The sequence below is a fragment of the Macrosteles quadrilineatus genome, unplaced genomic scaffold, assembly GCF_028750875.1.
Source record: "Macrosteles quadrilineatus isolate MER2022 unplaced genomic scaffold, UCM_ALF_1.0 Scaffold_2__2_contigs__length_208266976, whole genome shotgun sequence".
NCBI classification, from domain to species: Eukaryota; Metazoa; Arthropoda; class Insecta; order Hemiptera; family Cicadellidae; genus Macrosteles; species Macrosteles quadrilineatus.
Window position 1 is genome coordinate 191,189,626 of NW_026542595.1, and position 63,914 is coordinate 191,253,539.

Consider the following 63,914-nt stretch of genomic DNA (forward strand, 5'->3'; position numbering starts at 1 on the left):
AATTACAAAAATAAACCACTTTTGCTTGAGTCATTTCGTCATTTATTTGTGAGTTTTATTTATTAACAGTAACATCTAGGCTGGTCAATATTATTATATTCCAGGACAAACGGTAACGGTGAAAATTCTGAAACAAAATACAGAATACAGAATGATATGCAACATTTACCTAAACTAACTGTGCATTTGGTTTCTTTATTATTGGTGTTCTAATCATTAGTTTAGGAATCTTTTACATAAACAACCTCGGTGGTAGATAAGTTACAAGTTTAAAAATCCAGCTGCAAAGCAATAAACTAGAATTCAATGAAAAATCTGTTGCGTTAACTCACCTTGGCGTTGGAAAATCCATTTGACGGATCTGACATCAGTTTTAGTTAGAATTTGAATGATGATATTGATAAAAGGACAATACAATTACAAAAGTAAACCACTCTTTAGGTCCGTTCTTTTCTTTATGCGCAGTTAACTTATTAGGTAAAGCAGGAGCAGACGACAGACGAACTTGAAGCGCTACCAGTGGTGAAAGCTTGAAGTAAGCGATGACGTCACCGTTCGAGCTACCCACGGTAAATGCTTGCACTAAGTAATGGCGTCATCGTTTCCTCACCGCTCCCCACCACGTCTGTTGCTCCGGTGAGCCGACTCGTTGCTCTGAGTATCTAGACGCTAGTGCTCAGCTCAAGTGTCATTCATTCATTCTGTCTCCTGTCATTATTATGTTTTTGTTTTTATGTTAGTTCCAATCCAAACTGTGTTTGTTGGGTCAAAAGGTTATGTCGTGTGCATTTTTTATTTGTTTTGCCATTTTATGCTGCTTATCACCTACACTTTCCTTGAAAAATAAGGATAAACCGTGCCATCAATATGACCCATGTAAATGCATTTTCCCTACTGGAAGAGGCATAAATTTGGCTCTAATCAACAAGACTTTGAGGTTAGATCTTTTATATTACATAATCAGTTTACAGCCTGTTTTCAATAATATTTCAATATTTACTCTAATTTCTTATATTTCATAAGCCTAATTGGTTTTTGTTGCAGTGTTGAAACAGAAACCAATGTCAGTATCTCAATTCATTTTTGTGGGGATGTCTCCTTTGGGAATAACAACGCCAGTCAGTGTTTCAACAATGTCTCGGTAAGTTAGTTATTTATAATTGACGATAAATTCAAATGACCTTATTCAATTGACAGAAAATTCATTTCAATATTCCTTTACAGTCCATATCAGTCATCGTTTTGAATTAGCATTGTAATGTACCGTATATGTTATTTTCAACTTCTCTTGTTAGACATCTAAGTTTGCTTTCAATTGAAAATTGGTGTTACAACGTTGAAATATAAATAAATAAATTAATTAACTAAGATTGTTATAGGCTCGGCAGTTTAAAGATTTTTTTAATAGTTTTTTATCGTTTTAGACAAAAGTTTGTATTCCACAAGATGTCAGTGAAAATCATAGTGTTACCGTACGGTACTAATCATACTTTTTGTGTCAACTATATTCTATATTCCTCTTAAAAACTTTCATGATATTGTTCAAGCTTGAAACTAAGTTAATGATGTTTTTAATTTGATTTTGACTAAGTAATAATTTTAAGGCTTAACATCATTACTATTATCTAACTTGAATGTCAAGACTCAGTACAATTATGTTTTGTACCTCCTCAGATTTGCTACATGGACAATAACCACAATCAGAGCTTCAGTTTTGGGAAATCTGCAGACTTGAAATTTGTGTCAGAAAGTCAATTTGAGCCTATCCACATACAGTTTAGTAACTCGTCAAAGTAAGTAAAATACAGTGTATAAATCTCATAGGCCTAATAAATAGAGTGATAAATTTAAGTCATGGAAGGAGTAGTTTTAATTTATTTATCTTATTGATTTACCTGGTCAATGGCTAAGCTTTGGTCATCCAATGTCTTAAGGGTCATTTTTAGGCCTACATAGCCTGTTGTCATCACACACCACACGGCAGTGCCAACTAAAGTCGGCATGTGAAGTGTGATCGTGTTACCAATGCTACCATTGTCTGATTTTCTATAGAGAATAATTTTTACAAAGAATAAAGAATTGTCTGTGTTGACTTTCTTTAATTATAAATTTATACTCTAGAATAAAGACCATTGTTAGCATTTATGAGGCCACTAGGAAATGTGGTAACCATTACAACTTGCCTTTTATCGATACTGAGTGTGAATGGTATAATTTTTTTTTGCTGGTACTGTGTATGTTTTATAACATTCCACATGTCTCAAGAATCGTTTGATTTATAATCACTTTGTTGCAGCACAACAAGAATCGCTTTGACTTGTGTTAAAGAATTGGACAATCCTCTTCTTATTTTCAAGTCAAAGTCTAAAGATGGCTCCTATGTAAGTGTGTATTTCAATAGTCATTTATCAATAAATACCCCCGCCGCAGCAAACCTGCCGTCTAAGCGAATTTCCATTTGGCTGAATTGATTTTCAATTGATCTATTTAAATAACATTAGGTTTAACGAGTACCTAGGTTTGCTGCTACAAGGAAACTAATAAAGTGTGTGTTTTAAGTAAAATAATTATTGCTTAGTATAAAATGAATATATTTGCCAAGTTTGATCAAAAGATATCCATAAACAAGCAAACTACAACATTTTACAATATTCTCCATAAGAATAACATGGGAGTTTTAAATTTAAAATTTTTTTAGTTTTCTCCGTAACCAATAACCGTACAAAAACACTTTGATATACTGAATTGTTTGTTTTTTTAAGCTCTTTAAGAAAGTTAAGAGAAAAATTGGAAAATTTTGTGTTTTGAGGGTCAAAAGTGAGAAAAACCAATTTTTACCCCATAAAACCCCCCATAAAATCCTGTTCCCATGGTCCGATCATGCTGGATCGCGAACTCATTCAAGTTTATCCCGCCTTACACCTTCAAATCAAATTTCATCAAAATCGGATAAAAATTACTCAAGTTATCGTGTTCACGGACACATATATATATAAATCTATATATATATACATATATAAAAATTTGAACGAATGGTGTTTTTGGCCTCTGGGGACATCAAAATGAAAAAGTAAATAGGTCCCGGGCCTAAGTCTTACCATGAGACCTACGGTAATAGCTACTTCCCTATAGGGAAATTCACTAAAATGTACCTATTTAAAGTTAATTTTGATTTTTATGAGGTGGTGGTGTAGTTTTGGCTTTCTAATTATTCTCGGGCCTTTATCCTATTTTTCTAAACAGAAACCCTTCTTTATGGAAAATGCTATCAGTGGGAAAGAAACATTATAATTACTCTGCACGGTTCAGGGTTTTGTGTTTTACAAGCCAGTTCAGACACTTACCCAATCAGGCAACCCTGTTTTATCTCAGTAATTTTAAATTCTGTCCTCAATAATAAGTTTACTGTTAGAAATCTGCGAGTCGTTGAAAATTTCAATGGTGTGGACCACACCAAAATCTGAATTGTTATTAGTTTGGTAAGTTAAAAATAGCTACTGTAGTGTTTCTGATACTGCCTTTTGAAATAAGTGGCTTATGGACGCGTCATACTATACATGGAACGTTAATTGGTGTCATTGACCTTGGATGACGAAGTAGACATCCTATAGGTATATGATACGGACCCGTAGTAAGTTGTAACCAATATTTTATTGAACAATGATCATAATTGATTGAGCCTCTCATATTGTGCCACTGTGGCAATTCTATTTTTCCCCTTATTAATTATTGATACTTTGTCGATAGTTGGATGCAACTTAAATCGTGCTATAGTTTACAGTAAACTGTTCTTCCATTTTGGCTACGTTAAAAAGTTTTTGTATCCTTCAACAGAAACCAATAACAATTCACATCAGTCCACTGTAGGTAGCCTCAACAAAATCAATTTTTTTTATCTGAAACTTGCTACAGCTTTAACAGAAAAATAAAAGAGCAAAATGAACAAACATTTTTTTAATTAATCAGCTTTTTATAAGTGTTAAATTTCTAAAGAAAAATGTCTTGTCCCACTGTAAAGAAATGCGACCTTGTACAGTTGAGTTGTATAGTTATGTTTATATATTTTGGTAATTTGTGCCCATTGACACTACTGTATCCAATGTAGGTTACTTAAATAAGGTGAATAAATTAAATTTAATTTAATTTAATTTAAATCCTGACCGCATTGTCGAGGCAGGATCTGGAGCTGCAGTCCGCACACTCGTGTGTCCGACTGCTGTCCACTGAGGAGGGCCCCAGTGGAGGCCTCAGCATGGGCTCAGTGCTGGTCATCATGCTGCTGGTGTTCACGCTTGTCTACTTCGGCGGAGGCATGCTGACATTACGCATACTCCGTGGCGCCGAGGGCAAGGAGATGATACCAAACATTGACTTCTGGACAGATCTGCCGTATCTAGTCAGGGTGAGTACAACCTTTGTTTTTAGGATATTGTAGACATCCCACTCCCATGTTAAGCTGAAGCCAGTTTCGGACGTAGTTGGACTGAGCCACAGACGGATTGTAATGACGTCAATTATTGATTTCTGGATTATACGGCCTACACCGATTTTTAAAAATTTAGTTAACTTTTAATTATAAAATTAAACTCAACTGTGTCTGTAAGGTAAGAAAAGTCAAATTGTTTTGCTTATTGTGTACTCTTTGTGAAAAGTAAAATATCTTAATTCTTCAAGAAATTCTATTTGGATATACAACTCTATTAGTGTCAAGTAAGATGTTAAGGGTGTAGCATAGAGCAGAAAGGCTTAGGTTTTTAGGATTTTTTGAGAGGATAGCAGGCTTACCTGAATGGGAAAGAGTCCAAACTGGCACAGGAAACCCAAAACTTTCCATAGGCTATACACAAAACATTAGAATATTTCACTGTCACTGACAGCATTTTCAACTAAGGAAGAGACTGAAGAGATAGTGACAAGTAAGTTTTTTTTTTAATTTATTATTTACAGTAGATTTTTTTCCTCTCAAGAAATTCATCCAAGGTGTAAAGGTTGTTTCATCAGCCATATCTTCAACTCCACCTTGAGGTTGTTCCCAATGAGGTATCTTATGGATGTCTTTTATACTCTAGTCCAGATATGTAATGTATACCAGATTAGCATTAAGTCATTGACCATTGGATACTGAATTGTCAATCAGTATCAATAGTCAGAGGTTAAATATCTTTAATACCAAGAATTTTATTTATACACGAAATAAATCTTTTCATCTATGTTTTTCAGGATGGTGTACTCTTCACTCTAAATGGATTCCGTCCACAAACGTCTTATGATAGAATTTAAAAATTGTGGTTTCATGTGCCAAAGTTGCCTGTTGTATTTTATGTGATATTTTATACCTATGAAAATATTGTTTTATTTTAGTCATATATTATTGTAGTATGTTGTTCACATTCACACTAAGTTAAAGATGAAAACAGGGGAGATATTCCAATGACAATAGAAGTATAAAATGATTGTAAATATATTTATGTCATTTTGATTAGCTCTTTTATGTTATTACTTTTACTAGCATTGGTTGTATTTTTGTAGCAAAGTTTTGCCATGAGTATACTCTTCACCTTTGTTTAGAATTGCATAAAAAACTAACATAGGATGATAAACCTAAAAATTGAACTATATTTGTCTTCCTAACTTAAATGTAAAGTGATAAATTTGTGCCATTAGTCTCGTATGAGCACTAAGATGGTAATCTAAATTTTACATATCAACAAAAAATATCACCGCTTGATTAGCAGTAGAGGTAGAAGCCGTGATTCTTCCTTGTAGTCTCAATTCAAAATAGATGTTGTTAGTTAATTTTTATAAATGTATATTTGTACAAGTCATTAGGCATTTAGGCACTATTCTCGACTGGTGTATTAGTAGGTTTAATGTTGCATTGCATTGTGTTCACCTTCCAAAAATTGGGTGTGGCTTATTTTGTGGTTGGAATGCTGACTTCTGTTCTAAAGACAGTTTTGAACCCCGCAAATCACCAATTGATTTTAGCCAGTGCTGGCTTTACCACTTAGTCAAAGCATGTTGCAGCTTATTGTACAAAAACTTTTTTCATATTTATAATTTGTTGTGATGTTCCCGGGATTGTTAGAGATGTTCACCGTGTTCACAGGAAAGTTCCACCAATAAGGTGGGGCGTGCTTGAGTTGACTTGGCCTAGGGCCGCAAGTACCATAAATCTGGCACTGCGTTTAGCCATCTAATGTCATTAATTGGTGGTCCGGAGCCCATCTTAAAGCCGTAGGTCCGCGTGGTAAGTAAAAAAGAACGGATTACTTATGCTGGAACAGATTCTGTATCCCCACAAAACACCATGCAATCGTTATTTAATCTTCCAATATGTCAAGAAGGGTAGCCATAGCACTCAAACTAATCTGCTGGAATATTTTATTAAAATATAAATATGTTTATTACATTTACATTATAAATTAGCTTTGGTTAGTACTGTCCGCGAGAGTAAAGAAGTCCCCTGAGCTCCGGCCTATTTGTAGTTTGAAGGCGTTACGCTTGAACGTTTCGCGGGACAGTTAGAGCCGTCTTCACTCTTCACGCGGTATGACGCGTTCATATAAGGTAACACACCATCGACGTCTACACTTTGCCAACATTTCTGGAATGTTAAATTATTGCCCATCCAAGTTTCGTCCAGATAGAAAATTTTCTTATTTTGTTCCCTTAGCTTCCTCGTCTCTCGCAAATAGCCTACTTAAACCTCCAATTAATAATGTCAGGCCTTTCAATCAAACATTTTCTTTTGGAATCGCATTTCTTCCACTTTAACCCCATATCTTTGAAAAGACGCCGAAGTTCCCATTCGTACCATTTAAAATTAATCCTTTCTCTCAAAACAGATAATAGTTTTTTTCGCTACACTACTGTGAAATAACCTGTTTTCGTTCCATGTTTATCAACTGCGAAAATCCATCATTACATTATTTACCACGGCAAAAGAATGTTAACTATCTTTTTTAGATTTTGCCGACGTAATCAAACAAATATTTGGTATTGCTTTATCAACTGTTTAAATTTTCTGAAAAGTAACGTTCAAAACACGAGTGAAAGTGGGTCTATAAATAATGATCAGCCTTCTTGCGTTTTTCCCGAGTGTACAGAGTTTTACATCCGGAGTTTGTTTGCAGGTTTTTCTAATTCGTTTAATAGTTTTTTATGACATTTTACAATAGTTTGCGGCAAGTTCTGTTGCCTTTTCTATCGGCACTGATCACTTTTTGTCTTTACATTCATTGTCACAACACTCAATCACCCGTCTAATTAAATCCCTCTCTCCACTATATATATAGTATCACCACATTTTGATAAATCCATAGCTGCAAGGACTGTCCAAAACAAAACAGAACTCCAATACGAAATCATACGAGACTGCACTGAATCAAATGACGTGACCACATGATGATAATCCACTTACCAAAACAAAGATATGAGTAATTATGTTTACAACAGTTGTTTACAGACAGACATCGAGGCGAGGCACTCAGATACTTAGCGCCTGAAAATAGTGCGCGATACCCTCCAAACATAGCTGCGTATCGCTCTGGCTCAAGGGACTTCTTTACTCTCGCGGACAGTAGTGAGGTACAGGTGATACAAGGGATGTCTGTAAATTAAGGTCTCCATCCAGCTCCCATCAACTGACAACGGATTTCAATAGGGGTTGCCCGTTTTTCCTCACAATCATTGAATGTGATAGTTTCATAGACGGTGGGAGCATCAATTTTTCCTCACATTAGTTTCGGCTACGTTAATGAGATTATAGTCTTATAGGAATGGGAATCGGCTTAAAAAGTAGTAAAAAGGTAAGGAATACAGTTCAAATTTTACATATATACTCTGTATGTAAAACAGTTTTCTTACTCGCTTGGCTGCTTGTTGGAGACTAATTTAGTGACAATCCCTTGTACTACCAAAGCATTAGAATTGCACCATTAAGGTTAACTAAAATGAGAATTCAGTATTCAGGTGTGTACTTTTTCTCAATTTGTACACAGATGTTTTGTTTAAAGATTTAATTATATAAAACATACTCCCCCAAGTAGATTTCTCATCCTTATGGAACAGCTGAAGACAATTTTATTGTTAGTTCTGTACGGTTTATGTAGAGGTCGTGTTTTGTTTACAATTTGTTTCCCGTTATTACAGTCATTTAAAACCTCGTTTAACCAAATAATACGATCTAATCATAAACAATAAATTGTCTCCTAGTTATATAACCAAACAGTAAAGCACAAATCAAAAAATTAACCCTAAAATAATAGAAACAAAATTTTGTTGACACTAGCGCCCAGTGTCACCGTACATGAACTGGACACAAAAAACGTGCGTCAAAATTTACAATGGGATGACAAGTCTACTTGTGTTGTTTAGTCTATGATTATGGTTATACAAATTGTCTAGATTCAAAATGTGTTTAGTAAAAGTGGAATAAATAACTTTTATAGCTTGATAAATAATGTCTTGTTTATTTTTATATGTTTAAATGTTTGTAAAATACATAACCACTGGTACTTAGTGTAGTATTATTCTGTAAAAATGTTATTAGTTAGAAATATTATTTTAAACTAGCTGTTAACCCGTTCTACGTACGGGTTGAATAAAATATCCAGTACAAACAATACAATAAGGAATCTTATTACGTCAAGTATAAATTCAAGCTTTTAAACAAATACTATATGGAAATAATGACAGTTAAACTATTAAACATAATAATAATATGACATTTAAAAAAATACAATAAAACATTTAAATGAGAAGTGGTTTAAATTATGGTATTAAGAAGAGAGCGTAAAATGCCATCTTGAGTGTTATAGACAGACAGACAGAAATTAAGATGACTCGCGTTTCTACTTTCTTATTGTATGAAATGAAAAAATAACCAAAACTGAAACATTTATGATTCTACGCAATGTACAGACAAAACTCTAATTTTATTTATATAGATACCTATATTATTTAGTACATAAAATGACAAGATGTTGTTAATGTTTTATTTTCATTTTTATTTAATGGTATGTGTGGAATTGTTTGGAATAAAAAAATTTTATGAAAAATCCATTAAGAATTTGTTTATTTACACATTCATTACAAAATTAAAGGTTGAAAACGTGCAACCATATTCCTTTAGAGAGTTTGTGAACTGTACTTAAACTACAACAAGTGACTAACATATTTTTTTTTTGTCACTGTGCAATTATAACTGGTTCCAGTATGAAAGAACAATCCGTGTTAGGACCTATATAATTTTCAAAGTCAACCATTACACATACATGATGAGCTTTTTTCTCAGCTCTGATTAACATCAATATTCCAAAGTTTTTGATACTTATTTGTTTTACAAAGCTTGTGAAATCTTTCAAGCAAGTTAATGTATTAAGCACTCGTTCAAAATTAATATCATGGAAGACCCGATTTTCCCCACACATCTCGTTAATAAATAATAATCCCCGCTTTTACCCGACAAGACGTTAATAATCCCTGCACTTCCACTGTGACTTCCAAAATATCCTAAAAAGTGGGTAAAACAAAACAAAAATACCCGCATCGCTTTCAAAATAGGCTACCCAAAAAAACAGGTAACGGGTGCAATAATTTAATATTAGGCCTTGGCAATAAATTCAAGGGAACTGGTTACACATCAAGTGTTTTGAATGAAAATCATGACACCACAGCTAATGCGGATGTTCTATAAAATAGCCTGACATAAAATATGTTAACATTTCAAAGTTATGTATTTTTTAAATCTTTTTTTGTAGTTGACGATAACCAACTCCTATACAGAATAAGCCACGACTAAAAATATACATTGCATTCATGCACCATAAAAGCTGTAAATAATTACTTAACATTAATGTAGGTAATATGATGACAAGTCACACATTAAAAGTGCTACGGTACCATGATTAATTAGTGGCACCATGTTTTTTTTTATTAGGCTATAATTTGTAATGGCTTACCATGAAAAAAGGGTTTCTTTTCTGGAAATTGGATTTTAAATATGCAAATAATAGGGTCTATCTATACATATTTACATTTAAATAAGGAATTAAAAATATAGATACAAGAGAGGCATTTTTAGAAGAGAACAAAAGTTAAATTTATCAATGGTCCAAATTTTATGAAAATTAAATAGAATCAAGGTAACCTACATAACATCACAAAATTAAATTGATTAAGTAATATTGATCAAAATACAGTATTATAATACTTATCTTATTATACAAAAAGTACCAGACTAAGCTTGCTTATCAAAAATATCCGCTCTTACTCGTTATTTTTTAATAACCAGGATGTCCTTTAAACTCCCGGCCTCTGGCCTCAAAATTACCCTAAAAACCGTGCGCCAGAGCGAAATTTTGGCAACACTGACAGTGACAATAATGGCATTAATCCTACATCCCAAAAGTATAAATAAATGTTTTGTAAAATATGTCTTTGGAATTTTTTGTAGGGGAACGGTCTAAACCCTGTTACTATCTATCAGTCACTTTTAAGTCAATAATAGTCTGCTGAAAAATTGCATCTGGGCCTGGAAACAAGCTCGCTCAGAATCGAACCAGAAAACCCCATTTGAAAGTGAACATTATAGATTTAAGATTTATTTACCTGGTCATTGGCACAGTCGCCGAAACTAACAAAAACAGAGATGAGATTCCTCTTGACTCACATATAAAAAGTCCAAAAGAGCACACCATGCAAAACTGAATAAATAAAACTGTATACATGCAATATGCAAAGGGTGAAATTGGGGGATACCACTCTTGGCTACTCAGTTTTTTTTTAGTTTTTTTTTATTGGTAGGTGGAATGCGTTACGCACTTCCCTATACGTTGAGCGCACCTCCTGGAGCGCCCGACGTGCCGGGGGAGTGTGGGACTCCTACGGGTGTCACCGTAGTTTACCCACTAAACCACCTACCCCCTCCCTGTCCTTGCTCCCGGGAGGGCGGTCGCAGCGTAGCAGGCTGGTGATGTGCTGCTTGAAGATCTTGCTGGGGTTGTCATCTCTAGAAGGGGTCTCTCAGGCGGGGCGGCGGGTGACGCGTCATTCTCCGCTGGTTCTGGGGGTTGGCTCCTTGAAGTACTCTCCTTCGTAGCTCAACCGAGGGTGGCCGCTCGTCAAAACAGACAATTTAGACATTTTAAGTAGACCTGATACGTACGTTATAAAGAGGTAGTACCACCAGTGCTGCCAATATGACGTTTTCAACCTATGCATTTTGTGTGGGGTCTTGATTTGTCCATATTTGTCGTAGCATGGTCTTGGTATATCTGCCACTAGGGCCACTACTATGCAATCATAGTTTGTTTGTGGATGAAGACGGAAGGCTTGTTGCGTTGTAGTATAGATAAACTATAATGTTTTATCTATGGTTAATGGTTTTGTCCATTGGTGTTTTAGGACCTTGTCAAGGGGGGACAACCAGGGGGCTTGGGGGGGTGTAGCACCCCCAAATAAAGAAGAGCTTAATTAATATTGATCCAAATACAGTATTATAATACTTATCTAATATTAAGCCTTTTTAAGGTATACTTTGCTAATATTAAGAAGAGCGGGGGCGGGCCCTCCCCCGGGAAAATTTTGTATTTTCAAAGCCGTTTGGTGATTTTCTAAAGCAATTTTTTACGTCTCGAACTGTGTCCAAAAAACCTCCCTTTCCCCTTTGTTTTGTCATGCACAAGCAGCTCCCCCCCCTTGGAACCACCACTGGACTGTAGCTCTCTTCCAGGCCTTTCATGTTATTGCTCTTGTTTAGAGAGAGTTAGTTATTATAGACCAACTATATTCCTAGGAAAATTATCTCAATGGATATAATGTTGAGAGTCTACGATTTCAAATCATATTATAGTTACAAGAAAAGCATTGAAACTGATAACTAGATTATAACTATAATATCGTAATATTTTTAATTAGCTTATATTGTATGATTATACAACTTATAAGACAGTAAAGATTATTAAGATTTTCTCAACATTAGATGGAGTTTTCCCAATCACAACCAAACGGTGTATAACTTTTTGTAGCTTGTATGATTGTATGCAGTATGGTTTTCCCTTTCTAAAACGTCTTAAACGTCCATGAGTTTTATACATTTAAATGGGTTTGAGAACTTTGCACATCTGGCGTCTCATGCATCGGATCCTCGTCATGTTTAGATTTTGTCAGCTGCAAAGTCGTCTGCTACCTGGAAACAAACTAAAAACTCAATAGAGACACTTAAAAAGAAAACATTATTAAAATATGATTTTGTTCGTTAAACAAACTTCCAAAATTTTAAAGTATAACTTTTTAGATATTTATTGACTCAAAGAGTAATTTATCGTTGTTTGATTTATATTAAAAAATATGTTGCTAATATATTTAGTAGCTAACTTGGCTTGCTACGATCCAACCAAAGCTCAGTTTTGTTTTATTTGTTTGTGTTCACGTTTACTTGTGGCATGTGTTGTGATTGTTATCAATTTTTGATACTATAGGATTTAACACAAACTCAGGTGAATATATTATTTACATATTTATTACTGATCATTATTATTTTAATCTGGACGTATTTTGTGGCCACTGTAAATGGTATTTTATGGAAATGTGATTTGAACAAAATTTGACCTACATTTCGTCCCAGATAGCCTATATTCTGCGTGCAAAAATGTCTATGCAACATCTGTTTGTAAGCTCTAAGTTATATCTATAAATTTCGTCACAAAATGAGGAGGTCATGAACAGATTTATAAAATTATATTATTTTTATTGCACCCCTAATTAACTTGCTGTTTTATTTCATTAATTTTGATACTAAGTTGAAAATTTTAATTTCAACCTTGTTAAATAGGCCTAACTAAAAAAAAAACTGAAATGTTTATGGCCTAATTTCTCGTGCCTACTGCCTTGGAGACAAGATGGACACGATGCAACAGAGACAACAACCCCCTTTTTAACAATGCATTTTTTATGGTACGATTTACTAATATATTGATATCATTTTTGTCAGTATTGATATAAACTTAACTTAGCATATTTCTAAATTTTATTAATGTACCGTAAGTTATTCCTCTTTTTTGTAAGTTAGGCTATTTATTTTAAAATCAATAAATTAGGCAAGCCTACAAAAAATAAAAAAAAATTAAATGAACTCAGGGTGTATTTTTGTGACCTATGACAAAACCTTACTTATATGTTTCTATACCAGTAGTGTTTTTGAGAAATCAGAAATATTGATTCTGTCAGCTTCAAAGTTCGAGATGCTAGACACCATTTAACTTACCAGCGTCACACATAGGCTAATAGATTTGCCCAAGCATCAGCCTATCGATAGTTTCAATCGATATTAGCGTAGCCCAGTTAAGAAACTGTACCCCACTTTTGCTACCGATCACCACATATATGTGACACTGCGGTCATTGCCACGGACCGAGGTATAGATTTTAATATTGCACATAGACCGGGTGTCACTTGGTTAACAGTAGGCCTACACACATACCACGGGCCATTGATGCAGCAAAGTAAAAAACAGTTTTGCCAATTATCAAATGACGTCACTACTTAATCATCATATCCACAGACCAAGTAACACTCATATATGCGACAGACATCCCTGTAGACCAATAGAGAATATTCAGGGCCTTCAAAAAGACCGTTACGATGATATAAGCTTTTTAATAACATTGGTACACGGATGCAAATATGCAACGTCAGTCTATTTTAATGTCTATTTTATGCGACGCTGGTCAATATGAATTAAAAATTTAGTACTAGGCCTATTGCGGTAGCAAACGTGTTCAAGTTAGGAGTTGATGATGAGTTAGATATATTAATTATTGGAGTGATTAAAATAATTATATATTGTTCCCAGTGAAGGGAAGTGAAAAACAGAGCAATCTCTATTGATGACATTACAGGCTGCCTATTTCAGAGACCTGCATTTATATACATTTTAAGCTTAAAATCTCCGGGGTGTTATTATTTATCAACATTTTCTCTAACAGAGTGTTACGATGTTAACAAGTGAACATAGAACTTTTTTTAATGGTCATCAGTCACCAATCACCAATGGATTAATGGATTTTGTCTAAGTTAAGTGATAGTGCTGCAACCCCTAGGTCTAGCCTGAAGTAATGTGCAAAACAATCCCGGGCTTGTGCCTAGCGTCTTAAGAAAAAAAAGTGGGATGTAAAGGTGGGACATAAAAAAATCTATTAACAATTCAAATCAGAATTCTTAACTAGCCTAATTTTATCTCATTAAAAACACAAGTTGATCCACGATAATATTAGTCAAGGAATTCTATGTATGATATGCAAGAGGCCAGTCCGGACAACGGGTTTTCCGGTTAAACCAACGTCCTCAAAAACTTGTTAAAACGGACTGTTTACTGTGATATTCGACTTAAATTTATGAGAGCATTGTATTTAGACACGTGATCACTGGTCTCAAATCTTTCCCACGAGAACAGTCGTTTCAGTACTGCCCACTTCCTGCCGATCTAGTCCGGTTAAACCAATGTACTGATAAAAATTGTCCGGTTAAAGAGATGTCATTTCCGCCGAGTGTAGTCCGGTTAAACCGATGTCCGGTTAAAAGTTGTCCAGATAAGAGGGAGTCTACTGTACATTAAAATGTGCCCTGTCCTGTCTAATTAAGAAATTCCATGTGATTTATATTAACACATGGTTTTCTTTCAAACCAATTGATCGCTAATATGAGGGCCACTTTAGAACAATCAAATAAGCTCCTCCTAAGCAAGCTAAGGGAATTTCAAATACACCATAAAAAATAAACTATTATTTAAGGAAATATATGTTTTTACCTCAAAACTTGAGGTTAAGTTTGATTTAAGTTTTTTGTAATTAGTACCAACATATAATTTTTATTTAAACCAATTAATCCTTAACATTATATAGTAGGCTATTTGCTCCCATGAAAAAATACCCCGGCGCAGCAAACCTGCAGACTAAGTGAATTTCCATTAGCCTGATTTGATTTACACTAAAATGCCTCCTTCAAAATATCACATTTATTTATCCCCTATTTAAATAGAATTAGTTTAACGAGTAAGTTACTTAGGTTTGCTGCAACAAGGAGGGAAAAATGTGTTTTTTTTTTTTTTGTAAAATGTTAATAGTTAAAGTAAGAAACAAATTTAATTTCCAAATTCTATCAAAATATGTTCATAAACAAGCAAACTGCAACAGTTGACTTACTCTCCATGAGAAAAACAAGGGAATTTAAAATTAAAATTTTTTGGAATTTTCTCCGTAACCATTAGACGCACAATAATGCTTCAATATACTAAATTATTTTTTTAAGCTCTACAAAATGGTTTGGAAAGAAATTGCGAAATTTGGTGTTTATGGGACAAAAATGGGAAAAATCTATCTTTACTCAATAAAGCCCCCAATAAACCCCCGGTCACATAGTCCAATCATGCTGGTTCGCGAACTCGCTCGAGTAAATTTAGGTTTATACCAAATTTCATCAAAATCGGATCATTTTTGCTCAAGTTATCTTATTGTGCTAACGGACACACACACACACATATAGCCTATATATATATGAATTTGAACTAATGGTGTTTTCGGCCTCTAGGGACCTCAAAACGAAAAAGTAAATCGGTCCCGGGCCTAGGTCTTACCATGCCACCTATGGTAATTAGCTACTTCCCTATAGGGAAATTCGCTAAAACTCAAATAAGTTAAAAGCTCTTTCCAAGTAAGTCTTGGGTAAATAAGCAGTGTTGTTAAATTTTATTTTATTCTCATTTTCGGTATTTATCATGAGGCAAATAATTTAATCTTTCTTCTACACGGCATTAAAAAGTTTAGTTTACAAGATAAAGCTAATGGAGCTCTAATACAAATATTTGTAATGATTAACTTGTTCCATAGGTCCCCTAATAATAAATAATGTTATGTTAAAGCTGAAACCAATTAATTCTTTCCTTAAAATCTTTTGTTGTTTTTCACATTCCTAGTAGTTTTCAAAATGTTATCAATTGTTCCCAGGCCTATTTTACATTTTTACTACTGAGCTACAAACTTTTGTTGTGCGTTATAAGTTATTATTCGCGTAAAGATTTCTAAAGTTGATTACCTGTTAAAACTCAATTACCTTTACCTTTTTTACCTACTTTAAAATCATAGTTTATTTTCTCAGATTATAAAACCTATGTTGCTAAATTGTAACTGTACAAGCAATAATTCCTCTAATTCTGAAAACATAAAAGTAAAAAGGAACACACCAGTTTTCATTCAATGACGTCAAATGGCCGAGCATTGACAATAGTTGAGTGAAAGTAGTGAGGCCGGTGGTGGGTTGGCTGTGTGCAGTTGCCATAGCAACCAGGTCTCATCATCAGTTCACTTATTAATGGTTTATTCAACACAAATGTCTCACTTCTCCCTCACCCCCCTTGCTCTTAATGTTACAAATCCATTTCCATACTTACACCGCTGCCAGCTGTTATTAATTATACATGTTTCTGTCTGAGATGTGTATGCACCATTAATTGTTTACAATGTTCCTTCGGGTAGTAGGTGGGGTTTCCAAGTTTGTAGAGTGAGAATGGGAACTTAAAGAGTCTGTGAGGTTGATTTTAATTTAGCACATTGACTATAATGATTTGCAGGGTTTTCTAAAATTTAATTTTATACTTACAGTGCTATGAAATAAATGCAAAGTTATTGATCTAAAGTAATAATTTGACTCACACCCACACAATACATCAAATAAATATTTATCTGATGGTTGTTTGTGTTAGCTTACATGGTGTTCTATATTTTATATTAACATTCTTTTTCTTCTTTACATAATTATTCTGAACTTTTAACAGGAATTTTTCATACTTTATGTTTTATTAACCTTTTTCTTTATAGTTATATACAAGCAACAAATGTGGGTATTAAATTAGAATCCGCGCCGCTGTACAAAATGTCAGTCCAGTTGGTTTGGCAGTTTTTGCTTATTAGCTTTTACACACAGATAGAAAAACCCACAGGATTAAACCAGAATTTCTACTTTCCCTTGGAATGGAGTTTTTGTAGTCTTTTGTCTGATGTAGTATTTGCTGTAGAACATTGTCGGTAAACAAATAGGGGGATTAAAACAGCATCTTACTGCTATCTGGAGTCGAATTACTCTGGCCTTGCACACATACACTATCTGTGTCTAAAATCTGCATTTGACCATTGTTGGCAAACAAAAATGTATATTGTGTCCTGAAATGGAATTATTCTGGCCTTGCTAGAATCTGCAGTACTTTCACTGGCTTCCCCTGCCACATTCAGATCCTGGTGTCTCAAATCTCCAATCTGGCCTACTTTAAGCCTACTAGAATTGTGCCTACAATCTGTAACAGTCCTCAAGCTACGAAAAAAATTATTGGAGCTTATCTGTGAAGTGATTATATGGAGTGTGATTAAAATCTAGTTTTAGTTCATAACTTGAAAAGTAGTATTTTAATGGATTTTTAGCACTGAGGATTAGTAAAATATTTATGTCACAGATGGAAGAGGAGGACATTTTTTTCTCTCCATTAAAAAGCTACCAACTTATCTTAGATCAAAACACTCACCTTTAGATTGCTAGGTGAGCACTAACAGTCAGTAAAATGCAACTTGACGTTGGATAATGTTTTACTCTTTATTCTTAGCTATAACCACTATGTTACTCCGTTTTACTATAATACTATCGGTACTAGTTATTTGTCATGAAAAATGTAAAAAATGGGAAATTAACTTTGTTATTTTATTATACACTAGCTGGCCCGACAGACGTCGTCCTGTCCTAATGTGGTTTTTATGTCAAATGCTCGTTCATTTTCAAGATGAGCTCGTTTGCATGGCTCAATCACGTCATGGTTGAAGTTCGTTCGCTACGCTTACTCACCTTTAGGTTGGAGCTCGTTCGCTGCGCTCACTTGCCTTCAGGTTAGCTCGTTCGCTACGCTAACTCACATTTTGGTTGCAAATTAGCTGTTGTCATGAATTTAAAAAAATAATAGTGTTGCACCCTGTTGGTAAACCTATTAAACTTTTGATGCTATTGAACATCACAGAATCAAATTCTTTTGTTGAACCAGCTGTTAAGATTCTATAATTCCATTTAAATATGAATACTCATAAGGTTAACATGGAAAACTCCAGAGCCACTGGGGCGGAGTCCTTTTGACGGATCTGCACCAAACTTCACACAAACCATCCTTGAATAATGCTTAATAATACCTGAAAGTTTCATTGCAATATGTCGAGCGGTTTCGGAGTCCATAAAGGACAAACAAACAAACATACATTGGATTTTATATATATAGATAGATGAGTGGTGGTTCTGGATGCTCCTGATGACAAAATGATGTCATGACTAAAATTTTGCTGTTCAAAACATTTCACTTTTTCTAAGTCATGTACATTCCAAATATTTGATCAAAATTTATTTCCAATGCCACTTGGTCACACAGAAGTGTTAGAGAGGCAAACCCCCTCAACTCCCACTACACTGAAGAGCTATCAGTGTAGTCATGGAGATCCCCCCCTTTGCAATATGTATTGCTGATTGCCCTTGTAATTTCCAATCTTATACATCTGATCATTTAGACGGAAAGTTTTGGTTTTCAATATCAACACTTTTCAATAGTGTTTACACGGACAATGTTAATAATTCTACAATATAAGTTTGGTACGTTACTTACTTTTTTATGTTTGATTTTTACATTAATAAAATAATTTCTTATTTGAAATTACACATTTTGGCGCTATTATAACAATCAAAAGGTCGTTGGTTCAATTCTGAAAGGTAGTATTTTTTAAGATTTGAAACTGGACCAAGCTGTCCTTGATCATTGGGCTTTTAATAAATGGTCATGGCTAATGAAACAGCTGATCATTCTCTGTAAGGAAGCTACAAGGAACCTCACCTCTGTATACACTCATCATAACCATCTGTAACCAAACATAAAGCATAGATTTTAGGCTACATCTTTCCCTCAAACAAAAAAGAAACATTTAAGTTTATCTCACAAAAGTTTATAAAGTTTACCGAATATTTAGACATCCTAAACAGGATCAAGATTTTGTACAGGACAAATCAAGTATCCAAGGTCAATACTGACACTTTGTCTAGTGTTGGAAGCTAAACAACGTTATCAGTGTGACCTGCTATCTCTACGACCTTGGTAACGTCCTATCAGTAGCGGTAGGACGGTAACATGTGACGTGTAAACACAACACTTAACAGCTGTTTCTTCACCTTGTCAATGAACAACAATATGAACTGGCAAATGGATCGAGCCAGTGCAGTGGGACTAAGCATATCATCTGATACAAGAACGCGGTTGGTGCGTGGCAACCTCGCACGGCCGGCTAATATATGGGCATACAGTAATAACTAATGTATAAACATTGCGCAAACGCTCCATTATGGTAGTGCGAACGCTGTTTAGGCCTGATCTGCGGCGTTGCCACTTCTCGCCACGGCTTTGTATTTAAGGAGGTTATAAGCCATGGCGGATTTTAAGATTGGGAATAGGTCAACATACCTTCTCAGACATAAGAATTAATATTTCCAAGTTTCACGGCGATTTGATGAACTACTTGGAAAATAAGTACTTTATTTTACTAAAGATTGGAATTGAAACAACAATAACTCCTAATTGAGTCATTATTTGAATTGAATTGACGGATTTGATTTCAGTGAAACAAGGATTTGAAATTCATGTGCAACGTGTAACAAACATTTGTTGTAATATACAACACTAATGTACAACGCTTAAGAGAAAAATACATACATTTGACAGTAATAGGAAAATAAATAAAATTGTTCAAAGGTTTAAGGAATAAGCCGGGACAGTGAGCTTGAGCGCCGACTAAGATTGCACAAATGTTATTGTTTGCTAAATAAAAGAAAATATGAAGGAAATAAGTGGTAAATGAATGAGTGACGTCATTTAGCCAACAGTGCGCTGTTGATGCGTGGCGATTTTCTGATCCTACTTGCATTGGATGCCATCTCGGATAGCTCCGTGGGTTTCCCAGAGTTCCGGATTCATACCAATTATCCAGAATCGCCGAAAGCCGACATTATACCCAGGTATGTGGGTCACGGAAGCCGTACTGAAGTCAGTGGTGGCGTTGAGGCGTTCTGGTACAGAGATCAATGTTCTCTGGAATCTCAAAAGGCCTCTTTGATTTTGAGTTTTTCACGTTTACAGGGATGTAATCCTCAAGATGTATTAAAAGAGTCAATAAAAAAATTACGTAATTTAACATAACGGCGGCCATATTTTAGTAATTGAAGTTTAAAGATTTTAAATTACCGCCATTTTGTTAACTTAAAAAGACAATTACATTATTATTTTTAATTGCCTCTTGACACAATAAATGTACCTTATACATAGCCTGTACCATACCTGTACATAAGGTACCTGTTGTATGTACCTTATAGTTTGGTGTTTCCGTAGCTTGAATAATTCTTGAGATAAACTGTTTAGTAAAAAAATCAAAATGGTGGCTAGCGGCGTAATGCAATTTTTCGACCTATGTGTATATGAACTATTTTGTTCAGATTGTTTAGTACTGTCAGCAGTGTCAGCCCCGGTAGTTTGTGACACCCCTTTATGAACACCCTGTATAAAAAGTGAACAAAGCAGATTGTTTGAAATTGGACACACATAAACTCGCATCAAAATAATTCACCAAAGTTTATTGTAAAGTAGAACTGTATAACCACAAGAAACAACAACTGTTGGCTGTTACATATAGTGACAATGACGTAACAAGATGGCGACAGTGGCAGGAGGCAAGGACGTTTGTGTGTGTCAAGGACCTAGGACCGACCTAGTATCTACAGTCGGTACCGGTACACCTACACCTGGCTATGGTATCTAGCTCCACATACACTCGCACACCGCACACTTCACCTGTCTAGACACTTGAATGTCTTCTTAGGCCAGGTGTCTAAGCAATGGTAAAGATTTATGAAGGACGGTGACTATAAGGACCAAGGACCTACCTACTATCCACACTCGGTACCGGTACACCTACACCTGGCTATGGTATCTCCTCACCTGTCTAGACACTTGAATGTCTTCTTAGGTCAGGTGTCTAAGCAAAGGTAAAGATTTATGAAGGACTGTGATTATAAGGACCTATGACCGACCTACACTTGAATTATAGATAACGTGTGAAGGATGGGCTTTTTGAAATGTAAAAAATAAATATTTTATTCATGAAGGATGGTGTCACGTCTTAAAATCAAAATAGTTTTAAGTCTTAAAACTATTTTGATAGAAGATGTGTGAAGGGAGATTTGTTAAGGCCAAGTTATGTTTCTGATACCAGTGTTTTGGAGGATTTATGCTTTAATGCTAAACAGAAATGTTAGAATTGAAGGTGCGTGATTTCTTATGATAGAAGAGAACATGTCTAGGAAACAAGGAAGGAATTTTAAATCGTCAGTTATAGATATCATATGCGTGAAGGATTATATTTGGTAATTGAAGTGAAAGAATTGAAATAAGTGTATAAACGTGATTTGTGACAAGAATATCAGATTCTGAAAGATGATATTTTACCATTAGAGTTCCAGAGCAGAAGATACGTTAAGTAAGGTATGGATTTCAAAAATATAAAGAATGATGTTTTCCAACTACAGCTTTAGGATAGAAAACGTGTAAAGGAAGATTTGTGGGAAGTGTGAACTAAAGCCCGGCGACTGGACGCCGACGACGCCTCGTAACCTAGCAACGGCGTCGCGTCGTCATGGCAACCGTGCTACAGACTTAGCACCTTCCCTGGGCCGCTTCGATTTTTGGAAGCCTTCTTGTAATTAGAGTGGTGCCCTTAATTGGGGCCTCACATCAGTCTTGCCATTCTTTACAGTCAAATGTCAGACGTTACTTTCTCTTTTCGGTCCCCTAGCAACGGTTCAGATACCGTGATACGCCCTGTGCCTGCGTATTTAGCTAGTAAATCTAGATCCGTTTTGTTTTTGTTTTTTCCATTTCCATTTTTCCCCATTTTTGTTAAAAGAGCGATTCTAACCTGGTCTGGATACCAATTAACGTTGAGCATAATTTGTTTGATTGCTAATTTATTGATATGCCCATCACAAATAGACACGTACTACTAAAATTAAGAACATGGTTTCAAAGCAATATGGCTCGCCAACGATAAATAACTTAAATAGTGAACGATATCACTGACTTTGGAATTTTGGATACTGCCAATAATCTTCTCTATGATGAGTCATAAGTAAATATATAATGGTAAAGTGCCTACGATTATGGTGAAAATGAAGTCTGACGAATGGGTATTAAGGTCTAACGAATTTATATTTGTGCCCTATTAGGTGAAGACAGGCATATGTAATCGTTGGTATCATCATTGAGTTAAAATTATATCGAGGTTAGATATCAAAAATGATAATAATCATGCAATAGAAAATTAAAAAAAAAAACAATTTGTAGGATGCTTATGTCAATAATATACCACCGATTCATTGCCCGAAAACTATACTATGTGTAGTAATGTGGAAATGTTCGGAGAAGGCAACTAGAGCATGAGACCGCATTACTTTTGATCCTACAGAACGGATTCCGTCGTCAATTTATAGCCAGGATATAGGCTACTTCCACATTACACTTGCTCTTCCTCCATCCCTGGCGTATGACCGACGTAAAAGTATTCTACTACTGTATGTTACATAATTAAATTGATTTTTTACAATTTTTAAATTTTTACTTTCTTTTCTTATTAAACAGAAGGTAAGTTAAAATATTTTTTCAAAACAAGTGAAGTTTATTATGTTACTAAAATGCTGTACATACAAATTGGTTTTACCTACAAACTACAATATACATTAGAGAATTTTGTTTATAAAGTGTACCAAAAATTGTTGCTTTGTTGTGTGTTGTTAAAATTGTATATTTAAAATGGAAAAAATAAACGTAGACTACTAGACTGCTGTATTTTTTTTTAAATTGAAGCCCCTGTATGTTTATTGTTTACAATTGTTGTACGTAGTAATGCTAGTTGATCGTTATATACTATCTATCTATCTATTTATTAATAGGCAAGCATGTTTCTTTAAAACCTGTTTCCTCAGGTTGTGTGCATCCTAGGGAAAATCTACGCATACTGTTAGTAAGATATTTTCCTGTAGATATGAAGATTCCCTATATAAATTAAAATATGCGCAAAAATGAGCACGAAAAATAAATTTAAACATTAGAAAAAAATTTACATTATGGGTTGCCATGCTAGGGGCGAAATAACAACGAAATATGAACAGAAAATCAAAACAAATGGAAAAAATCTCACTCACATGTTTTATTTAGAGTGTGGGGTGAAAATAGAGAAGTCTGTACATTAAACATTTTTGGTCGAGTTTTCGACTACTGGACGACCTATAGTTTTATTATAAACAGCGGAGACGTCGTGTTCTCAGACCCAACTGTTGCACAAGGGATGCCGGAAGAAGCTGTTATCTACTTCTCGACCTTGGTCTACTTTTGTACCCGATCGTCCATCATCTTCAGGTCGCTGAACAGTTTGTCAACATTAATCAGAACTGCTGTAGTAATTTGGTTGTTTAAAACTTAAATCGAACAATTTTAACGTTACTTAGAAAATGTTGCCCTTTACATGCTAGGAGATGAGCAGCTACCCAACAAAAAAAATAAGATAACTGAACTCTAGGAAAAGCCATACGATTTATTTCACTATATAAAATGCATTGAATTTCACACACTCTCCAAATGTAGGTGGGTTCAGTTCGCCACCGCCATGGCAGCGATGCTACGTCGATGTCGATACAAGATTTAATTTGTTTCCGCCATCATTAATCAACCAGCTGTGACGTCATTCTAGACACGTGTTACTGAAATACATTGGAACATTTCGAGAGTGTTACGGTTATTTTGGCTGTACACCTATTGGACGATCAATTCGGCGAATGAAATCGCAGAATGTAAGTTAATTTGTTGTTTGAGGTTGACACGTTCGATCCCCAACGTTGATAAAATTAGCCATGTGTCCTAGTGGTTCGGAACACACTGAAAAACAGAAAATTATGTCACACTTCAGCCATGGATTAAAGGACTTTCTGGCGAATGAAAGTGTAGGTTGGGTTGACTGTTGACTGGTTCGTTCCATAATATTGGCAAGAATGTGGTGCTATACCACATACAATTTGCAGAAAAAGGTTTGCTGTTGAAACGTATGGTTGTAGGAAATAAGGGAGTCAGTCTTGCCGAGTACTTTCAAACAGATATCCCCCTAACAGATAGCATAATATGCATAATCATTATGATGTATGTTTGTAAAATGTACAACATTCAACTAACTGTATTATAAATTCAAGTATCGAAGAACTTATTTAACATCTTTACGATTTCGCGAGTCGAAAAACTGAATTAGGGCCTAGAGTATTGTTTAAGGATTATAGGGGAAATTATCTTGCTGAAAATTAATTATTGTTGCGTTGCGAATTATCAAAAAGCTACAGACCTTTTTTCTCATGATCAAACCGGCAGCCTTTTATCTGTTTCCTCTTTATATTCTGCGCTCGCTGGTTTTTGAGCACTATCAGCTTTTTATCTATACTATTTTGATTATAAATAAACGGCAACAAAGTCACTGAACGATTTGACACACCCACCTTACTCAAATACTCGACAGTCAGCAAGAACGGGCTTTACAAAGAGAATATAGATGAGAAATTACCGAATATCACACGACGACAATATTGTATGAGAAATGCAGTTGAGGATCAAGTTTAATAATGAAAACTTGGAATCATGAGGTACCAAGATGCCACGGAATATATTGTTGGAATTAAAAGTACTTTAGGACAAATTGACTTGGAATCGCGTTTACGTGATTATACCCAAACAGATCAGACCATACCAAATTTCTGGGAATAGAAATAGACGAAAACTTAAAATGGGAACACCATATTAATTCACTGCAACAAAAACTATCTACATCAATCTATGCTATGAGAAGGATAATTAACCTAACCGACTTTACTACAGCTAAAATTGCCTACCATGCACTCATAGAATCACACCTTCGCTTTGGAATTGTTGCCTGGGGCGTAGCAAGTACAGACCTTTTTCAATCAATTTTCATATTACAAAAAGAAGCAATAAGAACCCTAAATAATACCCACTATCAAGAACATTGCAAACCATTTTTTATATAAAACAAAATTCTCACATTAACATCCTTATACTTGATTGAAGTGATAAGCCAAACAATGAAACTGAATCCCACTAAACGATCAGAAACACATAACTACAACACCAGGAAAAAAACCGATCTGAATCTACCGCAACATAGACTAGAAAAAACAGCAAAAACCCCAACATATAGAGGGATGACACTTTACAACTTACTACCACATCGGCTAAAAGCTATTACAGACCCGAAAAAATGTGCTAACCAACTGAAAAACCATCTCCTCGAACGACCCTACTACAGTTGGAATGAATTCCTGGATGACCATACTTTTAACAGAAGACAATAAAAAACCAAGCAATAACTAAGAAGATAAAGAAAAAGATGACGCCTCCCCCAATCTTGATGACTGCGGAGGAGAAGAACAGCAGTAAGCAGTAAGTAAGTAAGTAAGAGTACGCGCCGTCAATTTCCTATGAAGTAGGCCTACACTGCCCTGGTTGTTATGTTACACATTGAGTCACGGGTCAAAGTTGACGTGACGTCACTACGTCAGTATGACACCCGAGTGTCCGTTGTCTCAGGCCGGCGCCAGTGCCAAATGACGCTGCCAGAACACCGCGTTACGTAACGTAGTGACGCGTGATGTAGTCAAGTGCGCAACATCGCTGGACCACTGCATAGTGCATACAATTAACCGTAGAGTCACCGCCCACCTGATCGCCGTGACGGTTGTTTCATGTATGCGTGGGGTGGTTTTTAAAACGTGATGTTCGCTGGTCCGATCCCAAAGCAGAGTCTATTCTAGATGGATCGTATTTGGAGCCCCAGCTGAATGCATTAATTATTCGAAAACTAGTCACGTGCCATATTATTTTACCTGTGCTTTGGTGTATGTTACTCAAATTAAAATCTAGTCGTGTCTGAACATTACGTAAATTTGTAAAGTTGTTTGTGTTTATGTTTTTTATGCCCAAAAAAGTCTTAGCTCAATTTTGTCTGGAACAGCCAATTTTATGTCGGTGACGCCCAAGAACACAATTTACATTGCCTTCTTGAAGGGCCAAGATATTTTTTATTTTGCAATCAGAATTTAAATGAGTTTAAATAAAAATACACAGTTTTAAAACGAAACCAGTGGTTTGTGACAGTAGCGTACGTAAAAATAATTGAAGTAGTTGTGATTCGTGTAAATTGTTCTCCCCTTTTCAGCTACGTACTTGAATAAATTTGGCTTCAAAAATTTTAGCCAAGCATTACTGAATATTTTTTCAACGGATTTTACATAAAATAAATAACTAAATAAAAACTAACACTATAAAATGTTGAACTTACATAAGGAACCTAGGTGTAAATTGTCTGCCAGACTTTGTCCAGCCTACAGTAGCCTTAATTACTATCAAACCATTTAATATTTTGATGTGTATAAGCATATTGTAAATAAAAAAAATTTAAGAATCCCTTCAAATCATAAATTAATTGTATGTCTGAAACAGTATGTAAGTAGATATTGCAGCGATACAAATCGTCCATTCAACTTTTTTATCCAGCCTACAGCACTTGAAGTATCCGAGCAATCCGTAAGCTATGGTATGCGATAAATTTCAAAACTATCTCGCTACTCAACTTAGAGTTATCATCGCTTATCACGCACAAACTTAACTTGCGTGTGTACGTTTGTTGAACATTGTTTTACTTGCTTGTTTTGTCATTGGGTTTCCGTTTGGCTACTAAAGTAAATGTTTTATATAATGGGTTCTCGTTTAAATGTGACTAACAAATATGTGTTTAGGCGTTTGGTGTGTGTTGGATAATTAGTACATGGCTGGTTTAGTAGAAATACATGCACTAGTTTGAGGGCAGGGTTTCTATCCTCTGGAGTACCGGGTCCGAATCCTACCAACCACCTATTACTTCCAGAATTAACTTTTGGGAACCGAAGTAGACTTCCTCTACCGATGTTGAACCCATCACCGATGTAGACATTTTTTGTTGAAATAGAACAGTTGATTTAGTGACTCAAAGAGTTTTATCACAGACAATAGAATAAACAAGTTATGATAATATTGTCTCTGGTGTTACTGTTAAAGTCAAAATTATATCTCACCCTTATTTTTTCTCTCCGTAATAATTGCGACTTGCTTATAATTTGCAACAAGACGTCCTTTCACTTTGGCTTGGTATTTTTTCGTATTCACAAAAAATAAGCAATTAACTCTAGCGCATTCTGTCTGCACGATTCAACTACAACGTCATTATAAAGTGGATACAGCTTTGTACTGTATGACAAGAAAATTGTATGTCTACTTCTTAAGGCTAAAGACACACACCCTGCATTTCACTTCAGCTTTGAAGTACGAGTACAATGAGTTCGTTGCTATTTTACTGAAATTATTAAGCCAAAATATGACAACCAGGAGCAAAAATGGCGAGGGTCTATTGTTCATTTGACCTATCAACTTTTAGTACTACAGTAGTTATTTATCATAGCTACCTTCCCAGTTTGTTCCCCCAGCATTCATAATATTTTACCGAAGTGACAATCCTACATAGCAACCCACTGTGAACATTGTGATATTTAATTTGACGGAATAAACATCTTAATTTGATTTATTGCTAGATCTACTTGCTTCCAATCACTCACATTGCATCCGTATTCAGCATACTATAGAGCAAAAATATGGCAACCCAATGCAAACATCGTATTGCTAATTTGACTGAATGAATTACTGTATTTTATATTTTATGTTCAGGATCAAGGATCGATCCTCGTGTTCTCCAGTGTAAGACTACCCGATATCCGAGTCGCGGGTATTTTTAAGCCCCCGACGCCCAAAATACGACGGCGGGAGACGACCTTATTGTCTGCGGCTCTGTCATTTCCGCTTCTCCATGTTTATTTCCGACTTCAAAAGTTTTTAAACAATTCTTAACCTCCCTCTCACCGAGAGATGCAGGTTGTTGTTTCGTGTATTTTTCTTGTTCCATTTCCATTTAGCACTTTGTATTTGGTGAATAATCAGTGTAAGTGTAAGTAAGGGCCATGTGGGAACTTTGTCTGGTGAAATGAATAATTTTTAATTTCATAAAACAGTCAGGTGAGATGATTTACGACGTGATCAGGGATTTAGGTCTAAATAATTTTAAATATTTAAACTACTAAATAAGTATGTAGGCCCTAAGACTAATTTTGTAGTAAAAATACACATTTTATATTGAATTGAATATCGAGAAAGACACACATACTGTTATGTTATGATAGATGTGAGTGGACATTGACGGTCCGAAAGGGGGAGGGCTAAAGCCTCCCCCATTGTACCCTGCAAATATTTTAAACATACATTACGTCATAAAAACATAACGGAGGTTTTTGGACCCAGTTTTAGACGTTTAGAAAGAGTGTTTTCGTTATCAAAGGTATGTATTTCTTCACAGTTATAGAGGAATACTCATATTTTTACGGTGTGCTTTTGTGGATAGAATTTTCTTGAATCAATATGAATTTATAGCGTATTTTTGTCTATTTCAGAGAGCACATCTGTCAGAGAGTATATCTGTCCTCTCTGGTCAATTTACTAACGTTTTATGCAACAAATGTTAAGCAAATCGATGGTTTTATTTTAATTCCAAAATTAACTTTTACGACACCTAAATGTAATAATGCAAAATGGTTTTGTGACATGAATAGGATTTTTTTTTTATTTAGTGTGTTTCTACGCCGTGGCATTTTTACGTTTTGAAAGGGAACGGTCCAAACCCTGGTTTTGATAGGATGGATTTATTTCTAAACTAAATGTGTACTTCCAAAGGTTTGTAAAGCTATTTCGTTTCTTCAATACGACATTCATCCCATAATTGTCTTCTTTATGTCCACTGAATTTTCTTACTTTATTTTACTATATTTTATGGATAGTTATGTTGGAATACTCTTAGTATTATTCAAACAAATCGAAATACAACGACAGTTTTCTGAGATTACGAACAAGTCTGAAGAAATTCGGGGATCTTCTATAGAAAGATTAAAAATTGTAATAGAATAGTTTTAAATTTATATATTTAAATATAAATTTCTTTGCTATGAAGTTATATTTTCATTCTTGCTTGGTCCACTGAAACTCTTATCAATATAAATGTTTTGGTCATGAGAAGCTCCAGTTGATTTTCGCCCGACATTTAAACTAGGTAAAGGTCATGTAAAGAACAAAGCGACCTTTTACCCACTTTATTTTATCAGAAACAGTTTCCAAGTTAAAATTTTGACTAGAAACATATAAATTTAGAAATCAAAGAAAACTGCGAGATTTAAATATATGCATTTTAATATCAATTTAACTTTATTCTTCATTTTCCATTGTCTATTATTGAACCTTAACAATCATTACAACCACATAGTATTATACCGTTTAGCCGTTAGTAAAGTAAAGTAGTTGTTAGTAAAAAACGAATCTTACAATATATCCTGAAATATAAGGAAATAATTAAGTCTTCATTTAGCATTAAAATGTCAAAACATGATCCTCAGAACGAAACGGCTTCAAGAGAAGACTACTCGCATAATTGAAATTAATTGATTTTATAAGGTAAAATTAGTGTTAAGTTGGTAAAACAAAAATCAAAAAGTATTATACTAATACTTGATGGAGACCAATTTTTAAAATTACATCTAGTTTTTCTGTTCCAATGTATCTAACGAATCCATTGGATTTTGTTTTTTGTGGGCTTTTATTTTTCCAGAATTGCATGAATTCATCACTACTGTATTCAATTACCCACTTAACTCTAGTACTACATTTTTGTAATAGGGATACTTAAATTAAAAAAAGTAAAATGCCTTTTCTGCTAATCTAGTTAGGCTACGATTTATCACTTTACATTGCAATTTAACAGCTAAATGTTATGATAGTTACTCAATTAGTTCACTACTAGTTATGTTATTCTCATCTATCTAGCCTTATCTAGTAAGAGTTACAATTGTATCTCAATGTTATTATGTAACAATGACTTAGCGCATGCCTAGATAAACAAAATATTTGTTGACAATACTGTACTCCATGTGTGTTGTACGGAATGAACAAAGTAACAGTTTTTTTGGAACGCTGTACGTTGTATTTAATTTTGATAGTGGATTTTTAACTGTTGGTTTTCTATTTAAGGTGCGACCCAAGAGTCGTGTCGACGACCTTTGTAAAAATTTTTACAAGGCTTAGTAAAAAAATTAAATGTTTATGATATCTATATCAGTTATACATTTCTAATTCAAGAGAACCCCACACAAACGTTGGTGAATTTAAATGTTAAATCCCATTGGTTTGGCTGGATGTGTTTTTAGAGATAACATAGTTTTATTTTCATTTAAAATTTCTACAAACTTTAAAAATAAATTCTTCCTACTGTAATTTTTTATGTTTATTTGCAACAATAAACAAGTAAATTTGGACTCGAATATACCTATAAGTATGGCAAATGTATTAATTACTGTACCGGGTACTTCAGAAATCCAAGTAGTTACAAAATGGTAGTCTATGTTTCCAACATCAAAATAAGAAACATATCGGTGCTGGATACAACAATGATGTCCTTGAACTATGACATTTCCGTAAATGTTGTCGTTCGTTAACCTAGTAGGTTACAATTCTATATACCATCCTTAAATTATAATAAAAACGAACGTCCGTTTAATACAGAAGTAATAATGATATGTATGTGTGGGTATTTAAAATTTAAATGGCCGAGTGGCGTCGGCGAGGTTGCAGATAACACCAAGGTCGAGATGCTCAGCGGGACGATTCTTGCCGAATTCAAGCATGCTGCATGGATAGACATGCATGGGCAACGGAGTATATGGCAATTCTATTGTGAAACAATATTGTTCAAATGGTACTTTCCTGTTATCTGGTACCTGCGAAAAAATTCTTTAACCACAAGTACAACTTCGTCGATCCAGAGTCCGGAGCACATAACAATCATCCGTTTCCGTTTAGGTTAGGTTTGGTTAGGTTAGTTTCGTTTACTTACAATGCTCATGTTATTGATAAACTAACCTAACCTAACCTAACCAAAGTACAACCAGGTACATAACATAAAAAGTATTATACTAATACTTGATGGAGACCAATTTTTAAAATTGCATCTAGTTTTTCTGTCTCAATGTATCTAACGAATCCATGGGATTTTTACAACCTATAATAGTAGAATGTGATACATAAAAAGTTTAATCTTTCTTTGTGTTGGGTAGCGAATAATTTCAGAAGAAATATTCCCTGTTGAATTTTAATTCAACATCAGAACAAACGAAATCGCAGAAATGACAGCCGTTATTCACCGGTGACATTTCACAATTTCCCGTCAACGCCAAAGCTTATTACAAACTGTAATATTACTTTCTTTGAATTGGATTTTTTGCATAAACACCTAATACTGTACTTTGATTTTGGCTGGGTAGTTGTTTAGGTATACACACACACTTACAAAATTATGAAATACAAGTTATTCCATGTTACATCGTGTTCTGTACTTGTACAGATTTACTTTCGATCTTGATTTTGAACACGACAATTTTGAAACCATCGATGTATTTTGAAACATGTCACAACAATTAAATCAAACCCAACAAGTGGAAAAAGCGCACCGCAGTGCTTCAACGTACTGCAGGCGGTCTGGTTCAGATTGCAGGCGTAACATGATTTTGGTATCTTTTCACTTATGCTGACCATTGTATGTGGCATTGTAGATTTCTTTCCATATGACAGTACAGTACAATCATTGATTATAGTCAATGATACAATTTTGCTTATGACGCAGGTAATAGATGTTTGCGTAGTTCTTATTGTTCTTTTTGGAGTTATTTTAGTTTGAATCATAATGTAACTACTCATTATTTTAACGTAATTTTCCCACTGTTTTAGCCAATTCCCCATATTGGGTTTAGGGGTTTAGAAAATACTAGGACGTATAAATAAAAAATCTCAATAGTCAAGCCTTTTTTAAGGGAATTTACCATACAGGAAATAAGTGATTGTCGTATTCACTTAGGACGTACAATGGAACTTTTTTGCGATTTTAGGCCTTGGCCTTGAACACCATTTATTGATGGACAAGAATTGAACATTGTCCACGAATACAACAGCGAAGTACTTAGCCATGTATACAAAACAAAACAGAGCTCGAGTCGCTTAGGTCAAGTTGACGAAATATCAAAGTACGACTCCAGCAAATACGTGGAATTGTTGTGTAATCTGGAGTTTATTTATTGCCTAACAGTAGAATATATGAAGTGACATCTATGTTAACGTAGTAAAAAGTAGAAATCGTGAATATATCTTTCAAATTGTCTAAGAATGTATGTATCCAGGGCTCAGGTTATCATTGAAATCAAATAAAATTATTTATAATGTGAAAATAAAAAAAGTCAATAGATTTTTATTTTTTGCTGGTTCGTTACTGTACCCAGCTGTCCTCCATTGGGCTTTAAATGAGTGGTTCTGGGTTCTGACTATGAAGAATCAATCAGCTGATTTTAGTAAGAAATCTACATAAATTATCTCACTACAATCCACACTATCCTGCATTCTAATACTATAAAAAAACTACACATGGCTCAATGATGAGATCACTGGAATTTCTACCGACATTTCATGGCGCCACCTACAGTCTCCATTCTCTATGATCGTCCCTTTCAACAAGAGATCTAACAAAACACCTTTCCCCGCAGCTGCTGTGCTATGTTGTAAGTTGAGAAGGAGGAAGAGAGATGGTGATACATCGCTGTCTCAGTCTACCACCTGCTCCCTCTTCTCATAAACCCCCTCCATTTCAAACTTTTCTCTCTGGGCTTATGTCAAAAGCAGATTTTCAAAGGTTAGTTACCGTTTGTAACTTCAATAACTAGCGAGAACTGCTGTCTTATTTGCCTTTGCAGTTTAAACATGTAATTTGTAATTTAGTTGAGAAAACAAATTCTACCTGTGTACTGTTAGTGAATTTGTAATTTGTTTTACACTAGTATTTTGCCCCACATACAATAAAATTAAAGCATTACAGCTCGAAGGAAGACTGAATATATAAGTTATTCATTGAGTCATAGATAAACGGGTCTAATTTGTTAATATGGGTTCAGGTTTCACTCATCATCCGTAATTCCAACTTTTGTTAATGCCGGTACTGCTATTCAAGATCCCCTACTACAATTTTGGCTTTGCTAAAAATTAGGATATTAATATAATTTAGATAATGGACTAGTGCTGCAAAATAAACTTTAGCCTATACACAACTAACATATTGAATATAAAATAATTGGCCATTATCTTAATAGCCTTACGATAATCATTAAATCTCTAATGTAGTATTGCTCAATTGGGATGATTAGCACACCATAATTTTGTTTTTATTCTGCAAAATAGCGATTAATTCATTTCCGGTTTGCACTTTACAATAGCTTCATCGACGTTAAATATCCCTTCAATGTACCATTACAAGCAGTTTTAAAGTGATAAAATCTATAGATTAGTGCAATACCCAGCCCAGGTCAATCTATAAGTCTTGTGCTCGCTAGCTGGGTGATAGGGGAGGGTACAGGGGGGATCGGTTGCTAGGTGACCCTACATCCACAAGCAAGACGTCACAACACGTGAATCTGTGTCGCACTCTACAGGCTTTGTCGCAAACTAACAGTTGTTTACCATCCAGCCAGCTTGCAAAACTGTTTACTTTTATGTTCGTTATTCCATCTTCGCCGTTGTTTTCGGTTAATTTCATTTCGTGACACTTCCAACACACTCGTAACATCGAAAAGGTGAGTTTATTTCTTCGCAAATGACCAGATATAAGTGTAGTGTTGTCGAAACAGTTTTGACCTTCTGCTTTTTTGGTAAGTTGTTCAGTATGAGCTTGGTAAACATCTTTGAGTGAACTTCGAACTTACTGTTTGCCTATTACGGGTTGATTTATTTTTGGTTTGTTGTAAGTTATTATGTGGCCATATGTGGCACATAACCTAAAATCATTGGCCTAATTAGGTTATTCACGTTACAGCTTTTGAAATGAAAAAGACCATGTGGCCTTTAGTAATTGTTTAGGACGCTGGTTGCTCTAACTTTCCAATATGTTTACTCAGTTGTATGGTTGTATTCATAAATCTCTTGGGGATTTTAATTATTAGCTTTAAATTTAAATCATTTAATCTTTTGGCTATAACCTTGGAGTGAAGTTTATTTTCAGAACAATTTGGATGGCCTTCAATCCTAACCCAGCTGTCACATTCTTTCTTCATTTTATTTGATTAGAACTTAAGATAGGTTGGGTCGACTAAATTTCCACAGGCCTTAAGCTAGAAAACTCTTTCTCTATTGTGTCCTACTTATCCTGATTTTAAGAATCTCACTTTGAACAATATTAAATAATCTATTGTTTAAACTTAGTTCGCTGAGCCATAACTTATTAATTAATATTCTTTAGGTTTTGAGTAGGCCTACCCCTACTAACTTATTTTTGGCAGTGCTTGGCATCCCAAACCAATCTCTTTTCTCGCAGCCGGTTTGCTGTACCTAACAGTACAATATTTTGATAATCCCTTCTCCTCACATTAGTCTTAGCCTGGTAAACGGACGTACCCTTTGCGGCCCTCTGAGCAGTTTAAATGTAACTTGTGTTAGTTATTTAAACAACATCCAACCCTAACTCCCGTTGTAGGTACCGTACAAATGGCGACGTACAGGACACCTAACCTGCCTACCATGGTTTTACATGTTGGCTGCAATGTATTATTTTTTGAGTCTTTAGATGCTAGCGGCCATCTTGGATAATTTCAAACCGCTGCTGAAGAGTTATTTACTGTCCAAAAATATTTTTTTAAACACTAAAGTAGTTTATAATTTAAATATCTAGTATACTGTGGGATTAGAAATGTTCTTTGTATTTTCTAATTTGTTCTCCAAGGGAGTCCTTGGAAGATAACGGCCATAAGAGCAATGTTAATTTCAAACTGCCGCTGAAGAGTTATTTACCATTTTAATAGATTTTTTCTAACTCCAGAGTGATTTAAATTGAAATATCTAGTACACCGGTACTGTGAGATTATAAATTTTCTTTGTAGTTTTTTAATTGTTTTACGAGTTAGAATGTCAAGGCTCCAAAGACTCTTAAGTGCTTGTGTAAGTAATCTCTGGTTAAAACACATACCGGTACCTAGGCCTACATGTATTTTGACACATGTGCAGAAAGCTAGGCCGAAGTAAAATATAGTAGAAATGATGTCAGTGCGTTTAAAGCTAGTCTACTAAAGCTCTTGTGCTACGCTGATTACAACTTAGAGAAAAACCCCGGCTAACCGAATTCGGGTTTAACCGAAACCCGGGTTAATGGAAACGGGTCCATAATGTAATACAGGACTATAATATAAGTAAATACATCATATAAAAGGCTTTAGTACAGTAGAACTCCAATTATCCGAACTCCAATTAACCGAATCTCCAATTATCCGAATCGCTAATTTCAACAATTTTAAAAACGTAAAGCTACAGTAATAAGTTTTGCAAAATATCAAAGAATTGTTATTAAACACATTTAGCCAATTTTGGACTTTGATGGAACACTATTGACTTAATAACATGTACATAGAACATTTGTACTATGAGCATTGTAAACTGTAAAAACGTTCTGATTTAAATTATTATTAATTAAAAGTTCACTTATTACCGAAAATGAGGATTTTTCTTTAAAATTCCCGGAATTCCGGTAAAACTCCGATTATCCGAATTTTTGATTATCCGAATGGGGTCTGGTCCCTATTGATTCGGATAATCGGAGTTGTACATTTCAACATTTCTGTAGATGAAATAAAACACTGTATTATATAGACAATGTTTTAAATTCATTTTTCCAACTCACCGTAGTAATACATTGGCTATTTTTAGCATATGACGGGTTAACCGAAAAATTGGTTATCCGAAACGGCTCTCCCCCCTTTATTTCGGTTAACCCAGGTTCTACTGTACTTGCTTCTTTTTACTACGAAAGGGTGTATGCTGATACAAAGATCTACTTCTACGTTTTGTCTAGGCCTATTTAGTATGAAAAAGACCATATGTTAAATCAGAATACTTTTAAGGTACTTTTCAGTGATTTTATTTCTCAGTTTTCATAGTTTTTGCCCCTAGGCTATGTATTTTGTTTGGTTTTGTCGTAAATCGTATCCTACGTCCATACACTTAACTGTATTTCTCATGTATATCGATTGGTGTTGCAGTGTGATGGCTCCTGAACGGCCCGGAGGGGAGGACCAGCCTGTACCTGTGGCATTGAGTGCCACTAACTCCATCACTATACCTATCACTCTGCTCTCCATACCCAAGGACCTGCTTCACATCAAGGTAACACTCACCATGAGTTGATGCTGTTTTTTAGCGTGGATTATTCGTTAACTTAAAACAACATCCTGCATGTTGTCATATGCTTAGAAGCATGTTGTGAATGACAACTTTAAAATAATTTTAGCTAAGTTACAAAAGAGTTCAAGTTTTTTGTTATTAATTAATTAATTAATTTATTATTGTTATTATTAAGTTTGTTGTTATTTACTCTCTTAGTGGCATGGCTAAGGAGGAAGAGGGGGAAAACCGCCTCAAGTGCCAGTCTACGGTGTTGATAGAAAGTTGAAAAGTATAAATACATTGTGATATGTGAATGGTGTAAATTAGAGGTTTGCCAGCGGCTAGATTATCGCTGAGCCTATTGCCTCAAAAGTTGAGTGACCAAGAATTAAGTCAGACAAAACTGAGCCAAGCTGAGCTTTTATTCTCACAAAGAGGCACGAAAGAAAACGTCTTTTGAAGATGGCACAATAAAAAATATGACTTGATTCCATGCTCTCCAAATACCGTGTTTGGGTGTACTGGTACAACAATCAGACATTAAAATAAAATAGGTGAATACATTAAAATCAATAGTGTAGTGGGGTCAGTGTTCCGATTCTGCTTATTCCAAAATTTCTATATGTTGATAGACTACCTGTGATTTAGCTGAAAGGATGGTGAGTATTTATGCAGTGGAACATTTAGGACACCCACCACTAATAATTACAACGTTATTAAAGATATTCCATATGTATTTACAGGAAGGTGATGGAGCATCTGAAATACGCTCAGAGAAAAACGGCGAAGATGACGATCTTACTTCTCTAACGTGGCTTCAAGACAAAAATCTGCTCAAAGGTATTTTAGTCGTGGTGATAAGCCAATCACTAAAACAGGGTGGACGTCTTATTTTAACAAAAATTATGATAAATTTATTTTTTTGGAACAATTTTTTCAAACAAACAATTCACACTCTGTTGTTTAATCATTTATACACTTGGTATACACACGTTGTAGTGCACGTGCACGCCCGGCACACGGCACCATTTTCAAATTTTTATTTTTTTCCAAATCAAACTAAATCTACATTTTAATGTAGGCTAAAGGATGAATCATTTAGCAAAAAAATCCAATTAATCAAAGACAATCTTTTACCGACTTAAAATATGGCACATTTAAACTACAAAAGCAATTTAGGCCTTCCACCACCTTCATCTTTACCAACAAAACAATAAAACCCAAATACCCCCGCCGCAGCAAACCTGCAGACTAAGCGAATTTCAACTCGTCTGATTACACTTTTACTAAAATATTTCCATAAATAAGACATATTATTCCCTATTTAAATAACATTAGATTTAACGAGTGCTTAGGTTTGCTGCTACGGGGAAGGTAAAAAGTGTTTTTTGACCATACGTCAATAGTATAGGATGAAATAAATAAATTTGCCAAATTTTATCAATATATACCCATAAACAAGTAAACTACAACAATTTTCATTTTCTCCATAAGAATAACATGGGAATTTTTAATTACACTATTTTTGAATTTTCTCCGTGACCGTTAGGCATACAACAGCGCTTCAATATACTAAATTATTTCTTTTTTTAAGCTCTACAAAACGGTTTAGAAAGAAATTGCAAAATTTTTTGTTTTTAGGTTCAAAAATGGGAAAAACCCATTTTTACCCCATAAACCCCCGTTCCCATGGTCCGATTATGCTGGATCGCGAACTCGTTCGAATAAACGCAGGTTTACATGTTTGTACCAAATTTCATCAAAATCGGATCATTTTTGCTCGAGTTATCGCGCTAACGGACACATATATATATATATATATATAAATATATATATGTATATATATATGAATTTGAACGGATGGTGTTTTTGGCCTCTAGGGACCTCAAAATGAAAAATTAAATCGGTCTCGGGTCCAGGTCTTACCATGAGTACTACGTTAATAGCTTATTCCCTATATGGGAAATTCGCTAAAACGCGAAATTTCTAAAAAATATCAATAAGTCTTTTTTGCCTTATCAACTGTGTCTAGATTGTGATTGATTTTGTGTGACAGGTTTGCTATAGTCCTCGCCACCCTAAGTTGAGGCAGCCAAAGGCACTAGATATACGCCGTGCGGCCTTTGGCTGCCTCAACTTAGGGTGGCGAGGACTATAGTTTCGTTAAATTAGCAATAGTTAATGAGGGACTGTTAAGTTATGTTATTTTCTCAGATAGTCAACTTGTGAATGGGACATCAGTAACGGGTTTTCATTTCCAGTGTTGAACTTATTTCTAATTAAACTTGAGCTTATTAAATTATGATTATTACTTTATTTATACAGTCTACTTTTTTAAAATTCTTAAACCGCGCATTATATTTTCATTAACAAATCCGATCTGTACTGGTACGGTACTGAAGAAAAACATCAGAGACCACTCCTCTAGCCCTCCGAGTGTTATTTGTCGCTGCAGCGACACATAACACACTTTGTGTAGTGTTTTGTGTCGCTGCAGCGACTCACAAACACTGTTTACGGCGAAGGCTCTATGACTGACAAAATCGGATTGAACTGGATCGAGTTAGGTATCGTTTTATTTTATAGATTCAGAGCTTTCTCCGGAGGTCTGTCTCTAAGCGCTATTAATTTTAGTTCCAAAAATATTGTAGCAGACAGCTGACGTGCGTATTTGTAAACAGCTTGGTTATCCTCGGACCGATGACTGATGTGTTTTGTTACGTTTATCATTGTTTTAGTGTTAAAAATCAAAAGTAGTGATATACGTGGTGCATTATAAGAAGATTTAAGTGATTTTGAAGGGCTGGTTGATGATCCTGAAGAAGTAGGTAGTGATATTGATGTAAATTATCAGCCAGATTCCTAGCTATGGTTAGGCCATGCATTCTTAGCTAAACGCTATGTACTGAAATCTGTTTTTTGCCCATAACTTATTTATTTGCAAATCTACTTCCTTATATTATTATATATTTGTAATCCTCATAAAATTTAGAACAAAGTGGCTATTTTCAAATATTTATAGACCTATAATTTATACAATTTCATTGAGCGCGAACTTATTTTTTTTTTTTACATTTTCCAAAATATTTTTGTTTTACCTACAAAATTTTTTTGAAAAATGTTCCTTATGTTCTATGTATAATATTGAAGCCCACGATTTTCCAAACAAAATGGTATATAGAACAGTATAATTAACATTGTTTTCAAGCTTCTCAGATCCGTTTTAATAAAACCTTGCAAATGAGCAAAAAATAGGCAGACATTAAGGCCAAAACAAGGGACACTCGGAGGGCTAGAGAGATTGTATTGTAGCACAGCCAAATCAATTTAAATTGTCAGGTTGAATTCCGCTGGAATGGGTGCTGATTTGTCACTCAGCAGATAACACTTCATTTTCTGCGCTATTGTTTTTTTCCATTTAACCTTTCAAATACCGGTAGCAGTATTTATCTATCACATTCTTAGTAATTTCAAAAAGATTGTTTTGTTTGCATCTATTTTTACCTGTATCAGTGTAGAATATAATTTTTGGAGATATTTACCCACCTACCTAGATAATAGATTAAATTGAAAACATTTTGTGAATTCTCTAGAAGTAATACATTACAAATACACCTTTACGGTATGATAATTTTCTCGAGTATTTAAATTAAACTAGGCTTATAAACAATGCGTAGGAAAAGACTTTAGAAATCCATGGGTTACATTTAACCCCAGTGATTCATTTCATCCCCCAGCGTAAAACTAACAATTAAATATCTGTACATGTTTTATTGTGTTTATTTACTTCGTTTTGTAAAGGAACGGTCCAAACCCTGGTCTAGTTACTATCTACTGTCAACCTGTTGTTAGAAAGCATCATCAATTGGTAGCCTAATGACAAATGGAATCTGTTTTTGGTAACGATCTTGCAATGGAACCAGCGACCTCTAAGAATGTCAGTTTTACCAAAATAATGTTTATTCCTGATGACCCAGTTTTTTTTGTTAAAGAATGTTTATTATTTAAATAATGGTTAATGTTGGGGAGAACAGGTGTAGGCATATAGTAAATTTCTCCTCTCATATCATGTAGCAAATGAAGGAATGTTAGTTGAGTTGTCAAAACTACTACTAAGTGCTAGGTCAGTTACCATTTTGGTGGACTTTGCCCCACATGGGTCATACACCTCATGGCCCAATTATGGGTGGTTTGGACAACTACTATGTAAGACTTACACATTTGCTGTTGTATTAATTGTATTCATGTCCATGTAAACAAATTAGTGAACATCAAAACTGTCCTTGTTTAGTAGGTCCATACTAATAATTTTCCTGTATTCCTTATTTTCAACTTCTGTTAAATAATAAGAGATCGGTCTTAAGAACAAAAGCAACTCATATCGTTCATATCATTGTTGTTACTTTCAAATTATGAAACCATACACAACTTTTTAACAAAGTCTATGAATAAATTATTTTATTTTCCAGGTGTATAATATGTTAATACCATGCTATATTTTAGTCAAGTGATTAGAAATTATGAACAAATATCCACAACCAAAAATGTGCCATTTTTTGTCCAGGTATAAACCTGCGCACAGCTGGTACTGGGGTTCAGGAGTCCCCGACGAGTGACTATGTGGACGATAGCACGAGCGAACGAGACTCATCTTGTTCTAGCGTCAACAGCGGCAGTCCTACGCCTCCCCCCTCCACTACTGCACCTCCTGTCAAGAACAAGCATCCGCACCACATACCTTATGATCCACAGGTCAGTGGTGTAGCCTACATTGACGGTATGAGGAGTTAACTGGTGTGGACCACTGGCTGAAATAGAAGTATGGCTGACTCAGTGGTTAGAGCGCAGAATTTCTATTCTGGAGAGTGATTGCTCAAGTCCTGGCAATCACCAACGACAATTAGATAAGAGTAACTGTCTAAAATTTTATGTTTTTGAACATTTACACCAGGTTTGCAGATATGCCAATTTGCCAATTTCGTAGATGTACATCTACGACTACTTTCTTTTTTTTACGTATCGTCTTTACATCTTTAAATTTTTGTATCTTGATCCTTTCCCAGACTACATACAAATTATTTATTTCTTAGTTAAGTTTTACTCCATTTTAATCCCATTTAATGTAACTTATTAATTTATCAAGAATCCGAAACAGACTTGAAAAGTTGTGATATTGCACAGACAATGACTTGTTATGTTACTGTAGATAGTTTGCTTATTGGTTTTCAATCCTGGCACCATTGTGAAGTTACTCATTTGCCAGTAACTCATATACTTTCCTGCTTCAAGCAAAATTGGTTCTCCAAACAACTATGAAGTGCTTAAACCAGACCTCTACTGGTCATGTAAGTCAGTTAATTTAAAGGCATTCTAGTACAGAATGTTTTGATATCCTTGGATTTTGGAAGTGACACTGAGGTAGCTATATAGTTGATTATATAACTAGGTATGTATTTAATGAAAAGAAAAGTAATGTCCCATAGCATTGATACACCCTCAATATTTTACGAGACTTACCTTTTTATACCCCCAAAATTTGTCTTGCGCAAAAAATCTCAGTCTTTAACGATTCATTATTAATTTATATTTCCAGATACACACAACATCCAAACCCCCATACTCGTTTTCTTGCCTGATCTTCATGGCTATAGAAGAATCGCCAGGCAAGGCTTTGCCAGTGAAGGAGATCTACAACTGGATTCTAGACCATTTCCCTTTCTACAAAAACGCCCCGACTGGTTGGAAGAATAGCGTTAGACATAACCTCTCGCTCAACAAGTGTTTCCGTAAAGTGGACAAAGCCCCAGTAAGTGGATAATGTAGTTAGAATTTGGATAAATTTACATTGATTGATCAATGTGTTTAAAATTGTAATGCTGTTTTTACAATGTCCAAAGGTAGGGTACACATATCCTCCTATTTTCTAGCTATTCCCAGTCCCAGGCATGGGTGTCAACTACGCCTTTCCCCGGTCTCCTATCCCTCAACAGTTCTTCGTTTTCCTCGTCCCTCTTCACCTCTTGACCTTCTCAATTCCCTAACTTATCATCCACTTATCATACTAGAAATTCTCTCTTTACACATTCTTCTCACATGTTCAGACCATCATAGTCTAGATTTTCTACACTCCCACTAAAGCTGTCTACAACTAGTCCTCTTTTAATCCCTTTACTTATCTTTGGGTAGCTTTTGAAGATGAAATAAGACGATCTGCAATATTTCCCTCGTTGATTAGAGAAAGTAAATGCAGGAATTAAGAATGTTGCCAAGTTCTAGTTTAACAAACATGCTTTAAAGCTAGTTGGATAAAAACAAGTTATTTCTTACTGTCAATGAAAATTGTTGGGTATTCCCATTTAATTTCGACAAAGTAGCTGTGTTATCAAACGTTGGATGGGTACACTTTTTATGAAGATATTATCTATAAACCATTAATTTATATTGGTTAGTTTATTCCCCCATAGGATAACATAGTGACCAAAGAACTTTGTTTAGCTTTGTATTGATTATTACTGTGTGTGTTTGGCAGAATCTAGGCAAGGGCTCGCTGTGGATGGTGGACCCCCTTTACCGCTCCAATCTGTTGACAGCTCTACAGAAAGCCCCGTACCATCCCTGTGCCTCACTTGACACTAACTCTCCTCCCAGCACTACCACTAGGTAAGCGAACCCATGCATTAAAGCGGCTGTAGTCTCACAGCTGATTAAAGATTTTTTACAAGAGGTAGGCCTATTAGTTGACCTCTCTTGAATTTAAACAATGTAGTGAGGGATTTAGTTAGTAGTAGGCTTAAATGCTCTCATCAACATTTTAAGTACGCACAATAGTTTTATCAGTAATGACTCTTTAGTCATAAACTATTCTCAAACAACACCTTGGTCCTTTGATTGAAGTTCATCTTGGGTGATGATAGTGAGTTTTAGTTTATATGCCTAATAAATAATTGCAAACATTTTCCATCACAATTAGTCATAAATAATGATTTTAAACGTTTCTAAATCTGGTATCTGATCTCATCTGAGGTCTACTTTTCTTGTAATGTTTTAAATTAAGGACGGGGTCAGATTCCAGATACAGAAACGTCATGAAAACATGGATTTTACTAATTGATATGGGAAATGTCCGCAGTACTATGTTAAGATGGCAGTAATTTCTCCATTGATGCAAGTTTATTTGAACGCCAAAGATGTGTTAGTGTCAAAAAACTATGTTTGGAAAGGAAGAAAATTTTCTTCCCAACTCAAAATCCTTGGTTAGAAATGCTGTCAGCAGCGTCAGTGAAGTATTAATTTTTTGTGTGTAGTGGAAAGTTTGTGTATTTCACGTGCCACTATGAACTCCCATTTAGGTGACAAAAATATCTGAGTAGAGATAGTGACATAACTTAAATGTCGATTGCAGCCCTAAGAGTCCGTCAGGCAAGTCATACAGTGGTGGGAGGCTGCCTGATCCGTCTTTGTTCCCGTATCTGGCTCGAAGGTTGGCAGCTGTGGAAGGCTCAGGTCCTCTGGACGATGTTGATGCTGCAGCAGCCATGTTAGAACTCAAACATGGACCTTTGCGACGAGGTAAGAGGCACACCATTGTTTAGTTCCTGTCTTCTTTATGTACCTTTTTTTTAATTTGCTAATCTTAGTCATTATAAAATCAACCAATGGTCAGTTGTCTATCCATTTTCCACAGCTTTACTTTATGCACTTATTTACACAGTACGAAAAGAGTGTTGTTACATTTTTATCTAGCAAAGGTTACGACATCCACTGGATAGTTTGTAATAAGTGTCTGGTAAACTATTAAATGTTAGTTTTATGTATATTTGTTGTTTTCCGTGTTATTTTCATTAAAACAACTTCTTACAAACTAAATGTCTGAAGTCCTGGAATTTTGGACTTCAATTACATTCCTTTACGTAATTAGATTTTTGTTGGTAGTTTTAACTAGTATTCGATACTAACACTCTGGCCCTGACTGATCATTATTGAAAATGAGATATATCAAGTAATGTGTATAATGACTTATTTAAAATTAAAACGATCCTATTGTATATTGAGATGTGAAATGTGATTTCAGATGAATATCATCGAAGATTAGGTGCACAGATGGTTCAAAATGCTCGAGGGGCCAAGAGAAAAAGCAAAAATGAGATAAAAACTGAGGTAACACTTGAAATAACTGAACTTGTGCTAACTTAAATGAATGCTTAATTACTCTTGGAGATATTTTATCTATAGTATGGAATTTACACTTTTGGATCAATATTAGATTTTTCTTTCTCGGCTGTTGGTGGTCATGAAATCAACATTGGTACACTCCCTTTGAACAATCACAAGTTTGTTAACCTTAACAAATGAAACTGATAGACATGACTTTAAGAGGTCAAAAGAAATGAATGAATCCATTAAATATCTGATGAAGTGTATCAGATATCAACCATGTAAATCAAGGTACAGTTACAGTAGAACTTTGATAGTTCGACATGACCCATGATGACGTGATATGTCGGCAGTGGCCTGTTACGGGTTCGCAGAGGTCAAAAACTAAATAAATCCCTTTTATTGTTTTGGTGCACGCAAAAACTCAATACTTTAACCATCCCAATAATTTACATTTTTTTAAACATCCAAAGTGAAGAGCAGTTGAATGTATTTTGTACAATAAGAAGCCCAAGAATGTACAGTAGAGATTTAAGTTGCCAAGTTTCTTTATTTTTGTCAAACTATTCATAAAGTTTTTTTGCTTTATCTCGTGTTTTAAATGCTCCCTGTGTGTAAACGTCCAATATACACCCTCTTAGTCCACATAGTGACTAACTATCGATGTTCTACTGAATTGCTAGTTGCTATTTTATGTTTCCCTCTGTGTTTTGCTACAATGGTGTGTGTGATGTGCTAGATGCTGATCACCTCGTCACCCAGTGAGGACCACACCTACAGTAGTGCTGAGCCCTCGGCTACCAACCCCTCCACCATGGTCAAGAGTGAACCTACCTCTCCTGACGAGGCCTTCCAGGAGGGCTCCGACTCTGACTCTAGGTAAGTCATATCCCTGATCTCCTGGAAAATATATTTATATGACAGTTTGATCCTGGATACTTTTGATTTAGAAAATGCCTTTTTTACAGCTTTATCCTGCTTAATCCTAGCCTCTGGGGAAATTCCTGGTACTTCAATTGTTGGTTTCTAAAATATATTTCACATTCAATGATTCAATCCAATTTGATCTTCCATCTGTCAATTAACCCAGGCGTCAAGTAACGCGTTAACGTTAATAACGTTAACCTGTTCAAGGTTTTTACGTTTGCAACTTTGCTTTTTCAGTTGGAACACAGTCCCAGTGAAAGCCGAAGAGGACATGGAGGAACAGAGGAAGATCGCAGAAGGCGCAGATGCTCTGTTGAACCTGGCCGGCATCAATACACAAGGTTGTGGAGCAACACCACTCAAGCGTCAACTGCCTCGGCTGCTGCGCAAACCTTCTCCTCGCTGGAAGACGGAGAACAATAATGTTATAAATGCGGAACAGTACCGACCACCCGCCAAGATGAGGAGAAAATCACTCTCGGCTTCCGCTAAACAAAAATTGAAGAGGTAGAATTACCAGTCATTCCAGTCGGGTAGTCTCCCTAGTATAGAGTTAATTTTAGGAAGAGACTCAAACAGTTTTATAGACCAATTAGAGAGTGATATATCGAGTTAACACGGTTTGTTCGGAATGTTCTACTCTGATGACCGTAGTACAAAGGTAGCTGATAGCGTAGGTATCGGGTCTCATTGTGACCAATAGAATGAGCTTCCGCCTGACTTATTTACTGCGCTTCTCCAATAGGATCTAATTATATGCAGCCTGTATTTATTTGTGGACTTACTTTTACCTATGTTTAGGAAGTCATTGATCTGTTGTTGTATCGAGTGGTAAATGCTTTTCATGGACAATATCACAATAAGAATCAAATAGAATAAACAGTATGTTTTAGCTTTAGATATATTTTTAACACTACACTCTGCTGGCTTTAAAATGTACGCAATATGTACATTTCTCTTAAAATATTTCACTATGCAAACTTAATGATTAGCTAAGATTTCTCTTACCAATTGCATCAACTCTTGATAGCATTTATCACTCGAGATAATGACATTTTGGAGGTAAAAGAAATGATCAGCAATCTTCGTGTCTTACTATGCAGTGTGAAATTACACATCAAGTGCTGTGTATTTTTATACCAAAAGCCTATAGCAATAATGATTTGTGTTTATATGGAGTCATTGGTTTTTATGTCGCTTTGGTTTTGGGTTGGATTGGCATTCCAAGAAAATATTTCTATGATTGATTTCTTAATCGGGAATCACATATTTTTATGTGAAATTCTGTTTAAACTTTAGAAATTTCTGATAGATAAATATATGATACTGGTAAGCAAAATTTGGGATATACCTGTGCTGAAGAAGGTTCTTTTAGTGCTAAAAATCTTAAAGTCTTAATTTAAAATTTTAGCATAGTCGAGTGTTTGGTTTGGAACTGTTCTTCATTTTTATTTTAACTAACAGAGTTTTAGGTGTGTAGCCACAATTGTATTAATAGACATTCTATTAACATTTCAATCTATGTTCAAAATATACATATTTTTGTAATTAGTAAATATCACATATTTTGGTAGTCTTATTGCCAGATATTCTACTACTTATGTAGAAAATAATCTGTGGGGTGGAATATGTTGTCACTGAATTCAACTTGTATTTCAAAAATATGACACACAATTTATGTGTTGATTGAACAGATGAAAAATGTTGTATTAGCTGGGAATGGGAAAAGTCAAAAGAGACCTAAAGCAAGATTTACTCTTTTAGTACTTTAGTATTGTAAAACAAAATATTAATGTAATAAGATCATCGAGCAGGTGTTTTAGTATACCCAACATAATATTGCTTCCTTCATAGTTAATTAGATATCAAAACTTCTGCTTCAGAGTTTAGCTCAAACACTGATTGCCCATTTAAAGTATCTAATTAATTTCTTCCTATATTGCAATTGAAAGTTGCAAACCTTGTGCCAAATTGTTGAAATAAATGTTAGTTTTATCATTCGTTTGCCTGCACCAATCATTATTTACAAAGCGTTGTTGTACATTAAAAGTTTTATTGAATGTATGTTGTTATTGTTAACACCTTGTGACTGTTTTGAGTTCATAATTTTATTGGACCAAAGTATATTTATCCAATTATTCGTAATAGAACTGATAGAGGAGAGGATTGTATTCATGGTATATTAGCTAAGGAAGAGAAAAGTTAATTAAGTATTTTTTTATTTGGTTTTATCAGAGACAGTTTAATTTTAGAGATTAACTAATTGATTTTAATATTTTTTTGAACTTGTCTTAAAGTAATTAGTTATAAGACTGTGAAATATATTTTAATTCTCACTTGACAACCAACACCACAATAAACATTGAAGGTAAATGTTAAAAAGCAGTGTTGACTTTGTTGAGGATTTCTTTTCACTGTCATGTTTAGGTAATAACTCTCTTGTTACTACCAAATATAAATGGTCATGTGAAGTTATCTGAATTACAGGATTAGTACGGTTGATATTCATAGTTTCAAACCTGTTCTTTCAACATTTTTGGTATTCTACCTCTGTGTTCAATAACTTATTTGACAATACTATATGAGATTATACAAGTTAAAATGCTTATCTTTCTTAACTCTTGATTTATTCATAAACAGTAAAAGTAAAGCCAAGAAATTTCACCTGAAGTCAATCTAGTCATAGATTTGGTAGTAGAATTGGCCAACGTAACTTTTTTAAATCCTCAATTGTTTGAAAATGAATAGCTCTAAATTAAACAACATTGATACAGATTTGAAATTGTGAGTGTCAACTGTTTTTACTATAAGCCAAATACGGTTATCTTTTATTTCGGTTAACTCGAGCAATAAAAACATACAAAGAAACACCTAAACTAATTTAGTATCTATTGTAATTAGGGTTTATCACTGTAGATAACGATACTCGTAGTGACATACCCTGTATAACATCGTAATCGGAATAGCCTTAATTAGCTGAACCTAGCCTGTTATGAATCGATAAAGTAGAAGTAGTGCCGTTCTTTTGACAAATATGTGTAATGAAATATGTGTTTTTGTATGTAGCGAGAATCTAGATAATCTTGACAATCTTTTCTTAGCGAGTTTGATATCAAACGTATACATAATCCTCGTCTCCTCCCATTCTCTGTCCAGTCTTCCTGCCCAGATGCCAAACTCAAACACCCTTGGAACTGTAAAAATGTATAGAACCGTGTATATATTGTTGAAACTTTAATTTGTACAACGTTCACGTCTTGAAAAGACTATAACTTACGAACTTAGCGGTAAAGTACGCTTTGCGGTTACAACGCTGTAGCGTTTTTGTTTTTTGTCGTTGTTAGGTTTTATTTTGTATGTAGGTTTTTGGTTTGGTTGTGAAATAATCACATTACTCATGGGTTTCTTTTCATAAAAGGTTTATTATCTGAAAAATTGTTTCCAGGTTTTATCATGTAATTTCTACTGTTTTTGATTCAGGTATTTTGTTTTCTCTGTGTTTCTTAACTAAAAACTAAGAGTTTTAATGGGTTAACTTCAATCAAAATATTTTGTACAAATGCTTTACTTTGTCTGTTACTGTAGATAGTTGTTATTCTGGTTAAGTACTTAGAGTTACTAGTTACCAGACATCGATTGAGTTAGTTCCGTTCTTTTACAGAAACCTGTGAACTAGTGCTAAGATTGAAATCTGCTAACATTTTTATGGGTGTTTATTTTTAAGCTTTTTTTTCAGGTTTAGGCCTAATTAACACTTGCTTGATCATGAAAAGTTATGTTTTGCTTTCAAAAAAGTGTTGTTATTTATTTTCTACTTTCGTTAGGATTATTTCGTATGATTTACGAATCATCGCAATCACTTTAGTTGAATCCTTAGGTATAAGGTGTTAATTGTAAGAAAATGTTATTTTTGTAAATTATATACACTACTGCTGAAGCACTTTATTTTAATTGTATCTACGGTTTATTTACTGGTTGTTGAATGCTCATTTTCTAGCTGACTGTTATCTTAATTTGAACCTCTTCTGGTTGTATTATAATTTTATTTATTTATTTATTTTACTACAAACTTGTTCTATATTATCCTCAAAGTGTGGTAATTGCATGCCTGGTAATGTTTAGGTTTACTTGTTGCTTTACAATACCTTAACTAATTCTGTATTTAATAAGTTCTTTAGCTTTTATAAGCTGTCACAGTTTTGTCACTTGTGCACTAAATTGTTTTTTCAAGTATTGGAAGTTCTAAATTCTCCTATTGTCAATTGCCGATACAAGTATTGTATCCTTTTATGTAATAAACAAAGTACGCTATTCTTCTATAAAGCTAAGTCTTCCAAAAATTAAGTGTGGGTTGTCCCAAAAAGTTGATTTTTTTAGCCTCTGACGCCCAATAGAAGGTAGTTTTAGAATTGTTTTAACTTGTAAAATGCCATGCTTGGCGTTAGTATTCTAAATATGTGTTCAACTGGTGTAAATAATTCTAAATTAATTTTGACAGCTTCTACGAGCATAGTAACCCCGTTGTCGACAGAATTAGTGATGAAATTATAAAGAAAAGCAATAATTATTATGTAACTATCATAAATAAGACTTGTTTGTTTCTCTTAGTATATATATTATAATAAATATAAATATTACATTTGATCAAGTGTTTTAATTTATCCTGTTAAACCAATATCAGATTTTTAAAATTTAAGTTGACTAACTAAATATACCAAGTGAAAACTAATCCAAGTCATTAGAATTAGTTTCAACAAAATAAAGTTAATCAGCAATGATACAACTTTATGTAAATAAAATAGAAATCATCTCCTCTAACTTACATTTTACTTATTGCTAGTGTTTATAATCTGACCCCGCCAGCCGGCGAGCATTTCTCAGCGGCTGGCGAAGTCGGACATGTTCAACTTTTGGTAGTGAGGCAGCGACGACTAAAGGTCACGTGATCACTTGCACTCGCTGATGCCAGCCAGCAGCATAGTCTGACCACCTCTACAAGTGTGCCAGCGGCGACCAAAGATAATTTTCAACTTGGTTTTACACAAAAGCACCTGTCTCAATTTTTTTTCAATTAGATGTTTAACTCATTCTAGCAATTCCTGTAATGTATTTTCGTTCGTAATGATGAACATTCATAAAACTATTTTCATTTTGTATGTTTCTGATTCATCTTTTAATATATGCAACGGGCTTGAAGAACCCTACTGAATCTAACTGTTCCTTTTTTTGTATCCAAGGCCTGGTACACTCTCTTTTTGCGGCTAAGTATAATTAAATTAAGTTCTTTTTCTTTCAAACATACCCTCAATATTAGATTAAGACTGGTTTATGAGGACAAATGGCGACAAGAATTGAGCTTTAAACTAGGCAATTAAAAGTAGTGATTTGTACAGTAGCGTAGAAATGGCTGAGCTTAAGTGGTCATGGACGCAGGTTACTGATTTCTTATATCTCTTCTAAAACTAAGCGTGCTTGTGGGACGTTTCTTCAAAGTAGTAGGAACGTCAAAGAAGCAGCTTACAGTGAGTTGTTGCAAAACCTCACAGCTGTTCTTTCTCACACATATCCTCAATGATCACTTAAGTATTTGTTACGAGGTCCCACGGACACTGATCACCAGTGGCTGAAAAGCAGCCTAGTGTGACCCGTACAAAAGCTGCTGCTTGGTGGTGCTGATGCCAGCCGCTGATCACCAGGTGCCAGGCGAGCAGCCTAGTGTGGCCCGTACAAAAGCCGCTGCTTAGTGGTGCTGGTGCCAGCCGCTGATCACCAGGTGCCAGCCGAGCAGCCTAGTGTGACCCGTGCTTTGAGTGATAGGAAACGTTTTGTCACATGTTTATAATCTGACTGTAGTTTATCATTCAACTGCAGTATCAGCTGTTGTATTACATTACAATAAATATTTATCCCATTATATTACCATTACCATCATTAACCTCGGTTATCTGGACGGATCTTGTCCTATTTAAAACTAACTTAAAATAATTTACATTACTAACTACATAGCTGTTGGTCAAAACAGCATCAGTGGATCATTGAAGGTAAACTCTAGGGGGGGGGGGGGGTGAAGCCCTAAATAACGTTTACGTTTTATTACCATCCACAGGTGTGCTAGATCATAGGCTTTAAAGTGACACTTCAATCGTCAAAATCTGTTTAGTAGGATGGCTGGAATAGGGATGTAACACCAAAAACCCTTATTATATTAAATATATAGATCATGACGATATTAATTTATTTATTTTCCCTCTTTTTTAAAAGAAATTTTGTAACTAAAAAAATCGGACCAAGATCCTATAGTGCATAGATCCATTTTGGAAGAATAAAACATAGGTGTGATATTCCTGTCATGCTGACGTCACCTAGATTGCAAACGCCATTTCACTATTTAGAAAACATTACAAAAACAAAACAAATATATACTTATATGACAGTTACAATTAGGTATTTTCTGTTTGCAATCTGGGCCTGGGTGATGTCATCCTATGACGGGAGTATCACACCTATGTTTTATCCTTCCACCGTGACAAAGATCTATAGTGTGTCTCAACCACATGTTATAGCCTATAATTACAATATTCTATGTTGGCAATAAGTTAAATCAAAATATCTGTCAAATGTTGATAATTTGTGTTCAGTTTAGATATCAACAATAGTTGCTCACTTTTATATCAATCTATTATATCTTGTAAAATAAATAATTTTGAATGTACCAATCTTTTCAATCATCAACTTATACAAAACTTTGCACCTCACAGGGCCAAGACAATATCTGGATATAAAATATGTGGATTACTAGGGCTTTAATAGTATTGAACTCATATAAGTAAACTCATTAGCTTGAACACATCAAAACTCAAGAGTGCATCCTCTCTAGGTACTCCAACGTATTAGTATTAAAATTATGATGATTATTAGTATTGAAATGATGACTAATCAATTTGATACAAACCACTAAAAAGAAAACTTTTGATATTAGTTACACAGGCTTTAATGTTTACCAAAATATCAAAAAAAAGATTGTAGAATCTGAGGTGTTTTTGAAAGTGTACTGTGTAGGGATATTGCGATTCAAACAAAAGGACTAAATAAATTATAAGAAACAATAATAATAAGGTATTTTTATTTGGTTTACAATTATTGTTAGTGTAATGCAAACAATGGAATACATGATTGAAATAAAATGGCACGTAGGCCTACCTAGGTAAAGCTTCCAAGCATTTACAAAAATCAGCGATCTATTTACAAAAATTGCAACATTTACAATATTAAGATAATTTTAGGTCAGAGAAGTAAGAAACCGAGGATACATTACATGGTACACTGATGTGGTGTCTAGCACTACTGCTGGCTGCTGGTGTATAGGCCAAAGTCCCGCAGCGCCACCTTCGTCCTCATGTACTGCAATGCTCACGTTGGAGGAAGACCTTGTGCCAATAAAAATTTCCATTTGATATGTTCCTTGCTTGTTCGCCCACCCCTGGGGCCGGCCCTGGTTAGGCAATAGGCATCTTTATTTCTGTGAACATTTGTATAAAGAAGGTGCTTATGAAGTTTTTTTATGTATTGGGTTTATTTTTTGATAAAATGATTTAATTAGTATTGGCAGACATATTCAAGTGTCTTGACTTTCACCAAAGAAAACATACATTTGTACTATAACCCAGAATGCTAACCGCATGGTAAAAAGCGTTATGTACTTGGAGAGAGTAAGTACTCTCTCCGAGTACTTAACGCTTTTTAACATGCGGTTAGCATTCTGGGTTATAGTAGGCCTAGTATGTTTTCTATGCTTGCACACAATGTTCCTGAAATTTCCTCCACTCATTTAAATCTCTCAGAGTTGGAAGAGTGGAATACGATCAGCAAGTAGGCCAAGGTGTTTTTACCTTGGGGGTGTTTAAGAGGGGTCTTTACCAGCTACCCCTCAGATTTCTAACTTAAAGAGCAGAGTTACTTACTCGCTTTCTTAACAATTGGCAAACTGTGAAATCCATGTTGACCGCTGACCACCAGTACGAGCTACAACTTCCACCCGGTCGCGTCACCTGTCTCGTATCTCCGAGTACTCGGTATTTTTAATGTTAAATGTTCGTCTTTCAATGGGCGTTTTTGTGTTCTATGTAGGTACCTATTCAGGGTGTCCACAGAAATTTTGTCATCAATTTCCCTGACTTTCCATGACTATCCATGACCATTACCCATTGATTTCCATGACTCACGAACTTAACTCAAAAATTATAATATACCGTACACACACGAATAATACTGCCTAGACAAGTTATTTCACAGAAAATATTGAAATATGTATTAACAGATAACAATGGAGTACAATAGGTACAACAATGAACTAATACAAACTCAAAACCTATAAACTAAGACAACTGTATAAATTGAAATTGTCGTACATTTGTGAAAAATTCGGAAAAATACTACAATAGTCGCGGTTACGGCCGACTAGAGCATTGAAAGGTCCCCTGAAATCCATCCATCATTGGGGATTTCCATGACTTTCCATGACTTTTTGCCTATTTCCATGACTTTCAATGACCATAATTTTTTTCCATGACTTTCCATGACTATCCCTGACTTTCCAGAATGTGGACACCCTGCTATTTATTAAATGACGACCTTCATATACGGAGGTGAATAACGACGCCTTGTACGGCCTGAAGATGATTCCCTGTGAATCGAAACTATAGTGGCCACAAGCAACATTTTGGATTACTGAATGCAGGTATTTAAACCAAATATTCAAACGTAATCCGGGAGGCTAAAAACTCTTGAAAACTAAAACTTTAACTTTATAGGCTATTTTGGCAAATCTTTTTAAAAACATAAGTTAAGATTTGAACTTAAAAATGTATGTTTTCATTCAGATCATAGATAGCCTACATTAATTTGCTATAGGCTATATTTATTAGACTAAATCAGAGCATAATTTAAATATCTTACACCACAACCACCTTCTTTATTGAACTTGAGCAATATAAGTTAACCTATGTGTTCTACCTGCCTTATCTGCCTTCTATCCTGCAGTCCATCCTTCTATTCTTCTTTGTGACACGATACCATTTTTTTCTGGAAAATTTATCTTATCAATATCTAATGTGGTTGGCCCAAACAGTCCCTTCCTAAAGGCTGTGATGAACTGTAAGGCTGCAAACTCAATGTTAGGAAGTGAAACATATTTCCCCTCAACATGTTTCACTTTCACAAACTTGTCATTTTTTACAGCAGAAAGTGCTAAAACTTCTGATATATCATCACTAGGATTTTCACAATCAAGAAAGTTTACATATTCAAACCTCCCATGCTTGTTCATCCAAAACAACAAGAAATCAGCAATCAATAGTAATCCTACTTCTTTATCAGGGATGTTAGAACAAAGAGCAAGTTTCATACCATCTTCTACTGAAGGTACTTTCGGAGTAAGAATCCCTGGGGTGTCATATATATATATTAACGGATCGTCTGATATTTTAATTTTGGAACCTACACTTCTTGTTATTCCTGGAGCTGCCCCAACACGAACTGCATTACTCTTTAACATATATTTGTTCCTTAAAAGATTAATGAGTGAAGACTTGCCAACATTTGGTACTCCAATAACCATCAAGCAGCTATCCTTGTTCTCACTACGATTGTATCTAGAAGAGTTTGCTATTTCCTTTTGAACAAGAGGAATTAATTTCCTGAGACCTCTACACTTGTCATCTCTACAATCTGTGAATAACACATTTTCGAAGCCCTGTTCTTTATGTTTCATCACAACCAGTTTTTCAAATCGATTATCAGCTAAGTCCTTTTTATTATAAACAAGAATGTGAGGTTTCAATCCACTAATGGTTTGAAAAGCGTCAGGATTCCTTCCTGAGAAAGGTATCCTTGCATCATGCATTTCAATAATGCAGTCCACTGACTTGAGTTTCTTCTGCATTTCTTTAACTCCCTTCCCCATGTGACCAGGAAACCAATGCAAAACACTTTTATTCTTCAACTGAAAAGTAGTCCTAAATTGTTTGGCTGCATAGATTCTATGACTTAAAAACACCATGATCAGTTAAACAGTTTCATTAGGCTAGCCTATATTTGGACCTGACTTAACTTATGACCAATTAATTCTTCTTCACACTAATTTATATACAAAGCAATAAGTTTGGGTTTCTTGCGATTCTTCAAAAACGTAATTAACTTACAGTAGTACCGACACAGGTCACACACAAATCACAAAATTAACCTTATAAAATTGCTTGATTTCACTTAAAATTATCAATGAAATCTTCTAGGTTATGTCAATCAATATTGTTTTTGATTTGATTTTAAACATTTAGCAATTTTCTTCTTCTTCTTTTCTTGTTTGCTTATAGAAAGCTGGCATAGATAATCTACCATGTAGTCACATTTATTCATTAAACTGTTAAAACCAATACAGTAAATAGTTATTTTGTACAACTAGTGAGCAAAGTGACGGCTCGTGAGTAAGTATTTCTCTGAGTGAGTCAATTGCACTTTGCACTCGAGTTGCACATTATATTTTTCCTACAGATACCATAAAACAAATAAATTGGTAAAGAAATGTAACATATTTTTCCTACAGTTACCTAACAATGTACATGTTCTCTCACTGATTTGAGAAAGCAAAGTGGCCAATTCGCTCATCAGTGAGACAATGTTAACATTGTCTCACTCTAATTACTTTGTCTCACTCCAGATTTGCAACGTGAAGGCACGGCGTAACATGCAGGCAACGTCGTATGCGCGCGAAATACGTTGGCAGCACTGGCTGTAAATCAGCTGGTCAGCTGTTGTACTGTTGCATGATTAAATGTCATATTAAAAGTACATTTCTGTGTAAATAGTTATTTGTGCAACTCGAGTTCAAAGTACAATTGCCTCACTCCAGAAACCATTCCTCACTCGCCTACGGCTCGTGAGTAAGGATTTCTCTCGAGTGAGTCAATTGCTCACTTTTCTCACTAGTTGCACAAATAACTATTTCCTACAGTTACCTAACAATGTACATGCTCTCTCTCACTGATTTGAGAAAGCAAAGTGGCCAATTCGATCATCAGTGAGACAATGTTAACATTGTCTCACTCAAATTACTTTGTCTCACTCCAGATTTGCAACGAGAATGCACGAAATAGTGAGCGCGAAACATGCAGACAAGGTCGTATGCGCGCGAAATACGTTGGCAGCACTGGCTGTAAATCAGCTGGTCAGCTGTTGTACTGTTGCATGATTAAATGTAATATTAAAAGTTAATTTCTGTGTAATAGTATATTACGTTACTAGTCCTGAAAATAAGTGTTTACCGGACGAGGGTGGTCGTTCCCGTGCGAGACGAAGTCGAGTACGGGATTACCATACGAGTCCGGTACACACATTTTGGACGAGTTACGTACGATAGTTTACGCCATACTACTTAATCCGTACAAATCCTTATATATTTCCACCAACTAAAGGACTAATAATCACTAGTCATAACCTCTGAGAGAGGTTATGTTTTTGTTTATAACCAATAATTGCCACGAAAATACAGTATAATCAGCTGATTGGTGTCCGGTAAAACTCATTGCAGAACAGTATTACGCAATGAAACCCCATTTGAATAAGCTGGTGGCAAACAGCTGTTTTCTGGACTAAATCCTTGCGTGGGAAGTTCGTCAAAATAATGTAGTGTGGCGTAAAAGTACATTGTTGTGCATGCTTAATAGCACGGCCGCCTTAAACCACAGGCCGTGGCCTGGTAGAATTGGCAACGTTGCGAATGGTGTTGTTTAGTGTCAGACGTCCCATAAGACAACATGGCAGACAGGTGACATCAGCTCATCAATTCGCACTTTATTGATTTAAATTTAAATTTATTCAAATAAATTTATTAAAATATTGAAAATAAAACGAACAGAATTGAAACCCGAAACAATATGAATGAAAAATTTATATCTACACATTATAAGTGGAGTCATTATTGTAACAATCCAGTAACCAATCTTTCGTAAATACACAAATACCATTAGCTGCTTCCAAACAAACCATAGCTGTTGCCGCTTCGAAGGCCGCGGCCTGGAGTTAAAGGCGGCCGTGCTTAACAGTAACAACTCAACTTTACATCAAGAGGAAATATATATGTGTGGGCGGCTGTTCAATAATTTAATAATCTAAATAAATAACAAGTAACAAAAATTGAGGGCAATAGAGTAACTAATAACAATAATTATTGTTATTGTTACTCTATTGCCCTCAATTTTTGTTGCTATGAAATAATATAGTTCATGCTACATGCTATGAAAATCATTAACTACATGCCAAAGTGCATTCTACTGTTATAGTGTGTAAATAATATACACTATATAAAATATATAGTGTGTAACAGTAATAAATATGCTCTTGGATAACAACATAGATAAAACAATCTTTTGTTTTATATACTGATACACTCTCTTTTATATACTCTTCTTTATACACTCTTCTCAACCGATGATTTCTTCGCCATCACCAATAACGTTGTAAGTAATCAATCATTCCACTCCACTGAGCTAAAATTATAACTGGAGGTAGCACTGCCATGGCAGAAGTCTGTCAAAAGCGTGTCGCTGATTTTGTTAGGTTGGTATAGCAGTGAGTTTTTTTATCCAATAACATGGCTTCTATAACTAGGTTGGTATAGCAGTGAGTTTTCTTATCCAATAACATGGCTTCTTATAACTCACACCTCACGCAAACATGGCGGCTGGCGACACGCATCTTTGACATTTAGTGTTACCTCCAGTTAGCTCAGTGTTCCACTCCACTAATAATCTAAAGGTTGCCGGTTCGATACTTAGGACTTGAGTTTCTTCTGCATTTCTTTAACTCCCTTCCCCATGTGACCAGGAAACCAATGCAAAACACTTTTATTCTTCAACTGAAAAGTAGTCCTAAATTGTTTGGCTGCATAGATTCTATGACTTAAAAACACCATGATCAGTTAAACAGTTTCATTAGGCTAGCCTATATTTGGACCTGACTTAACTTATGACCAATTAATTCTTCTTCACACTAATTTATATACAAAGCAATAAGTTTGGGTTTCTTGCGATTCTTCAAAAACGTAATTAACTTACAGTAGTACCGACACAGGTCACACACAAATCACAAAATTAACCTTATAAAATTGCTTGATTTCACTTAAAATTATCAATGAAATCTTCTAGGTTATGTCAATCAATATTGTTTTTGATTTGATTTTAAACATTTAGCAATTTTCTTCTTCTTCTTTTCTTGTTTGCTTATAGAAAGCTGGCATAGATAATCTACCATGTAGTCACATTTATTCATTAAACTGTTAAAACCAATACAGTAAATAGTTATTTTGTACAACTAGTGAGCAAAGTGACGGCTCGTGAGTAAGTATTTCTCTGAGTGAGTCAATTGCACTTTGCACTCGAGTTGCACATTATATTTTTCCTACAGATACCATAAAACAAATAAATTGGTAAAGAAATGTAACATATTTTTCCTACAGTTACCTAACAATGTACATGTTCTCTCACTGATTTGAGAAAGCAAAGTGGCCAATTCGCTCATCAGTGAGACAATGTTAACATTGTCTCACTCTAATTACTTTGTCTCACTCCAGATTTGCAACGTGAAGGCACGGCGTAACATGCAGGCAACGTCGTATGCGCGCGAAATACGTTGGCAGCACTGGCTGTAAATCAGCTGGTCAGCTGTTGTACTGTTGCATGATTAAATGTCATATTAAAAGTACATTTCTGTGTAAATAGTTATTTGTGCAACTCGAGTTCAAAGTACAATTGCCTCACTCCAGAAACCATTCCTCACTCGCCTACGGCTCGTGAGTAAGGATTTCTCTCGAGTGAGTCAATTGCTCACTTTTCTCACTAGTTGCACAAATAACTATTTCCTACAGTTACCTAACAATGTACATGCTCTCTCTCACTGATTTGAGAAAGCAAAGTGGCCAATTCGATCATCAGTGAGACAATGTTAACATTGTCTCACTCAAATTACTTTGTCTCACTCCAGATTTGCAACGAGAATGCACGAAATAGTGAGCGCGAAACATGCAGACAAGGTCGTATGCGCGCGAAATACGTTGGCAGCACTGGCTGTAAATCAGCTGGTCAGCTGTTGTACTGTTGCATGATTAAATGTAATATTAAAAGTTAATTTCTGTGTAATAGTATATTACGTTACTAGTCCTGAAAATAAGTGTTTACCGGACGAGGGTGGTCGTTCCCGTGCGAGACGAAGTCGAGTACGGGATTACCATACGAGTCCGGTACACACATTTTGGACGAGTTACGTACGATAGTTTACGCCATACTACTTAATCCGTACAAATCCTTATATATTTCCACCAACTAAAGGACTAATAATCACTAGTCATAACCTCTGAGAGAGGTTATGTTTTTGTTTATAACCAATAATTGCCACGAAAATACAGTATAATCAGCTGATTGGTGTCCGGTAAAACTCATTGCAGAACAGTATTACGCAATGAAACCCCATTTGAATAAGCTGGTGGCAAACAGCTGTTTTCTGGACTAAATCCTTGCGTGGGAAGTTCGTCAAAATAATGTAGTGTGGCGTAAAAGTACATTGTTGTGCATGCTTAATAGCACGGCCGCCTTAAACCACAGGCCGTGGCCTGGTAGAATTGGCAACGTTGCGAATGGTGTTGTTTAGTGTCAGACGTCCCATAAGACAACATGGCAGACAGGTGACATCAGCTCATCAATTCGCACTTTATTGATTTAAATTTAAATTTATTCAAATAAATTTATTAAAATATTGAAAATAAAACGAACAGAATTGAAACCCGAAACAATATGAATGAAAAATTTATATCTACACATTATAAGTGGAGTCATTATTGTAACAATCCAGTAACCAATCTTTCGTAAATACACAAATACCATTAGCTGCTTCCAAACAAACCATAGCTGTTGCCGCTTCGAAGGCCGCGGCCTGGAGTTAAAGGCGGCCGTGCTTAACAGTAACAACTCAACTTTACATCAAGAGGAAATATATATGTGTGGGCGGCTGTTCAATAATTTAATAATCTAAATAAATAACAAGTAACAAAAATTGAGGGCAATAGAGTAACTAATAACAATAATTATTGTTATTGTTACTCTATTGCCCTCAATTTTTGTTGCTATGAAATAATATAGTTCATGCTACATGCTATGAAAATCATTAACTACATGCCAAAGTGCATTCTACTGTTATAGTGTGTAAATAATATACACTATATAAAATATATAGTGTGTAACAGTAATAAATATGCTCTTGGATAACAACATAGATAAAACAATCTTTTGTTTTATATACTGATACACTCTCTTTTATATACTCTTCTTTATACACTCTTCTCAACCGATGATTTCTTCGCCATCACCAATAACGTTGTAAGTAATCAATCATTCCACTCCACTGAGCTAAAATTATAACTGGAGGTAGCACTGCCATGGCAGAAGTCTGTCAAAAGCGTGTCGCTGATTTTGTTAGGTTGGTATAGCAGTGAGTTTTTTTATCCAATAACATGGCTTCTATAACTAGGTTGGTATAGCAGTGAGTTTTCTTATCCAATAACATGGCTTCTTATAACTCACACCTCACGCAAACATGGCGGCTGGCGACACGCATCTTTGACATTTAGTGTTACCTCCAGTTAGCTCAGTGTTCCACTCCACTAATGATCTAAAGGTTGCCGGTTCGATACTTAGGAAAGTCAGCAGTTTTTTAAGGTTCGAAACTGGACCCACCCAAACTTTCCAGAGCTATCCCTATCCCTGATCACTGGGCTATAAAATGATCCCGATAAAAGAAAAAAAGCTGACCATATAGTCAGTAGTAAGTAGTAAGTCTACACAGATAATTTTATCCCATTATACACTCACCTTGCTTTCATATTCGGCAAATTACGCACCTTGCTTCGCTAAGACGCTAACTTAATATTAAAGTAAAAATAATAATTTATGTGCATCGTTTCTCAGTGGTGAGGATTATGTTTCTTATTTCAATATCCCTTGGGTTTATATGTAAGTTTATTCTATTATTATATTATACTACTATAGTAGCTAGGTAATAAAACATTGATATGTTCTGGGCAACTACTAAACTGGCTTGAAAGCTACCTGTGCGATAGACAACTTGTAGTAAAATTTGATGGAGCCCTCTACCCTCCCTTTGCAGTACTATCAGGTATCCCCCAAGGTTCACACTTGGGCCCTTTACTCTTCAATGTATTTATTAATGATATTGCCGCCTTAATATCAATGAAATTCCTCATGTTTGCCGATGACATCAAGGTGTTTTCAAGAATCGGATCCATGGATGACTATATGTTGACCTCCAAAACTCAATTGATGGCATTGTTAACTGGTGTAAAAATAATGCAATGTCTCTTAATATTTCAAAGTGTCAAGTCATGTCATTTTGTCGTAGGACCACAACACCCATGGTTTTGACTACTATATTGAAGACTCAAAACTATCGCGAGGGTGAATAAGGTAAAGGACCTTGGGATCATCATTACACCAACCTTGAATCCAGCGGAGCATATTTCCAACATTATTAACATCATTAAGATGGGGACGCCACTGTAGTGCGTATTTTAATCCAAATATGAGTGAAGGATGAGTGTAGAATGGTGTGAGATGATCTGTGTAGCTTTGTTACTGACTAAGATCAGCTGTTTCATTAGCCAGGATCATTTATTTAAAGCCCAATGATCAGGAACAGCTGGGTCCAGTTTCGAACCATCAAAAATCTAAATGACTTTTATCATGATCGAACCGGCGACCTTTTGATTAGTAGGCAAGCACTATAACCACTCAGCTACCCAGCCAGTATCTCGCCTACACCGGCTAGGGAGCGAAGTTGGAGCTGATGTCGACTTTTTTGGCGTTTCAACTCACGTCTTCAGGTCGAAGATCAACCAGCTCCTTATCTAACTATTCTTGTTTTCCATCTAGTCACTAGTTACATAAACTTAAAGTTATTTATCTCCCTTTTGTTGCTGTTGTTCTGATGTTGTTTTGTATCCCTGTGTCATTAACTGTTTCTTGTTTCTCAATGTAGTCAGGCTTCATACATAATCAAGTGTCCTACAATTTAATTTTTTAATTTCTTCATTGTTTTGTTTGTCAATATCATCCATGTTTGTAACGTCAAGCACTATTATTACTTGATCTAGTCAAAATTGTTGATATTATTATTGTTAATACAGGGTGTTGAAAATGTCTGGAACCAACATTATATCTGGTGAGTGGTTAAAGAAAAACAACTGATATTTTGTGTACGGATATACTATGGTTTTACCTATCTTTTGGTGCCTTATGAATTTTTTTACCACTTAAAGGGAACGTCCTGTGGAGGATGCAGTAAAAAGTTTTAATGGAAGCCTATGGTAAATAATACATCGTTTTTAAGGCCATTTTTTTCTGAGTAAGGAGCCGCAAGTTTCATCTCAAAAGGACCACCCTAGCGAAAATGGCAACTGTTTGAAATTTAAAAACATTGCTATTTAAATGGACGTATTTGTTTCCTTTAAATGCTATTACAAGCCAGTTACGAAGTACAGTAGTTTATAACGTGATAAACTGAAAAATGACTGAAAAAAAAACATTTAACTAAATTGTTTGTGTTGTTTTACTAAACTTATTTTTAACAGAAATACCAATTAAGCTTTTAATTATTTTCAAAAAATTCAAACAGTCACCATTTTTGCTAGGGTGGACCTTTTGAGATGAAACTTGCGGCTCCTTAATCAGAACAAAATGGCCTTTAAAATGATGTATCATTTACCATAGGCTTTCATTAAACCTTTTTACTGCATCCTCCACAGGACGTTCCCTATAAGTGGGTTTTTAAATTTCAAACAGTCGCCATTTTTGCTAGGGTGGTCCTTTTGAGATGAAACTTGCGGCTCCTTACTCAGAAAAAAATGGCCTTTAAAATGATGTATCATTTACCATAGGCTTACATTAAAACTTTTTACTGCATCCTCCACAGGACGTTCCCTATAAGTGGTAAAAAATTTCATAAGGCACCAAAAGATAGGTAAAACCATAGTATATCCGTACACAAAATATCAGTTGTTTTTCTTTAACCACTCACCAGATATAATGTTGGTTCCAGACATTTTCAACACCCTGTATGTACAAATCTCTTTATGCTGTTGTTATTGTTATATTATTTGTTATTTATTGTATATTTATTATTAGAGTAGTTACTGTTGCTTAATATTTTGTGGACTATTAGACACAACATGTAA

The 63,914-nt window shown here is 35.0% G+C and overlaps 3 protein-coding genes across 4 annotated transcripts; 2 read left to right on the forward strand and 1 right to left on the reverse strand.

The window, feature by feature from the left end:
• Positions 1-718: 718 nt before the first annotated feature.
• Positions 719-6,816, forward strand: LOC128986380 (uncharacterized). The gene is made up of 6 exons (XM_054406731.1): positions 719-937; positions 1,045-1,141; positions 1,675-1,793; positions 2,297-2,381; positions 4,178-4,402; positions 5,221-6,816. The coding sequence occupies exons 1-6, from the start codon at positions 777-779 to the stop codon at positions 5,278-5,280; spliced, it is 747 nt and encodes a 248-aa protein (XP_054262706.1). The 5' UTR covers positions 719-776; the 3' UTR covers positions 5,281-6,816.
• A 5,594-nt stretch (positions 6,817-12,410) lies between these two features.
• On the forward strand, positions 12,411-50,266 carry LOC128986036 (forkhead box protein N3). Of its 2 annotated transcripts, none has more exons than XM_054406121.1 (10): positions 12,411-12,503; positions 36,418-36,541; positions 37,285-37,381; positions 41,106-41,293; positions 42,135-42,347; positions 43,071-43,201; positions 43,944-44,110; positions 44,613-44,698; positions 45,435-45,574; positions 45,860-50,266. In XM_054406121.1, exons 2-10 carry the CDS (start codon positions 36,422-36,424, stop codon positions 46,131-46,133), a joined length of 1,416 nt encoding a protein of 471 aa, XP_054262096.1. In that variant the 5' UTR covers positions 12,411-12,503; positions 36,418-36,421; the 3' UTR covers positions 46,134-50,266. The 2 variants fall into 2 exon arrangements, with proteins under 2 accessions (XP_054262096.1, XP_054262095.1); XM_054406120.1 differs by lacking the exon at positions 12,411-12,503 and adding an exon at positions 33,834-33,966.
• A 4,372-nt stretch (positions 50,267-54,638) lies between these two features.
• On the reverse strand, positions 54,639-55,905 carry LOC128987982 (mitochondrial GTPase 1). Its single transcript, XM_054409143.1, has one exon. The coding sequence runs from the start codon at positions 55,677-55,679 to the stop codon at positions 54,651-54,653; it is 1,029 nt and encodes a 342-aa protein (XP_054265118.1). The 5' UTR covers positions 55,680-55,905; the 3' UTR covers positions 54,639-54,650.
• Positions 55,906-63,914: the final 8,009 nt, after the last annotated feature.

Coding starts and splice junctions, on each gene's coding strand:
- LOC128986380 (XM_054406731.1), top strand. CDS start 777: ATGTCGTGTGCATTTTTTATTTGTTTTGCCATTTTATGCTGCTTATCA. Junction 938..1,044: donor CTAATCAACAAGACTTTGAG/GTTAGATCTTTT, acceptor TTTTTGTTGCAG/TGTTGAAACAGAAACCAATG. Junction 1,142..1,674: donor AGTGTTTCAACAATGTCTCG/GTAAGTTAGTTA, acceptor GTACCTCCTCAG/ATTTGCTACATGGACAATAA.
- LOC128986036 (XM_054406121.1), top strand. CDS start 36,422: ATGGCTCCTGAACGGCCCGGAGGGGAGGACCAGCCTGTACCTGTGGCA. Junction 41,294..42,134: donor ACATACCTTATGATCCACAG/GTCAGTGGTGTA, acceptor TTATATTTCCAG/ATACACACAACATCCAAACC. Junction 44,699..45,434: donor AAAATGAGATAAAAACTGAG/GTAACACTTGAA, acceptor GTGATGTGCTAG/ATGCTGATCACCTCGTCACC.
- LOC128987982 (XM_054409143.1), bottom strand. CDS start 55,679: ATGGTGTTTTTAAGTCATAGAATCTATGCAGCCAAACAATTTAGGACT.